This window comes from Mesoplodon densirostris, chromosome 6, assembly GCF_025265405.1.
Source record: "Mesoplodon densirostris isolate mMesDen1 chromosome 6, mMesDen1 primary haplotype, whole genome shotgun sequence".
Classification (NCBI taxonomy): Eukaryota; Metazoa; Chordata; class Mammalia; order Artiodactyla; family Ziphiidae; genus Mesoplodon; species Mesoplodon densirostris.
Genome location: NC_082666.1, coordinates 68,790,919 through 68,863,007, shown reverse-complemented (window position 1 = coordinate 68,863,007; position 72,089 = coordinate 68,790,919).

Below are 72,089 nucleotides of genomic sequence, written 5' to 3'. Positions count from 1 at the left end.
CTAGCAAAACCTAAATCAAACTTGAGGGGGAAAAAAAATCAATTGGCAGCAATGGAAAGAAGAGTATTGGTAATCTAGAACAGTTTTTAAACTCTAACACTGACTTTACACAGGGCTGAGGAGGTCACACTACAAGAGGGGAGGGGCCACTGCATGTATATTTCTAAAGGAGGGCTAAAAAGAGGCACACAGAGGAATGCCTCCCCTTGCTCTGAAAATGAGGCATCAATAATGGTGTTGTCTTTTCTTCCACGGCACAGTGGGAAGGGCATAAGCACTGAAGTCAGACAAAACTGAACTCAACTCCTAAGTCTTCCACTTGTGGACAATTTTCTCTCTATTTAATGGTTTCCTTGTCTGTAAAATGGAGGTAATATAGTGTCTACTTTATAGTGGAATTGCTATATAGTTTAGAAATAAGTTCCATTTTAGTAAGTTCCATTTTACAGTGCCAGACTAAACATAAGTGACATGTGGGCACTCAATAAGTATCAATAACTGTTACTATTTATTATTTTTAAATTTAGCACATAACCAAGAGAAAAAGATACTGCTAGGAGGAGGAATATACCAACTGCATTTGGCAATTCTTTTTAATCACATGGGAGCTGCTGATATTTGCCCCTCAGCTTCCAGCTGTTTCCTTCTGTTATACCTGATGCAGTATAAGAAAATTTCTCTGCAGGTTTCTTCAGAGGCAGCCAGCACTTAGGTTGAGAATCTTTTCTTTAGCTGAGTGAGAAATGGTTTTCTTCCTTTCATGCCTAGAAGGACACACTGCTCTCTCAAACAACAGGGAAGAAATTAGCTGACTTTCAGACCTTGATTAACTCATTTAATTAATTTTTCCTTCATAAATTAATAATAAATTTTATACAGGTATAGTTATTCCCTCAATTGTGTTTCCCTAGCCCTTTATAAATAGTTTTGTCATGGCAATTATCACAATGTGTTATGGATATTATCTTATGCTGCTACTAGTGTATGTATCCACAGCTGAATTTTCAGTTTCTCAAGGACCGGGAATATTTTTTTCCTTTGTATGTTCACAGCATATAATTGTGACTGCACATAGTTGAAATTCTATACATGTTTGTGGAGTGGAATATCAGAAATCTCATACTAGATCCAATCAGTTTATTTCTCCTTAACAGTATTAGAAGTATCTAAAATTTCCCAGTTTTTATGTCTAAAATACTATGACAAACATAGGGCTCCAATGGCTTCCCTTAATTAAATAAAGCAGATTTTGGAAAATGACTTACTGAGTTTGATTTTAAGCTTGAAAGAGTATATTTGTTTCTTTGAGGAAGTATAAGCAAAGATGTGTTAGGATGACAGAAATGATAGAATACTACACAGTTAAATAGTATGTCAGATGTGTGTATGTAGAGGGGGTACAAATCCCCAAAAGTTAGTTTGAGGAAAATGAAGAACTGGCAATAATAATTAATCTATCACTTGCAAATCACATATTATTCCCAATTAGAGCCAGGCTCTATTCAGATGCAACTTTGTCAAGCATGTATTTGATTACATAGCAACCCTGAGGATCTCACAAAAATGGGTTGTGTGTATTTTAATGAAGTGTGTCTTCTTAAGGGTTCCTTTCAATTGGAACGTCATAAAACAAAAGAAGTTTAGCTAAAGAAGGCCTGAATCTACCCACTGGGGTCCTGTAATAAATTAATAGTTAACTTTTGTGTAACTAGTCTAGTGAGGAGTCTGAATTTGTTAGGTACACAGGAATAAAATGATTTTATTCTGCTAATAAGAGCTACTAACTGTATTCATTCAAAGCCTCCTTTCCAGCTGGTGGAAGATTCCCTTACCAACATCTCATCCAATTCTTTTTCTTTTTGTGTTTCTTTCAATTAGTAGAGTACCCTCATTTTAGATCTTTAAGACTCTGTTGTGTTCATTTTAATACTTCATTAAAAGACATATGCAGTTTGGGACTCTTCTCTTTCTCTTCTGCATCTCCATCTCCTCATCAGCACAAGCCAAATGCAAGCCTCAGTGTCTTGTTGCATGGGTGAGATTCTGGGCTCCCCTTCACCTTTCTCTCCCCTGCATGGTCTGTTTGGAGTAGGAGTGCAGAATGAGGGACTTAGAAGGCAGTGCTTCCTTCAGTATGACTCCCAGTGTCAGATACTATTGGAAAACTACTCCTCCAATATAAAGGTTGAAGAAGCTAAAATCTTTCCTACATCTCTTGCAGCTGCAATGTCAATGTGATCCAATTTTGGCTAATGAGATAAAAGTGTGCTGTGAAGCTTCTGAGAACACTTTTATTTTCTTGATAAAAGTAACAGACTTAGATTCTTTCTCACCCCCAGACTTTTTCCTTCCTTAAATGCAGACTGGATGCCTGGGGTTGAGACAGCCATCTTGCAGCCATGAGGGAAAGGCTGAGAGAATTTCAGAATTGTTACAATACAGAATCGAGGCCAGCAGCAACTTCCCATCTGATGATATCTTATTATATGAGAAAAATAAATCTCTATTTGTTAAGGCCACTGAAAAGTAGGCTTTGCATTACTTGCAGCCAAGCACATTTCTAACAAATGCACTGCCCTGGGTTATGTTGCAGTTACTTCCTTGATTGGCCATAACTCTGACCTAGCTGTCCCCCACGGGCTTTGGATAGAAAGAGTGGCATTGCCAATTAGACCTGCACTTGCCTTTCTGAGTATTTTAGCAATGCCCCTGGGTATTGGTGGCCCCTTGAGATGTTTGTCCATATCTGCCAGCCAATTTCCAGCTGGCAGCATCATGCCTCATTCCTCTATTGTCTATCTTATTCTTTATGACTCTATGATGTTTCCTGCATCTTATGCACTTTCAGCAACCTCCCTGCCCTAGAACGTGCAGGCACTGGAGAATCTCATTTTCTATACCTCTGGAGCACATAGAATGGAGAGAGTCAATCCTGGCCCACGCTACACCATCTCTCCTGTGTTCTGATGGAAAACAGGCAATAAACAAGATCCAGAAGCTAAGTAGATGTTCAGGCTGCTGGATAAACATGAGTGTTCCTGCACTTACATGAGTGATTTTCCTGGGGCCTTCCTCACACTTTTCCATCCTCCACAGGGAAGTTAGGGAAAGAAATATCCTTTCTTCATGAACATTGCACTGCCCTCTCCTTACCTGCCCAGGACCTTTACATCTCTCACTCAGCCCTCTTCTTCCATCTACCAGAGTAGGAAGGAAGGAAAGATGAGATGGACAGCACTGGCAGTTTTGGTGAACTGGCATTTATCAACAAACCCTGTCAGGAGGGCGCTGGCCCCATAAAAAGGATGGTTTCTAAAGTTATAATGTGCCCAACTTAGTGGTTTCCGTTTCAGCTATGTGCCTTAGTCTCCAATTCTGAAACTCAGTACCTTATACCATCATAAGTATTCACAGTATATTATATATTTTTTGCACTTGTATCCTGGATAATTCTCTGCTTCTACTTCCAATACTTCTTCAGATTCTACTGCATTTTTCTTATATCAGAAATGGCCTGCTAGCTGTACAGTTTGCAAGATGGTGGAGTAGAAGGATCTGCTCTTACTCCCTCTCACGAGAACACCGCTATCACAGCTAACTGCTGAACAGTCATTGACAGGAAGACACTGGAACTCACCAAAAAAGATACCCCACATCAAAAGACAAAGGAGGAGCCACAATGAGATGGTAGGAGGGGTGCAATCACAATAAAATCAAATCCCATAACTGCTGGGTGGGTGACTCACAAACTGGAGAACACTTATACCACAGAAGTCCACCCACTGGAGTGAAGGTTCTGAGCCCCACGTCAGGCTTCCCAACCTGGGGGTCCAACAATGGGAGGAGGAATTCCTAGAGAATCAGACTTTGAAGTCTAGTGGGATTTGATTGCAGGACTTTGACAGGACTGGGGGAAACAGAGACTCCACTCTTGGAGGGCACACACAAACTAGTGTGTGCATAGGGGCCCAGGGGAAGGAGCAGTGACCCCATAGGAGACAGAACCAGATCTACCTGCTAGTGTTAGAAGGTCTCTTGCAGAGGTGGGGGGTGGCTGTGTCTCACCGTGAGGACAAGGACACTGGCAGCAGAAGGTCTGGGAAGTACTCCTTGGCATGAGCCCTCCCAGAGTCCACCATTAGCTCCACCAAAGAGCCCAGGTAGGCTCCAGTGTTGGGTCACCTCAGGCCAAGAAAGCAACAAGGAGGGAACCCAGCCCCACCCATCAGCAGACAAGCGGATTAAAGTTTTACTGAGCTCTGGCCACCAGAACAACACCCAGCTCTACACACCACCAGTCCCTCCCATCAGGAATCTTGCACAAGCCTCTTAGATAGCCTCATCCACCAGAGGGCAGATAGCAGAAGCAAGAAGACTACCGGCCTGCAGCCTGTAGCACAAAAACCACATTCACAGAGAGATAGACAAGATGAAAAGGCAGAGGACTCTGTACCAGATGAAGGAACAAGATAAAACCTCAGAAAAAAAACTAAATGAAGTGGAGGTAGGCAACCTTCCAGAAAAAGAATTCAGAATAATGATAGTGAAGATGATCCAGGACCTTGGAAAAAGAAAGGAGGCAAAGATCAAGAAGATGCAAGAAATGTTTAACAAAGACCTAGAAGAATTAAAGAACAAATAAACAGAGATGAACAATACAATAACTGAAATGAAACTACACTAGAAGGAATCAATAGCAGAATAACTGAGGCAGAAGAATGGATAAGTGATCTGGAAGACAGAATGGTGCAATTCACTGCTGCGGAACAGAATAAAGAAAAAAGAATGAAAAGAAATGAAGACAGCCTAAGAGACCTCTGGGAAAACGTTAAACGAAACAACATTCGCATTATAGGGGTCCCAGAAGGAGAAGAGAGAGAGAAAGGACCCGAGAAAATATTTGAAGAGACTGTACTCGAAAACTTCCCTAACATTGGAAGGGAAATAGCCACCCAAGTCTGGGAAGTGCAGAGAGTCCCATACAGGATAAAACCAAGGAGAAACACACTGAGACACATAAAATCAAGTTGGCAAAAATAAAGACAAAGAAAAATTATTGAAAGCAGCTAAGGGAAAACGACATATGACATACAAGGGAACTCCCATAAGGTTAACAGCTGATTTCTCAGCAGAAACTCTACAAGTCAGAAGGGAGTGGCATGACATATTTATAGTGATGAAAGGGAAGAACCTACCTACCAAGATTACAACCAAAATTCGATGGAGAAATCAAAAGCTTTACAGACAAGCAAAAGCTAAAAGAATTCAGCACCACCAAACCAGCTCTACAAAAAATGCTAAAGGGACTTCTCTAACTGGGAAACATAAGAGAAGAAAAGGACCTACAAAAAAAACCCCAAAACAATTAAGAAAATGGTCATAGGAACATACATATCAATAATTTTTGATGCAAATACATCAAAGGGACAAGAGTCCTGAGTGAAATTTGCTGACAACAAAGTCAATGACAAAGCAAATGTTTCTGGTGTCACACACACTATGGTTTGTGAGTCATAATGGCTTTCCAAATTTGTATTTTGGTTGATCCAGTCTAGACAGCTAGACTGTCTCACTCACTGACAGAGCTAGCCATGGTTTATGTGGCTTCTAGAGTATTTGCCTGCCTTCTTTATGTTCTCTGAAATCTTACTCTAATATGTTCATTTCTTCCTTTAAGGACTTTTAGCTTCATTTTTCTGAGTAGGAGTGATACCGTTAGTATTTCCAGTCTTTTCTTCAGGTCATCTATGATAGTAGGAAAGCATACGACATAAGTCTTTAAAGGAGACCTTGGGTGTGGGAGGTGATGCTTAATGGGAAGATTGGATGCCACTAGAGTGGATTTTGATTTCTTCATTATTTTGCCCAAATCAGATGATGATTGGAGTAAGAGACATATAAATGTTGTGTCTGATGTCTCTGATTTGTATATATAGAATACAAAGGAAAAACCTGACAAGGCAACACTATAAAACAAGTCTCTAAGAAGAAGTCACTTGGTGAACATAAAAGATCAAAGGATTTAATCTTACCTGACAACCCATAGAAGCAGAATAATTGAATCTCTCCCCTGCTTGGTTCATCCACTTTCCCTATCTGCTTTCCATAGTCTTCTCTTAGCCTTGACTTGGCCAATGGCTATTTTTTAAGGTGAGCACTAAAAAATTGAGTCTACAACACCAATTACTCAATAAGTTCACTAATACATTCTGACACATGTCTATTTAAAACTATATGTATTTACAAAAGCATGGAAAACATCCAATAGAGGTTAATGAGATGAGGTTTTTAAAGTGTGTTACATTCTCTGGAAGAAAGATGTCTGGTGAAAGCTCCACATGGTTTACTTCTTTGACTTCACCTTCTTTTCATTTTAACTTGCTCCTGCCTGATAAATATCAGCAATTCCCTACTCATGCCTTCAGTTTTACTGCTCTGTTGGGACACTAGCAAAGCAGCTGTGTAATGGACCAAAGTCAGGGAGAAACTAATGTTCACCTGATAGCTTTTTTCATGTTGAAGGTACTCCCGGGCTTCTATTTGTTTCTCTATACATTGTGCAGGGTTAAAATAATAGGAGTCTACTTTCAAATGCTTAAATTATTCTAAGGATTGATTTCTATTTCATTTGGGAGAAAATACTGGTGATTGTTGACAAGAGTTGAAATCTAACTGTGGCACAGTCCCTTTAATATTGTGTGTTTAGAAATCTTTTATTCATACTCAAGTCCAAATACAGTTATCCAGACAAAAAATAAGGCAGAAACTGCTGGTATTTGTGCTTTGAGAGAGACTGTGAAAGCTCATACCTGACTCATTATCCTTCCTCTCCCAGTTGTCAGGTTGTCTGAAGTCCCATCATAATTTGTTCCTTTGGTTCCTTTTTGGCTAACTGTTTTTCAAGAGTTTCCAGTTAAACTGCAACTGCTCTTGGGAGGATTAGATATTAAGTTTTTATTTTTTATTTATTTTTTATTTTTTTATTTTTATTTTTTTTAGTTATTACACGAAAATGCTTATAATTCCCTGTGTTATACAATATATCCTTGCTGCTTATCTATTTTATACATAGTAACTTGTATCTCTTTTTTCACACATACACACACACACACACACACACACACTGTATTTTATTTTTACAAGAGATAAATAAACTGACACCAAGCATTGTAAATGGATGACCACAACAAAAGCAACAATGATTGCAGTTACCAAACACGAAACACACTCATACTATGTCATAATATTGACATTCAGTCCAGTAATCCTCCACTGTAACAGCTCCTTTACTTTGCAGTGAAAATTAATTTGTATATTTTTTGCCTCTGAGTCCTTGTGGGACTTAATTGTTTTTTATCTTGATTTTTGTTAACACTTTTATGAATTCATCAGTTTTCCATTAGAGTTCTGAAAATGCTTATTCATTCAGTTCAGCAGTATAGTCAGTTACCGGAAACCTGTACTTGTCTTTGAGTCTTTTCCATGAATGCCTTGAAAATGAAACCCTTTTATGGGAACGTTTTTGCAAAAGCATCAGAGTACACCCAGAACTGTCTGTAAATGACAACAGACTTAAAAATGACCACAGTTAAAGATTTGATGAAAGTTCATAAAAATTCAGTCGACAAGGAAATTTAGTTATCTCTGAGATATACATTGTAAAGTAATAACTAGAATTATGACTTCACATTATAACAGAATATATAAGATTTTTAGAAATGTCATGTAGTGTCTGAAACATTTATATTAACATATTTCCATACAAATAACCCAAAGAAACTTTAGTATTAGTTTTTTGTTTGTTTTTTTATACTGCGGGTTCTTATTAGTCATCAATTTCATACACATCAATGTATACATGTCAATCCCAATCACCCAACTCAGCACACCACCATCCCCACCCAACCGTGGTTTTCTCCCCTTGGTGTCCAGATCTTTGTTCTCTACATCTGTCTCTCAACTTCTGCCCTGCAACCTGGTTCATCTGTACCATTTTTCTAGGTTCCACATACATGTGTTATTATACGGTATTTGTTTTTCTCTTTCTGACTTACTTCACTCTGTATGACAGTCTTTAGATCCATCCATGTCTCTACAAATGACTCAATTTTATTCTTTTTATGGCTGAGTAATATTCCATTGTATATACGTACCACAACTTCTTTATCCATTCATCTGTTGATGGGCATTTAAGTTGCTTCCATGACCTGGCTATTGTAAATAGTGCTGCAGTGAACATTGGGGTGCATGTGTCTTTTTGAATTATGGTTTTCTCTGGGTATATGCCCAGTAGTGGGATTGCTGGATCATATGGTAATTCTATTTTTAGTTTTTTAAGGAACCTCCATACTGTTCTCCATAGTGGCTGTATCACTTTACATTCCCACCAACAGTGCAAGAGGGTTCCCTTTTCTCCACACCCTCTCCAGCATTTGTTGTTTGTAGATTTTCTGATGATGACTATTCTTACTGGTGTGAGGTGATAACTCATTGTAGTTTTGATTTGCATTTCTCTAATAATTAGGGATGTTGAGCAGATTTTCATGTGCTTCTTGGCTATCTGTATGACTTCTTTGGAGAAATGTCTATTTGGGTCTTCCACCCGTTTCTGGATTGGGTTGTTTGTTTTTTTTAATATTGAACTGCATGAGCTGTTATATATTTTGGAGATTAATCCTTTGTCCATTTATTCGTTTGTAAATATATTCTCCCATTCAGAGGGTTGTCTTTTCGTCTTGTTTATAGTTACATTTGCTGTGCAAAAGCTTTGATGTTTCATTAGGTCCTGTTTGTTTATTTTTGTTTTTATTTCCATTACTCTAGGAGGTGGATCAAAAAATATCTTGCTGTGATTTATGTCAAAAAGTGTTCTTCCTATGTTTTCCTCTAAGACTTTTATAGTGTCTGGTCTTACATTTAGGTCTTTAATCCATTTTGAGTTTATTTTTGTGTATGGTGTTAAGAAGTGTTCTAATTTCATTCTTTTACATGTAGCTATCCAGTTTTCCCAGCACCACTTATTGAAGAGGCTGTCTTTTCTCCATTGTATATCTTTGCCTCCTTTGTCATAGATTAGTTGACCTTAGGTGTGTGGGTATATCTCTGGGCTTTCTATCTTGTTCCATTGATGTATGTTCTGTTTTTGTGCCAGTACCATATTGTCTTGATTACTGTAACTTTGTAGTATAGTCTGAAGTCAGGGACTCTGATTCCTCCAGCTCCGTTTTTTTCCTTCAAGACTGCTTTGGCTATTCGGGGTCTTTTGTGTCTCCATACAAATTTTAAGATGATTTGTTCTAGTTCTCTAAAAAATTCCATTGGTAATTTGATAGGGATTGCATTGAATCTGTAGATTACTTTGGGTAGTATAGTCATTTTCACAATATCGATTCTTCCAATCCAAGATCATGGTATATCTCTCCATCTGTTGGTATCATCTTTAATTTTTTTCATCAGTGTCTTATAGTTTTCTGCATACAGGTCTTTTGTCTCCCTAGGTAGGTTGATTCCTAGGTATTTTATTCTTCTTGTTGCAATGGTAAATAGGAGTGTTTCCATAATTTCTCTTTCAGATTTTTCATCATTAGTGTATAGGAAGGCAAGAGATTTTGTATGCTGCTCCTTTATCAAATTCATTGATTAGCTCTAGTAGTTTTCCAGTGGCATTTTTAGGATTGTCTATGTATAGTATCATGTCATCTGCAAACAGTGACCATTTTACTTCTTCTTTTCCAATTTGTATTCCTTTTATTTCTTTTTCTTCTCTCATTGTCGTGACTAGGACTTCCAAAACTATGTTGAATAATAGTGGTGAGAGTGGACATCCTTGTCCTGTTCCTGACCTTACAGGAAATGCTTTCAGTTTTTCACCATTGAGAATGATGTTGGCTGTGGATTTGTCATATACGGCCTTTATTATGTTGAGGTAGGTTCCCTCTATGCCCAGGTTCTGGAGAGTTTTTATCATAAATAGGTGTTGAATTTTGTCAAAAGCTTTTTCTGCATCTATTGAGATGATCACATGGTTTTTATTCTTCAATTTATTAATATGGTATATCACATTGTTTGATTTGCATATATTGAAAAATCCTTGCATCCCTGGGATAAATCCCACTTGATCATATTGTATGCTCCTTTTAATGTGCTGTTGGATTCTGTTTGCTAGTATTTTGTTGAGGATTTTTGCATCCATATTCATCAGTGATACTGGTCTGTAATTTTCTTTTTTTAGTAGTACCGTTGTCTGCTTTTGGTATCAGGGTTATGGTGGCCTCAAGAAAGAGTTTGGGAGTGTTCCTTCCTCTCCAATTTTTTGGAAGAGTTTGAGAAGAATGGGTGTTAGCTCTTCTCTAAATGTTTGATAGAATTCACCTATGAAGCCATCTGGTCCTGGACTTTTTTTTGTTGGAAGATTTTAATCACATTTTCATTTTCATTACTTGTTATTGGTCTGTTCATATTTTCTGATTTTTCCTTGTTCAGTCTTCTAAGAATTTGTCCATTTCTTCCAGGTTGTCCATTTTATTGGCGTAGAGTAGCTTGTAGTAGTCTCTTAGGATTTTTTGTATTTCTGCAGTGCGTGTTGTAACTTCTCCTTTTTTGTTTCTAATTTTATTGATTTGAGTCCTCTCCCTCTTTTTGTTGATCATTCTGGCTAATGGGTTATCAATTTTGTTTATCTTCTCAACGAACTGGCTTTTACTTTTTTTGATCTTTGCTATTGTTTTCTCTGTTTCTATTTCATTTATTTCTGCTCTGATCTTTATGATTTCTTTCCTTCTGCTATCTTTGGGTTTTGTTTGTTCTTCTTTCTCTAGTTCCTTTAGGTGTGACGTTAGATTGTTTACTCGAGATTTTTCTTGTTTCTTGAGGTAGGCTTGTATAGCTATAAACTTCCCTCTTAGAACTGCTTTTGCTGCATCCCGTAGATTTTGGATTGTCGTGTTTTCATTGTCATTTGTCTCTAGGTATTTTTTGATTTCCTCTGATTTCTTCAATGATCTCTTGGTTATTTAGTATCGTATTGTTTAGCCTCCATGTGTTTTGTGGGGTTTTTTTTCCCTGTAATTCATTTCTAACCTCATAGCGTTGTGGTCACAAAAGATTCTTGATATGATTTCAATTTTCTTAAATTTACTGAGGCTTGATTTGTGACCCAGGATGTGATCTATCCTGGAGAATGTTCCATGCACACTTGAGAACAAAGTGTAATCTGCTGTTTTTGGATGGAATGTCCTATAAATATCAATTAAATCTATCTGGTCTATTGTGTCATTTAAAGCTTCCGTTTCCTTATTTATTTTCATTTTGGATAATCTGTCCATTGGTGTAAGTGAGATGTTAAAATCCCCCACTATTACTGTGTTACTGTCAATTTCCTCTTTTATAGCTGTTAGCAGTTGCCTTATGTATTGAGGTGCTCCTATGTTGGGTGCATATATATTTATGATTGTTATATCTTCTTCTTGGATTGATCCCTTGATCATTATGTAGTGTCCTTCCTTGTCTCTTGTAACTTTCTGTATTTTAAAGTCTATTTTATCTGATAGGAGTATAGCTACTCCAGCTTCCTTTTGATTTCCATTTGCATGAAATATCTTTTTCCATCCTCTCACCTTCAGTCTGTATGTGTCCCTAGGTCTGAAGTGGGTCTCTTGTAGACAGCATATCTATGGGCCTTGTTTTTGTATCCATTCAGCAAGCCTGTGTCTTGTGGTTGGAGCATTTAATCCATTCACATTTAAGGTAATTATCGTTATGTATGTTCCTGTGACCATTTTCTTAATTGTTTTGGGTTTGTTTTTGTAGGTCCTTTTCGTCTTTTATGTTTCCCACTTAGAGAAGTTCCTTTAGCATTTGTTGTAGAGCTGGTTTGTTGGTGCTGAATTTTCTTAGCTTTTGCTTGTCTGTAAAGCTTTTGATTTCTCCATCGAATCTGAATGAGATCCTTGCCGGGTAGAGTAACCTTGGTTGTAGGTTCTTCCCTTTCATTACTTTAAGTATATCATGCCACTCCCTTCTGGCTTGTAGAGTTTCTGCTGAGAAATCAGCTGTTAACTTTATGGGAGTTCCCTTGTATGTTATTTGTTGTTTTTCCCTTGCTGCTTTCAATAATTTTTCTTTGTCTTTAATTTTTGCCAATTTGATTCCTGTGTGTCTCAGCGTGTTTCTCCTTGGGTTTATCCTGTATGGGACTCTCTGCACTTCCTGGACTTGGGTGGCTATTTCCTTTCCCATGTTAGGGAAGTTTTTGATTATAATCTCTTCAAATGTTTTCTTGGATCCTTTCTCTCTCTCTTCTCCTTCTGGGACCCCTATAATGGGAATGTTGTTGAGTTTAATGTTGTCCCAGAGGTCTCTTAGGCTGTCTTCATTTCTTTTCATTCTTTTTTCTTTATTCTGTTCCACAGCAGTGAATTCCATCATTCTGTCTTCCAGATCACTTATCCTTTCTTCTGCCTTAATTATTCTGCTATTGATTCCTTCTAGTGTAGTTTTCATTTCAGTTATTGTATTGTTCATCTCTGTTTGTTCTTTAATTCTCTAGGTCTTTGTTAAACATTTCTTGCATCTTCTCAGTCTTTGCCTCCATTCTTTTTCTGAGGTCCTGGATCACCTTCGCTATCATTATTCTGAATTCTTTTTCTGGAAGGTTGCCTATCTCCCCTTCATTTAGTTGTTTTTCTTGGGTTTTATCTTGTTCCTTCATCTGGTACATAGCCCTGTGCCTTTTCATCTTGTCTATCTTTCTGTGAATATGGTTTTTGTTCCACAGGCTCCAGGATTGTAGTTCTTCTTGCTTCTGCTGTCTGCCCTCTGGTGGATGAGGCTATCTAAGAGGCTTGATGGGAGGGACTGGTCGATATTACGTTTTTAATATTAGATACCATACCAAGGCCTTGAGATATTGTACCTAACCTTGTCATGTGAGACTGAGGGTGAACAGCAGAGGAGTGGTGGAAACAGAAGTTTGAAGGTGCCAGATTCATGTTTTAAATGTGCCACTTTCAAGTTTTGACACCTCACGAAATTGTTGAGAGCTCATCCTGCTTTCAGTGTCTTCACACAAACTAATACATTTACTGGTTCAAAAATAATCCATATGTGAATTCTTTGATTAATTCATTTATTTCAATTTGATTTAATTATCTAAATATTTGTTAGGTTTATTCTATGTGCCAATGAGCATGCTGAGTTCTAAGAAGATAAGGGAGACAGGTATCCTGCCCGCAAGAAAATCGCACATAAAGGAGATAGACATTTGAAAAACCTATATTAACTTATAAGGAAGACCAAAGTAAATGCCAAATAGAGATAGTTACAGCAAGCTATGGGGAGGGGGAAAAAGCTGTTTATTCTTTGACAGATCAGAAAGACACTCACAGAAGTGATGGCATTTGATTTCAGCTCTGATTGATTAGTAGTTAGAGAATGAGGGGAAGTGTATTCCAGGCTGAGGCAACAACATGGAGGTAAGAACTGTAGGTTTAAAAGTCTGCAGTCTCTTGAGAATGATCTTTTATCTGGTATGGCTTCAGTTTTGGGTATACAGAAAGATGTAGTGGAAGAGATCATTCATTCAATCAACAATTGTTGGTTGTTTTTACCCATAAAATGATACACTATATGTAACAAGTAAGTTACAAAGCAGTAGACACACACACACACACACACACACACACACAGAGGACAGTCTTCTTTCCTTACAACTTTCTGTACCACAGCAGATATTTCCCTTCATCTTTGGAGCTTCTAGAAGTAGAAAGGACAGAAAAATGAGTAGGTGGATAAGGGTGACCTAGAATGGGCTCACGACTGGGGCCCAGTGTGCTCCACAGAGAAAAGCATGGGAGGTAGCTGAATCAACGGTCTCAGAACTTCCCTACCCTCTCTGAGGGGAGTCTTAGAATAGTTCCGGGGAGATGCACATCAAAGTATAGGTGTTACTAAGCCAAAACTGTCTCCAGTCAGTTAATAAAAATATAACGCTGCTCTACTATATTGGGCTCAATGCTTGGGACAGAATGGTCAATAGAGACTAGAGTCATGATAGGGAGAAGCATATGCAAACCAGTAACAGTACTGAGTAAGAGCAATAATTAAAACACAGGGTACTCTACCAGCTCAAAGAGTGTGTCATTCTGCTTTCAGAGGCCAGGAAAATTTTCCTAGGAATGCTGATAGGCAAACTGAGTTTTGAAGGATGAATCAGGTTTTTTCACAGCCACGAAGAAGGGGAGGGCATTGCATACACTCTTATCACAACACCGCATACCTGCAAACACAGACATTGTATGGCTTATACCATACAAGGAACTGCAAGTATTTCAGAACAGCTGAAGTGATAGAAAACAGAGAGATGTGAAGACACAAATAAGGATAAGAGATAGGTAGTGGTCAAATCATGAAGGACTGTATATGAACAGCAAAGGAGTCTAAATTTTATTGTGTAGGAAATGGGCTTCATTAGGTGGTTTTAAGTAGTCAGGTATTTGAGTGAGCCGGGTTAACTTTTAGAAAGCACTCACTAGCAGTCTTGCGGAGGATGGGCTGAAGAAATCACTTTAAGGAGATAAGTATGAGTCTACCTGAACCAATGGAGTGTCAAAGGAAACTTTAAAAGGGTCAGATGCAAGAAACATTTGAGAGGTAGAATACATGGAACTGAGGGCCAATCAGATGGTGGATAAAGTTTGAAGAATAGAGAACGGTTTAGAATGGCTAATCTTTTTAAACTTAAAAACATAGAAAACCAACTTCTAGATACACCTCTGAACTTATACTTTTCTAAGAGGACTTGTGTGTGGTTCGGTTTTTTACTTCTCCACCTCATCTTGAATCTCACCTTCTAGTTTAGCATTTCTCTACTTCCTCACAAAGAGGTAGAAAAAGTAAGTCCATCCCCACTGTATGCCAATTTGGATAGTACCAGATAAGTTTATTTTAAAAGTATACAAACTCAGTATATGTCGGTTAGAGTCCCTGAGGAAAGCAGCAAGAAAATTCAGTAGGTCAGTAGAGGGATTTTAAACCAAGGAACTAATTATACAGGTCTTGCATGACCAAAGCAAACATCAACAATAGCAGGAAATCACTGCTGCCCCTGTAAGGCTGAAGGAACAAGAAGAAAGTGTCTAGTCCACTTACTTGGAGGACTGTGATGGGGAGCTTCCCTGCAAAGGGATGGATACCCCATCTGGTGCTGGCACAAGGTAGGATATTAAGCCACTGCTGACAAAGCCACCCAAAGCAAAGAGAGGGAGGAAGAAACATCCTGGATATTCCCTTTGTTTCAGCTTCTCATATCCTGCCAGAGCCTCCTTCTGAATCTGCTTGTTGAGAGGGAAGCTGAGAAATGTAGTTTCTAGGAATCAGCCTCCTGTATAAAGCTAAGAGGGAGAGGTCAAGGGATATATCTCAGAGCAAGTAGATAACTGGCACATACACAGATGTGTTCATTTACCATTCAATATAGAAATATAATTCACACACACATGAAAACAGGCTTATAGATTATATGAGCTCAGATATAGAAGATATATTCTTTTTCTCCAGATACTGTCAGATATTGCCAGGCAAGTATAAATATTTTATTCATATTTTTTTTGTATTTATCTGCTACATAAATTCAGAAGAGGAACAGAATTTCAAAATTTTATATAATTCTTGTGAATCAGTTCGTAGTTATCTCACTTTCTCCATAATATAATACAATATTTACTCACGCCTTTTAGTCTAAATTGTTGCATGGACTCATTCCCTGTATTATTAAGTGCTGATGGACTAATATTCTCTCTTTCTTTCCTTATAACCCTGAGTACCCAGCACAGGGCTCTGCACATGGGGGTATTGAATAAACACTGTTCTCTAATGAATTCATAGAAGTATAGCTTTCAAGGTGACAGATTATTTTATTTCTTGTTTCCACTTACTTTTCTTTCCACAGCAATTCTCAGTAACCTTAGAAATGTATTCAGTGTGAAGAGTTTTAACACTAGGTTAATTTGTGGCAAGATGAATGTTTTTCCTTCATCAAGCTACATTTACTTTAAAGTCCATAAAATAGTTTTATTCATGTTGCTGTTAATTGCAGAATTCTTGGTAATCTGCCAAGGATAATGACGTTTGCCACTTTTGATCAGTGCTCTGCTATAGAACAACTTGTTTAGACCCTTGCTGAGAAAAGAAAAAACTTATTAAACAGATTACACCTCATTCGCCGTATGTCGAGTACCAAACTGAGCTGAGATCAGAGAGTGTGATAATGTCATGATTCATCTTTTAACTCAGAAATAAAGAAACACTCAAATACATCATGATTGGGAAGTTCTTCTTTACCCATGTATTTTTTTCTCAGCGTTCTAGCAGCTCATCTTAAACCAACCATGAACTTAACTGAATATTTCCTATGCCTTTTACTTCCATTTGAACTTAAGGGTAATAGCTAAATCCAGAGTCACAGATTCATAAAGGACTCAGGAAGATAACTTAGAAGAGTGAAGCAGGCTGTGGCAAACAGAACAACACATGCCCTTTCTAAAGAAAGCAACTGCTTCTCAGTATCATTCCACACTTATGCAACAAATTACACCTGCTGTATACCAGGACCTGTTCTAAATACTGGGAATATATCAATGAACAGACAAAACTCCATGCCCTATTGGGGTTTTATCTTTTAGTAGTAAGAGACAGATAACAAACAAATAAGTGAATACATAATAAGCTAAATGATGACAAATGCTGAAGAATTGAGCAAGTAGGGTGAAGGTATATCAGATGCTGGGGAAGGGAAATTTGCAGGTAGGGTAGAAAGTGAATTACCTGTAGCCATCAAGGATATTTGAAAGGAAGGGATAAATCTTTCAGGCAGAGAGAATACTGAGTTCAAAGGGCCCTAAAGCAGTTATTCTCAGGTTTTTCTGGACATTGGAAACACCTGTGCATCTTAAAAAATCACTGATACCTGGTTCCTACTCCCAGACCTTCTGATTTAATTAGCTTGAGGTCCAACCTGAGCCTCAGGAGTTTCAAAATCTCCCCAGGTAACTCCAATATGCAGCAAAGTGTGGAAACCCCTACCCTAAAGCATCAGCCAATTGTTTCACATAGAATTACAAGATTACAGTGAACTTTTAAAGAATGGTCAGCAATCCAGTTTTTTTAACTTTAATTTAAATATAGGTCTTTTCATTTTTTTCTTTATAAATCTTACAAGCCAGTGAAACTACCTCTGAACCAAATTTAGCCTGTGGGCTACTAGTTTTCAACTTCTGACTTGACAGAGTGAATCCATAGATTGCCCAAAAGATAAGAATATCCCCTGTATGTCAGGGTGCAACACAAAAATATGACAGCTTTAAAAGGGACAGGAGTGTGTGTAGAGGAAGGCCCAGCCTATACCCCCCACAGCCCTGAATTAACAGTGGAGCACCGCCGCTTGACCTTGTCCCAGGGCTGTGCCTCTGCCCTCTGCTACCTCTGCCCCATCTTCTCAACTCAGTTTGACTTGGGTCTCAAGCAGGCATTTGTTTTGGCTGTTGACTTTACATGTCTTTGGTGTCACTGACAAAATTGGCCCCACTGGACTCAGTTGCATAATTGGTAGCATCTACCATTTATACCTTACCTGAAAAAAATCAGATTGCAAAAGAGCAACATGCAGTAGAACCTCATTTTAAATAATATGTTCATATAGGTATCTTAACAGATAGATACAACAGTATGAAAAGATATACCGAATGTTATATTTATCTCTGAAAGGCAGAATATGAGTGGTTGAACTTCATTGCTGTCAATACTGAGTGTGACTTTTTAAATGAGCTTATGTTACTTTTAGAATCCAGAACATTTTCACATATTTGGCGCTCCTAGATAGAAAGGAATTGTGTCTTAGTCATTCTATGTAGGTCTAGATACATCTAGAGAGAAAGAGAGAGAGAGGGAAACCTGATACTTGACTCATTGGAGATGCCACATAAATAAATGTAAAACTAATTAAAGGAATTAAGAGACATAAGTTTTAAGCATAAACTTTTTGTTTGTATTTAAGTGCATTTTAAGCACAAGCATGTGCCAGGGTTCAGTGAAAATTTTCTTGTTTTTAACTATGTTCAAAGCAAGCCACTCTCCCAGACACAAAAATAGGGGAAGGGATAAAAGAGGGTGTGTGTGGTAGAGATGGACCAGGGCGTGGACATTCTCAGTGGTTTCTCCACTTTTTTTCCCAAAATTCAAATTTGCACCACTGCCCTTTGTCCTGGTGGACTGCCCACCACCACGTACTTTAGCTTATTCTAAACTATAGCTCTGACAATGAGATATCATTGAAAAATATAAACATGGTCTATTTTTGCATAATTTAAAGATGTGTTACTTTTTAAAATGTTAATTTATTACTTATATCCTGTCTATTTGGGAAGTGGGAATTTAGGCAGCAGATTTACATTTTGTGATAAACCTTGGATATAGGATATGGCATTGCCTTTTAACCATATCAACATTACCTGGATAGAAAAGAAGTTGTAGACAAGAGGTGTGATGATTGTTCAGTACAGAGTCCCAGATTGTTAGAGCCAGGGATGTCCTTAGGATTTTCCTTGCCCAGTGATTCACAAACTTTATCTTAGCAGTGGGACAATTTATTTTTTTCCACCAGGAGAAATCTGACTGCAGTGTCACTGCATAAAACATATAAATGCAGCATAGCTTTAAAGTAGAGGCCTGAGACTTCTTGTTTCTTGAGGTAACCTGAAGGACTGTCTTAGAACCCTAGGATTCCACCGAGCCGTTTTAATAACTGCTGAGCTAGTCTAAGGTTCACATTCTACAGATACTGAAACAGCCCCAGAAAGGCTGTGACTCATATTATACTGTCAAGTTAATGTGCAGGAAAACCACCTCTTGAATGTTTAATAGTGATGATGAGTGGATTCTTAATGACCTTATCCAGTTTGTGGATTAGTCTTGCCATCTGTTTCATCTATTCTTCTCTAAGGCTGTCTGCTCTGTGGCTATTTCACACTCATTAATAGCTCCATCAGTGGTCTAGTAAAGGAAAAAGAAGATGGAAAACTCAAATCCCTTATTAGATCTTATCTAGAAGAGGAAAGATTGAAACTAATGAACATGGCAGGATTGTGTGTCAGCTCTGGCTGGGTCAGGAGTGCTGTCAACCCTGTTCCTGGTCTGTTTCAATACTTCTTTCTATAGGCATGTGTTTCCCCTCATCTCAATGTTAGCCAGACTTCCCTCCTGACCAAATATGAAACTTAGGAAAGTTTCCTGCCCAAAGCAAAGACTAAGTTCAATCTCAAACTCAGTATTACTTGGATTGAGACTGAATGATAACTGGCACCAGACTCCATCTTGGTTCTCTCTCCTCTTATTTACAAATTTTGATGGTTTCAGTATCCTGCTCTCCAGCTGCTCTTTCTGAATTTTGATACAATTGTTCTCTCTGTTTCAGTTTTTTTAGGAGCTTGGTTTTGGCCTCCTATCACAACTTGGTCTCTATCATCAGCTTCCAGGCTCAGCTTTCTGGGACTGACCTGTTTTACCCTGAGGGAATGACCTCTGGGTTCCTGGCTTGACTCCCTAACCCTAGAGCATGACTACCCATTGCCCCTGCTATGAGCCCAGTGAGAATTTAGTGGTGCCTCATCTTTGCAGAGTTCCTACTTTGCTGCTACTGAATTAGGACTAGTGGTCTTAGCTTACAGCTGCAGGCTTAGAAATGAAACCAGCAGCCCTACCCACCTAACATCAGCTTTGTGAGTTGAAAATGGCAATCTCAAGGTGAGTAGGCTACACTACCTACTAAAGACTACCACTGCTTTAAATATAAGTCTACATCAGGACACAAACTGGAAAGGGAAGAGACACTTAATAAAACTGAGTATCAGCTGTGTACAAACATTCTGCTAGACACTTTTCCATATGCATATTCCTTGAGTCAACTCATTCCTTCCTTCACTTAAATTCATGTTTACACACATATATACATTCAGATATATAATTCATATTATATATATTTAATGTATATAGTTCATATATATATATATATATATATGAATTAGTTTGAATATACCTTTAGCTGCTCTGCTCTGAGACAAATAACCTTGGCTTAAATAAGTTTTCCTCTTTCAAAAATTAGGCCTCAAAATTGTACACATTTCCTGTTATTGCCAGTTATTAACGGGGATACTTGTGTGATCCTCTCTCCTGAAAGACCCTGAGAAGTAGTATTGTTTTACTGACAATGAACTTTTCACAGTACACCATAGTCTGCTGCCATATATAGAGTCATTTAACTTGTCTTACGCCAAATAGCTCTCTCTCACTCAAGCATAGCCAATACATTTCTTCTTTTCCTTTGGTAGATTGTATGCTCTTTGAAAGTGGGGATTGTGTCTTCTATAACTTACCTCAAAAGGTCTTTGGATGTGTAGATAGTGACTATTAGCTATTTGCTGTTACCACAAAGGACAGAACAAAGGAGAAGTAGCTTCAAGGGAAAGTAAATTATCAGATAAGTTGGTCAGACATTGAAGATGTTTATTGGGGAAACTCACTGAATCTTCTTCCTTGAAAATATTTTAAATAGAGTATAAAGCTATGTGTCCAGACAGGTTTGGAAGTAGTTACAAAGACTGGGTATAGGGCTTCCCTGGTGGCGCAGTGGTTGAGAGTCCGCCTGCTGATGCAGGGGAGGCGGGTTCGTGCCCTGGTCCAGGAAGATCCCACATGCCGCGGAGCGGCTGGGCCCGTGAGCCATGGTTGCTGAGCCTGCGCGTCCAGAGCCTGTGCTCCGCAATGGGAGAGGCCACAACAGTGAGAGGCCCGCGTACCGCAAAAAAAAAAAAAAAAAAAGACTGGCTATAAGTGCCTAAATTTTGAAATAAACGATTTTCTATAATTTGAATTAGTTCAACTGTGCTATTTACCCCTCCATTAGCCAAGAACACATAATGCTGTTTATAAAATGTCATTGCACTTTTCTGAGCTTAGACCTCTTCATTCTCTATTCTCTTGGGGTGAACTGATGAGAGCCCTCCATCATGATCCACACACATTATACCATTTTTATGAACTCATTCATTTGGTTAACACATATTGAAGGCTTACTATACCCAGGCATAGGTATTAATTGCAGAACTGTGAAGAGAGGAGAATTATCCTCGATGGTGAGACTGGTGACTGGTGGACACTGGTGACATAAACAGCCCCTCTACCTGCCAAAGCTAAATGAGCCACACAGCCTCTGAAGTTCAAGCAAATGAATCCCATACATTTTTTTTACCTGAGAAAATCTCAAATTCCCTATATTCCCACACCCTAGTGGCTTTAGGAGTTGGAGGCTAAGAAGTGGTATTGAGATACTGTTATATTAAAAACCCAACTCTGAATGCCTATCCTGTATTTTTCTTATACTCATCGACATGTCTGAGTGCCCAGATTCTTTCCTTCAGTGGGAGTTTTCTGGTTAGAGTCTGATTCCCCAAAGTCATAATAAAATGCATGTTTTGTCTCCTTTCCTCCATCTTATCAACCAGGGAACAGTGGAAGTGCAGTGGGACAGATTCTCAGAAGCATGAGGGGCTTGGTCTTTATGCACATTCTCAAAGATAAGTGCAGGCCCTCATGTCCTACCTCCCTGACTTAACATACCTTCACCTGAACGGGGCGTGGAGAGCAGCATCACCACTGAGGATCCTAAGACATTTCTAAGCCTCCAGTTTTATGATCGATTCCATTTTTAACACCTATGTGCCAAGAACTAAACCAGATGCCTCTTAAACCTACCTTTAATCTTTACAGCCACCATAGAAAGCATTCTCTTTATCCTTTGGAGGAAAAACTGAGATTCAGAGGATCAAATCTTATTAGTTAGAGTGGGCTATCTGCTAATATAGAAAGACCTTCTTAGAAACTAAAGAAAGAAGTTGGCGCTTGCTCTGTTGCTCTGCCAGGAGACACAATAATTCCACAGAGAGCCAGCTTTTGGCATTCAGCAGCATCTAAAGTATCATTGGGTAAAACAACCTGCAAGTGGGGAACTCCTGACTGTGTGCTTTCTTGAAAAAAAATCTGTGGACCTGTGGTCTCCAACCATATCACTTCTATAATTCCTCAAGTGCCCAGGAAGCCCTGAGGATGTTCATGAAGGAGTACAACTCTAGCTAGGAGAAGACCCCAGCTAGGGAAATGGTTAACCCATCAGAAAAGAAGCTAAGTCAGTCATGGCAATAGACCAAAAGCAATGAGCCACACAGCATAGAAGGTAGAAAAGAAATGTGTTTAAGCTGATTATAAGGACCCACTCTGGGGATTTCCCTGGTGGTCCAGTGGTTAAGACTCTGTGCTCCCAATGCAGGGGGCCTGGGTTCAACCCCTGGTCAGGGAACTAGATTCCATATGCTGCAACTAAGACCCGGCACAGCCAAATAAATAAATATTTTTTAAAAAAGGACCTACTCTGAAACAAATTTTTCATCCAGAAACATTAAGACAGTCTTGGGAGACATAGTGGGATTTCAAGGGAATAATATTTGACTCTTGTGGGATATCATGCTCGACTTGTTTCCTTCTTTCTTTGTAAGTTTCACATTAAATTCTAGTATGTTTATTAGTGGGTATCAGTTCAATATATTGTCTGGAGGCAAAAGTTCTTCAGGTTTGGGAAAGAGCATGGACCAAAAGAAATGAGTCATATCTATAAAATGAGTCATATCTATAACCAGAGCCCCAGGTGTAATGGGCCTCATAGCTACAAGTGTTGCAAGTATATAAATACCATAGGAGCATCTAAAACAAATTTATAAGAGTTAATTGCCGGAAGTATGTAGTGTGGGAGAGTAAGACCTCTGAAACACTCTTCTTATTTTATGTTTATAAAGTCCAACTGCCTCTTCAGTCAGTACGATAAGATTTATTTACAGGGAAAACTCTCAATTGGTAATTTTATGGTATCTTTTTTTTCCTCTCTAAAGTTATTTTTGTATTTGTCTATATCTGTATGGGAAATACATCTGTGTTTCTCTGTTTTTCCTATGCCTTTATCCATTTTGTGCTGTTAAGTTTCTTTGAGGACCAGAGTGACATCTTATTTCCTAACACCTGGTAGTTGTATTGCCCTCAGCATCCAACTATGCAGATGGAGATGAGCCCGCAATAACCCCAGCTACACAGAGTATATGGCTGTCTTCCCGGCAAGGAGTGCCCAAACTTTTCCCCAAAATGGTTCAGTTTGTCTTTAATTAAAACTTAAAGCATGAGCTTCTTGGCTCGGGCAAGGGCTCTCAAATGAGAACCTGCCTCACAAAGATTTGTCTCCCTGCAATCTGCCTCACAGCAGGCCCCTTCGATGGCTGCCATTGGCTTCTGGGATGAGAGAAAGCTTGCAAGCTTGCAGAGCCACAAGGAAAGGCAGTTAATGGCCAGAAGTACCTGCAGCTCCTTTCAGTTCATTAACTAAAACTAACTTGGGAATCATTATTGGAGGGAGACTAATTTGGATCTGTCAGCATGGAGGGCAGAGATACCGCGATGACTGCAGGCCACGTGGACCCAAGGCCCCACACCCATCAGCTATTCTTTTTCTCTCCCACACCTCAAAGGTCAGACACAGCTCATGAATAAAGTTTCTCCTTGTCTTTACCCACACTTACCCTTTGTTCCAGAGTAGACCTGCATTCTGATCCAAAACTCTCATAGGATCTTTAAGAATGTTAACAAGCCAACTAGCCTGTTAAATGACAATTATTTATTATTCCCACACTGTCAAAAATTGTTAGGAGAAAAAAATTTTAAGTGATACAAGTGAACTTATATATACGAAACAGAAATAGACCCACAGACATAAAAACAAACTTATGGTTACCAAAGGGGAAAGGGTAGGGGAATAATCAGGAGTTTGGGATTAACATATACACATTACTATATATAAAATAGATAACCAAGAAAGACCTACTGTATAGCACAGGGAACTATACTCAATATTTTGTAAAACCTATAAGGGAAAAGAATCTGAAAGAATAAAATATATATATATATAACTGAATCACTTTGCTCTACAACTGAAACTAACACAACATTGTAAATCAACTATAACTCAATAAAAAATTTTTTTAAGTATTTAGGGGTATAAAAGAAGTAAAAGATATTATTTTTATCCACAAAGAGCTTTCAACCTAGTTGTTGAAGTAAGCATATAATGAATAAGTTAGCATTATATTCAAAAGTGTGATATTTATATCCATGAATTTTTTTAAATGATATGTGGAATTACATGGGGAAGTTCAATAAAATTTTGGAATATTGTGTGATGCACAGAGTAAGAACTAAGAACTAAGAACTAAACTAAGAACAAGAACAGTTCAAGAAAGGAAATACACTCAAATGGTCTTATTACTGTTTTGTCCTCTTTCAGATTATCTAAAAAGAGTTCCCTTGATTAAAATATTTGATGCATGTACAAGAAGTAGACATTTACATTACAAATGTGTCCTGAATTCTTTCACTAATTTATTTAATTCATATCAGTTGTTCCCAACTTATCAGTAGAAGAGCATAAAAGATTCTCAGATATTGTAGAATCTGTAATTCCATATACCTACATAATAATGTTTGCAGACAGAATAAGCACCTTATTATTGAAACATATTCAGTGATGCTGCTATAATGAATGAATTGTAACTCATTAAGGAGTGTTGTTGAACCCGTAATAGCTCTTTGTAATTTTTTTTCTGTCATGGAACTATTTTTACAACTGCTATATATGAAGTGTTAGATTTTACCCAAATTCTGACTTTTGGAAATTCATTGATCATTTTCTTAAAGCTTTGCCTCCTCAAGTACAGAATTCTATTCTGAACAGTTCCAACTTGTAAGTTTCAGGTAGTTAGTGCTGAGAAATATTTTCTTTTGTTTTTATTTTTTTAATTTTTTTATTGAGGTATAGTTGATTTACAATGTGAATGTGTAGAAATATTTTCTTTTTTAAGTTAATTGGCTTATTAGGTGACTATGTGGAGCCATTTTGATACCAGGAAAAAATTTACTCTTTCATGAAAATCTCTGTTCTCACTGGTGAGGCTTTCTCACGGCTCAGAAGGATACCATCATCGACTGTGGCCTCTTAGTTGTTTTTAAGGTTTTTAAGCTTTTCAGCTTGTTAGAAACTATTAAGAAGTACCAAATAATAACAGCTACCATATATATATATATATATATATATATATATATGTCATCTATCACCTACCATATTATCTAATTTAATCCTTTTTCAAACCTTTGATATTAATTACTTTTTATCTATACGTTATGGATGAGAAAACCGAGTCTTGGAATTAACTAATAATATCTGGCCAAGGCAGAATCTGAACACAGGTATAACTGACTCCAGAAACCACATAGTTTTCACTATACTAAAAGGTACCTTGAGACTGTTTGGGCCTGCAATCTAAACCCAGTATGTCTCTGCTATTCATATAGGGATGGAAAATGCATAGATTTATGCAAAAGAAGAAAAATGTATTATTGTATTCAGGACCTATATCAGGCATGATTGTTTCTCCTATCTTCCTAGCCAAGACTTTGTTTCCTCCATTTATTCTTTCATTTCTAGAGCACATCTATGTGCCAGGCATGGGAATACAATGGGGATCAGCAGGCAGTTCCTGCCCTCACCCTCGTGTGACTTGGACACGAATGGAAGTCAGTGAAAAGGCAGTTCTAATACAGGTGTGATAACGGCTAATTTGAGATAAGCTCAGGCTACAGTATAAGGTAGAAGAATCTAACCCAACCTGGGGAAGAGGTGGGAGTCAGTCATTAAGAAATGAGTAGGTCCACGTATTTTTACCTTTTAGAAAAGTCCTGGGAGTGGTTGAGGAAGTTAAAGCATCTAATTTAGTCTTTTCATTGAAATAAAAAAGGACTATTCCACATAATCTATGCTTTTTACTTTTACCACCATCAAAGCACTCTTAAATTAAAGCATATTAGTGCATCTTTTGTGGAGCTCTAATACTTTGGATATATTTGCAGAGGTCTCTAACCTGCAGCATGCACTGTGATGGCCGCAAACGTTGTGCTCCTTATTACAATCTCCAGTCCACACTCACAGCCAACATCACTGTCCAGGCCCCAGTATCTCCTTTCCAAGCCATGACAAAGCCCCTGAACTGGTTTTCTTGTCATCTGACTTTTACTTTACCAGTGCACTTTATGTCCAGTAGAGTCATTTTCCTAAAAACACATTTCTTTGCATTGCTTCTCTATTTAACAGGCTTGCTCTTATCCAAAATCAAAGTCCAAACTCCTTATTAACATGGTCCTCAAGGTCCTTCACAATCTGGTCCCAAAACACCAGTTCAAGTTTGATGACCCTGTACTTCCTACCATATGTCCTATGCTCTGACCTCTCATTGCTCTTTGATCATAGCTTCCTTCTTCTCTATCTGACCCACATACTCTCCCTTCAAGGCTTCTTCTCTGACTTCCCCAGAGCCAAGATGGTCACATTTTTCTTTATGTCACCATGGGTCCTGGTGCTCCCTTTATCATAGGACATATATCTCTTTGTTACAACCACATGACTCCATGTCTGTCTTCACTGCTAGACTGTGAGTTCCTCCAGGGTGGAAAATAAATATTGTCCACATTGTCCATAATTGTGACCTAAGTGCCTAGCACAGCACCAGTCTTATAGGTGATACCTTATAAATATTTGTCATTTATTCATGAGTCAGTATTTACTGAGCAATTTCTATGGAACCTTCTGTTATGCCTAGTCTGTTACATGTATTATTTCTGTTTTTCCTTAAAACCTGTCCCATGATTAGGCACTACAAATATTCCTAATTTTACAGATCAGGAAACTGAGGCTTAGATTTGGTAAATAATTTGCCCAAAGTTAAACTGAAGGAAAGTGGCAGATATGAACTGGTCTCTTAAAAACTACAGTAAACTGTTGGATGAATGAATTGGAAAAGGCAGCATGTTGCTGTTGATTAACTCTCTGATAAAACTAGAAATTGTGATAAGCCTGCTCTCTTAAATGTTTTGTTAGGTCTCCTCTTATAATAAACTTCTAAAATAATTTAGGTTGGGCTTTAAAGGGGAAGTAGCAATGTCTGGAATTTATTGTTAGTCCTAAGTAGGGATAAATGATTCATACCTTGGAAATTTTTTTAAAAATGTATATATCAACATAAAGTTGTAGTCTGAGCAAGCACTTGAGAGTTCATTGCAGACCAGCAATGAGTAAGGCGTTTAAGGAGAGAAATAACGTGCAGAATGTAATTTAGAGAATGGCTAGCTAGACAGAAAACATTTAATAATCATAGGTTTTTAAAGGGAGCAATGTCCTTAGAGATCCAGAAGTATGACTATAGGGTACAAACCAAGAACCAAGAGTCAGAATCCTGCAGTCTTCTTGCTGTGTGACTGGTCAATTTTTCACTTTCTCCAGGCTCCTCTTTCCTCAGAGGCAAAATCAAATTCAGTGAAATTCAACAGGTCTTTATAGACTGGGAATCAGGTCCAAGAAGTTGGCTCACCTGGTCTTGAAATCTCTCTCACTTCTCACAACTGACTCTGAACTTCTCACTTCACTTCTTAGATGAGGACCCGGAGTCCCAAGAGCGAGGTGTTTTGCCAAGGTTACATGACTAAATAATAACAGAAGACAGGTCATTATTACAAACTGTCATTTTATACCACGAATGTACTGTGGGCTAACTGCCCTCCCCCGCCACACACACACACACACACACACACACACACAGAGTGTAAATTTGTAGGAATTCATCACCCATTATCCTCAACAATGTCCAGAATCATCTCTGCATAATTTAAGAAATGTGGAATATTTGGTAAAATTTCAAAAAGAACCTTAGGAAATGAGAAAATGGTATCATAATATTACCCACTAAAACAAATGAGAGTTCCATTTTTCTTCAAGAGAAAAAAGCCAGAAATAACTCAAGTTGAATTCCAGTTCTGTTGCATACTAGCTACTTGGCCTTTTCCTCTGTGAGTATCAATTTCCTCATGTCTACAATGAGACGAGATGTTTTGACTCTCAAATAAGACAGTGTATGTGAAAGTCCTCTGTAAACATCTAAAGCAGTACAAAAATATCCACTGCTATTAACTGAAGGTACTTTGCTAAGAGAGTTTGTTATAGTTCTCCATCTTTTCCCAAGACAGAGAAATTGCATTAAATAGTAGAAGAATTTCATCTTGATTAAAGAAAAAAATCACCCTGCTGGTAATAAGAGCTATTAGATTTTGGAGGGATGGGAGGGGCGTACAATAAAGGTATGTTAAAGCAATATGTTGTCAGAGAATTTTAAGACAAAATGTATAGTATAGTTTTTTCCTTGAAGCAGGAAGAAGGAATAGATAATCTCTGATAAGGAATATCCTGTAGTAACAAAGTCCATGTGTGATATTCTATGACTGTGTTTCATCAATTTCTTTTGTTTGAAGTGAGAAAGAGAAAGAAAGTTTGGTAAATTCTAGGTTCAAATACTTTATAGCTGCCAGGAGTCATTGTATAGGATGGGGTGGTCACATGTATTTTTTCTTTTCCATTTTTGGAAGATTTTTCATGTGGTCAGGAAAATAGTTGGATCTTTCCTGCACACCTGGGTTATCTGGCTGAAGGCAAGGACCTTCCAAGCAGGTTATTCTGAAATGGGAAGAGAAACAACTGAGAAAGCCAAGATGGCTCCGCTCCTGACAGCAAGCACACTTAGAGTGTGTTTTAAAACTGTATCGCCTTTATTTTCTCCTAAGAGCAATTTGGGGAATGGCGAGTTGACATTTGCAAGAGGTTAAAAGAAAAAGAAAATTGTTACCCTGCTGTGAATTTGTTCATGTGCCTGTTTTATGTTTCCAAATAGCAGCCTGTGGATTTATTCAATATAATTGTGAACTGTATTTATAAAAGGTTAAGAGAGAGAATTTTCTTAACTTAAAAAGCATGTGAAGGACCCAAGACATGGGCAGCATTTTTAAATGCAAACTCTGCTCTTTCAGCACTTCAGATTGGTCCATTATATATAAACTGTTTCACCAAGCCATACACAATATGTACATTTTGTATATGTTAATGGCATTAAGATAAAGTGAAAGAGCAGGACAGTTCCATGCGGTCAACTTTTCTTTGCAAGAGGACTCTGAGACCACCCAGCGTTGTGGATTGTCATTTGCCAAAGAATGATTGAGATCTGTCTGCTTATTATCAGGAGAGATTATTCATCTTTGAGTGCTCAGTAGCTGAGTAGTAGTCACAGCACTGGAACCTGGAAGATGGTCAATAAACTTCTCTTGAATTGAAATGAATTGAATAAAATTATGGCTTTGGTCACCCACATGGAAAAATGTGGACATCCACCTGTGTCTCTTAAACAAAGTTTGGCTCGTATTTAATAACGAAGGAGCTTGAGCAGTCTCCCTGGTTCAAAGCACAGTCATTGCCAAGGTGGACTCTCTGCCTATTCATGTATTAACTGCTTAACTTTGGTAAGTTACCACACCCTCGGGTTCCTCACTGGTAAGATAGAAATTGTTAGAATACTTACCTGATTGAGTTGTTGTGAGGATTAAATGAGATAATCCATGCAAAGCTCTTTGAAGAGTGTCTACCCCATAGCAAGTGCACAATAAATTGTGGCGGTATTACTCCTAGATAATGTCTTAGCTAAATAATCCCAAGTGTGAATGTGAATAAACATAAATATAAACAAGTATATATTCACTTTTACTACAAATGCTTATGTGGCAAGCATGGTTCTTTCCACAACAGAAATAGAGGTGACAAGACGGTAATAAATAGAATATGCCATGAAGAAAAGCAAAGAGGGAGATGTAGTAGAGACTGGCTGGAATGGGGAGTTGGGGTGTGGGAACTGGGATTGGGGTGCACTGAAGACCCTCTGAGGGGTGACATTTGAGCAGAGAAGAGGAGAGACTCCAAGCAACAGTGGGATCCAGGGGGATAAGCCTTCCACGGAGAGAGAAGAGCAAGTGGAAAAGCCTTGGATTTTTCAAGGAATAGAAAGATTAACGTTGTAAGGCAGGATTTTTCAACCTCAGCATCATTGACGTCTTGGGCTGGATTCTTTGTTGTGAGGGCTGTGCCATCCATGGTAGGATGTTCAGCATCATCCCTGGCCTCTACCCAACACATGCCAGGGGCACCCACTCCCCTCAAATTGTGACAACAAAAGACATCTCCAGATGTTACCACATGTCCCCTGAAGGGCAAAATTGTTCTTTTCCCTTCCCTGTGGAGAACCTGTGGGCTAGTGAATGAAAAGTAGTTTTATATGGAATAAAATGTTATACGGGAGATCTTGGTAGTTCTTCGTAGCTAACACTTCTAAGGCTTTATTGACTAATCATTTGACTTCACCGTCCACCTCCTGGCCAGAATATAATGACTGAACATGCAAAAAATTGAGGCTGCAACTTCCTAGGCCTCCAACTTTAAGGGTCCGTTTCAATTCTACTAAGCCCCAAGGTTTGTGTTTCTATTTATCTACTCAGAACGTGAAGCAATATTATGTAGCTTTTGTTTCATCATGTGAGATATGTAATATTGAACTATAATCCTAATAGGATAATAAGTTTTTAGAATGAAAGTGTTTCCTTAAAGTAATAAAAGTTAACACATGATGTATCTCCTTAAGTAAGCATTGTATTCATTTTACCTGAAAATTAATTGAAAATAGCTAACTCTTTTGAGTGGTCAATAGTGAAAGGTTTGCCTGCAGCTTAGATTTGGCATATTTATCTAAAGTGCATAGATGTAAGTTAGGTGACTAAGGTGGGAGAGAGCTAGTAAGAAAGCATACCAATAGTAAACCTCCTGAAATGCTTTCCAGTCTTCATACAATATTAGCAAATAATTTATTCTTTAGAGTATATGTGAGTTACAACTCCTGACACCACATGGTTGAAAGGTGTTTTTATTTGCTACAAAATGAATAGTTCAACAAGGCATCTCTGATGCTGCCATTTTTATGAGAATAACCAAAAAGAAGACTAGGTTCAGAATGGGTATAATCTTAATCAAGATCAACTCTAAAGTGACCCCAGTGATTTTAGATTTCATCTTTAAACCATTATTTCTTATTTGGACATGGCAACAAATATGCTAGAAATGGCTTTCTTGGAGTATTTATGTTCTGGGCAGAAAATGCTCTCATATTTTCTAGATATAGAGGGAAGTAGAAAAAGACCCTGGAAGCTAGTCTTACGGAATACAGTTAGGGATTTGATGATGAGTTTTCTTGTTTCTTTCCCAAGTTGTACAATTTTGCATATCTAAAATTATTTATCTGTAAACTTTTCTTGGATTAGAGTTAGCAGCTGGTTTTAATCCCGTTGTGAGGTGGTAGAATACTCAAGAATCCAGGATATGATAGAACTAAGTCAAGATTCTGGAGACCTCTTTCTTTAAGTCATAGTTAGAAACGTGTCCAGTTTACTCAGATTCTTCCCTCTAGGACATGCTAATATCTCAGATGCTATGACTTATACTGGGTCACTCAGAAGTCATTCAACAGATAATTTCTTCTTGGCACACGTATCAGGTATTTGAAATTTTTAACCATCATCATTCAACCCATATGCTTCAGAATAATAGCTAAAAATAATCCTTTACTAACAATGTCTTTTACCTTTGGGAATCAATTTCTTCAGAAGTGGAAATTTCAAGAGGGGAAGGATAACTGAACCCAAGAATAGACTACCATGAGAATCTCTCCATTCCCAGGGAACATAAAGAAAAGAATATGAAACCATCTGCTGGATGGGCTAGACACATCCCTGTCTGGGCTGGGTGGTCTCTTGGGCTCCCCTTCAGCTCTAGGCGTCTATGATTTTTTGTAGAGGCAAAATGAATGCCACAGATTTTTTTTTTAGTACTGTGAATCTATGCCTTTCTTTTAAAAATTTTTATGGTTTTGTCAAATTACAAAGTTAACACATGCTTATTTTAAAAGAATACAAAGTAAAATGTGAAAATTTGCCCACTACTTCAATTACATTCCTTAGAATAAAGGTTAGCAGTATTAAGGGTATCCTTCCAGGCTTTTTTCTATGTATGTATGAACGCGTTTTATGAATACATATATCTTGAAGAAACTGCATCAGTGCATATGGGTAGACATATCTTTAAATCTACGTAAGTAGATCCATAGTTTCTTTTCATTATAAAAATTAGAATTCTTCAAAACTCCTTTCTAAGGTACTTCCTCTACCCTAATTTATCTGTTTCTTGTTTTTCTTCTCATTCCCCTCAACCTCCATATTCTATACCATTAAACACCAAAAGAACTGTTCTAGTAAAGGATGATCTCAGTGGAGGGTGGAGATGGGGAAGATGCAGAGAAACCAGGACAAAATCTTCAGAAGGCATATACCATACATATAGTGTGCTGTGTGTGTGTGTGTCTGTCTGTCTGTCTGTGTCTGTATATCTGTGTATGTATAAAATTTATGTATCCTAATTTATGTAGGATGGATTCCTAGAAGTAGATACACTGTGTCCAAGGATATGTCTCTATTTCTAGTGCAACTTTCTTCAAAGGAACCTAAGAACATCCTGTAAGGTGTTTCAAAATGAGTTTGCCCCTACAAACATTGTTTTGCCATTCCCCCAAGGACTTCATTTATCTGGGAAGGGCGTGAGGTGTTGTATGGCTCTCTGGTGAATGCAAAATGGATGTCCTAGTTCTGGGAAGAGTAAGCCTGATGGTAAGGAAGGGGGGAGCCTAGAGAATCTATGAATGGGGTCAGCAAAGCACAGAACCAAGAAAGGAGACAGGGCAAAACCAAGAGTAACTTCTTAGTCCTATTTATTGCTCATTTACCTCTCTGTATCATCTCTCATCTTCTTCCCTTTGGTTTAAACACCTTTTTCCTCCCCCAGGAACTCTTTCATTATTAACTCATCTCTTCCCCTCCACCCATTCCAACACCCACATGTACCATTCTTGAACTCTCACAGCATGGTGTGCTTTCAATTATTACTTTTTGTCATTGCTAGGATTAGTTTTTTTTAATCTCCATACTAAACTAAAATTCTTCAAAGCAGTCTTTTATCTCTATATCTCTAGCACCAAGCATAGTCTGGTATATAGCTGGTGCTCAATATATGTCAAAGAGGTGAATTTGATAACCTATTACAGTAACATCATCCGAGCATCAAATGAGTATCCTTATCCATAGTTTCAAAACCTTAAAAGACACTGATATAGCCCACCTATTTCAATTATTTCCTAATATCTGAAACACAAACATACCCACTAATCTTCCGTTAAACTTGCTCAAAATTATTGAGAAGAAGAAAAATTAAGAGAGACCATGTCTTAGTCTGCCAGGCTGCCTTAACAAAATACCTCCCACTGGGTATCATATAAACAACAGAAGTTTTTTTCTCACAGTTCATGGTTGGGTGAGGGCCCTCTTCTGGATCCCTGACTCCTCATTGTATCCTCACATTGTGGAAAGGGTTAGGGAGCTCTGTGGGATCTCTTTTATATGAGCCCTGATCCCATTCCTGAGGGCTCCACCCTCATGACCTAATCAACTCCCAAAGGCCCCACCTTCTAAATCCATCATACTGAGCATTAGGATTCCAACATAAATATTTGGGGTGGGGTGGGGGGAGGCACAAACATGCAGCCCATAGCAGACCATCATATGGAACAATGTAGCCATTATAAATGTGCACACTTATTAAAATGTCTATCAAGTTAGTTTTTCTTTCTCTTTCATTCGCTATAGATGTTTATGTCAGAGCAAATCTGACCTTCTTTTCTGTGAATCAAGTGGGTAGGTAACTTTCCTGCCCAGTAGATCCAGTATTTTGAAAGACAACTATGTTTGCTCATTAAGATTCAAGTGATTTGCTCCAGAGCCGGAAATGTACCACTAGCATCAGGACAAGGGACAGTGTCATTATCATGCCTGTGTGGTGATTGGATAGAGGCCAACATTGATCATCTTCTAGAACAGCCTAGGAGTTCCTTAAAAAACAACTGAACAGCAATGAGTAATGCCCTCACATTTGCATTTTTTGTTTCATGTTTCTAATGCTCAAAATACAATTTACTTAAATAATATTTCTTAGAGTCTCAATGGCATCCATAGCAACATCCATTTACTTTTCTTATTATCAGAGTTACTTTGTTCTCTTTCTCTCTGCTCATCCTCATCTTACTTATGAACTAAAAACTCCTTTCTCTTTTCTCAAGTTGGATGCCATCTAAGTTTTACCTGACAGTTGCCAGAACAAGAAGATAAAAATGCAAGAGAAAGAAACATTTATCAGGGAAACAAACCAACTAGTGATACATTAAAAAAAAAAATCTTTTTACAACTTGGCCAGCCTACTTTAGCACAAGAATTACCCTGAGGCACTCTCAGCTGTGGCATCAATTAGGCCCTGAAAATATGTCAAATGTCCTTGTAACCTCTTATCTGGGTGTGCAGTCTGGGGTACCTAGCCTTTGAAGTATACTGCAGTGATGACTAGCTCAATACCTTAGGCTTTTCAAGAGAGTCTGAACTGACACCCTGTCCTATGCCCACTCCTCCCCGTAAGCACACAGCTCTTTCTCCATATAGAGCAGAAGGAAGCCACATCATCCTGAACAGTTCTCAGAGATGGAATAGTCATTTCTTCAGTCCTAATGGTCTGTGTGTGCATTTCCCTCACTACGTGGTGCAGAACTGAAACCTCATGCTTAATACCATGGACAGAAAAAGACTGTATGCAGTTAATTTCCCTTTATATCAAACATTCATTTAAGTGCACTGAATATAAAGCAATTGCTGCTGCTCACTGCAGTCTCATTTTTAAATAGTTGGCAAATGGAAACATCAACAGGAAAGAAGACAGAATTTTTATGTGAATGCTGATAGCTTGGGTTTTTTTGGTTTTGTTTTGTTTCAACATTTGATCTCAACTGCTGATTGATTTTCAGTGGTGAGCTCATTAAAATCAAGATTGCAATTGTTATTTCAGGTTGCTGGGGAGCAGGGGCTGAGCTCAACTATATCATGTTCTTTCATACCTCACAGCCCAGGAAGTAGAGAAGCCTATGACTCCCTTCTCTTCCTTGCATGCTCCCCGCTCTATCATTTCATTCCTCAAATTGCTTGACCTTTGAGGTGTTTGGCCACCTTTCACTAAGATAAAATAAGGATGAAAATAGTTGGTTTAAAAAATAAGGAGTCCCATATATGTATTCATCAGGATCTTGTCAGGAGACAGAAGCCACACCAGTTATTTCAGTAGAGAGGATTTAATGTAAAGAATCATTAATTAGAATTGAATAGACAAAAATGGAATAATAAGGTTTCATGAGAGTGCAATTGCAGGAAGCAGCTACCACTCCCTAGAGGTGGAGATACAAAGAGGAGAGTTTGGAATAATGAAAACTTAGAAGCTTAGAGGATCAGCCCCATGTAGCTGAGACTCAAATCTAGTATAAGTGGTGCTGCTTAGTTGGTGGTAGAGAGTCTGAGCTTACAGGAGGGATCCTACAGAGTTGGGACTCAAATTTCTGAGCCAGATGTGTGGCTGGCTGCTGTTGATATCTCTGAGGAGCACAATAAGACTGGCTTGTGAGTATTAGAAACACTACTATGATCAACAGCTTCTATTGGAATTCACAGAAAGCAAACAGGAAAACACAAGTCCCCTCTTTCTTCTCCTACCTGCAAGTGTCCATCTACATTCTTTATTGATAAACTGTAACAGGGACCCAGCTGGCAAAGGAGAAACGTGACTTTCAGAGTTTCAGTCCTAGTATCACCAAAGCAGGGGAGAGAGGGTTGGATTTGAAGCTGAGGGACAATAGCTTAATTCCAGCCAAAATATGTTATCACTATATGGAATCACATTTTCTTTCTTAGTCTTTTTTGTTCTTATAAAAACCAATAAACTTTCCTTCCATCAGTGTAAACTTCACTGCTTACACTCTCTGCCTTTGCATTTTGCTGTCTTTTCAAAGCTTTGTAAAGTGATTGGTTGTAGGGTAAAGTTTGCTTTATTCCTCTGGCTACAGAAAATTAAAAAAAATTAGGTTGCTTGCATCACTTAGTGGTGTGACCAACTGACTAATTATCTCGTAAAAATCTAGCATTATGTTGATGGTAAAACATATGGGAATGTGGGAAACATTTTAGCCCCTTCGGATCCAGGCTTAAGATAGGATCCTCAGACTCAACTTTCCATCTTTTGCTGGCCCCAGGCACAGTCTTCTCCCTATGCCCCCAACCTTACCCCTCATTGTTATGTTGATATTTGCAGTTGCCTTTAGGGTAATCTCACCCCTTTTTGCACAAGCTTGAAAAGATTACAACTACCTTTATTTAACCTCACTTTTTTAGTCACTTAGAGATTATTCTTATTTAGCTCTAGCAATTCATTAAAAATCCTACTTTGTCCAAATCTAGTATAGTTTTATAATGGAAGGACCATCAGAGTATTTAATCTATACATTACTGCCTGGAGGTGATAAATTTTGATAGATGGGCTTTTCGTGTATTCTCATGCTATAAGTGACATTATTTTTGAGGAATAAATAATTGGTGTATATCTGCCATCTGGCCTTTCATAGGGAACACAGCCTCAACACTATGAAGTGAATTATCCATGGCTTAAAAAAAAAAAGGCAGTGGTTTCTATTCATCAATACGTTCTAGGCAAGACTCAGACTTCAAGGACTACTTAATCTTCACTCTTCTCTATTTCTGCTGATCAATCTCTTGCCTTTCTCTAGTAGGGCAGGAAATTTTTCAGTAATTGTAGCATTTCATGCACTTGTAAAACATTTTAGAAACTGAGTAGCTCTAAGGAGGCTTATAGCTCTTCCTTTGTTTTTGCAGTAGTCCCATCTTACATTTCTGTGATGAATGTCTAAAGCAATAATGAAAGAATACAACACTAAGTTCCTGGCTCACATTTCTCTCCCTCTCTCTAGCCTTACTTAGGTATCATCATGGATACCTTACATTATTTTCTAGAGACTGCTCACAGTGATTCATCATGAAAATGTACTGTCATGCCTAGAATCTAAGCATCTTGTCCTGGAATCTGTACCAGGAAATATATGCTAGTGACAGAGATACCAAGCTAACTATGCTTAATGTTGGTGGGTGAGAGATATTACCAACACATTTTGATAAGCTTGGGCAAGAGCAAATTTTACAAATTTCATCCCTTTAACAAAGATCCTAGGGCATTGAATGATTGTAGTCCCCAGCATAAGTGATATGTAAGAGACTTAATCACAAAACACTTTCAATGGCTACTGATTACATGATTACTTTTTGAGGTGTCTTCCCAATCCATGAGCCATTCTCTCTTTCCTGAGAACTAATTCACCACCAACACCACCACTTATCTACTAACAGGATCCTGGAAGCCATGTTTGCACTATAGGACCTTGACTGCAAAGAATTGGCCCATGGTTGATTACCTGATCAACTCGGAGCCAGTCAAAGTCTCTTTTTGGGAACTGGAATTGGGAGACAAAAGGATTAGACATTGAAAGCTTAATAAAGTTAAAAGCAGAGATGTAGAAACGAAGTCCACAAAATGCTACTACAATAGTCCAGAGTTGCCCAAGTCCCCGGCCTTCTGGAAGACCTGATTATTTTTCTTTTTCTTAGACAACACAAGATAATTAGTGTGATGGCCATAAAGATGTGCCACCTACATCCCCCTTCAGGAACAGCCTTGCTCCCCTAACTTCTGAGAATGTTGTCAGCGCCTTCAGGATTTGCCTTGGCTGCAGAGAGCTGCCTCACCCAAAGTTTGCCCTTTCCAGGATGGCCCATATCCCTTTCTGATCACAGTGAGTGGATAATTTCTCTTTCTAACGATATCTGCTTTCATTCCCCACCCCCCACCCCAGCCACACACAAACACACTTTGCTAGAATACCTAAGACATTTCCTATGTGCCAAATTCCACCTCAGTATCTCCTTCTGGAGAACCCAACCTGTAATACTCAGTAGATGACCAACAATTTCCTGTTTATTCTTAAACTAAATTGAGTTGGTTCTGTTGCTTGCAACCAAGAGTGTTAATTAAGGCGTTCAGTATTGATGCAGTGGGCAACACAGATGATCAGCAGGGATGTGTGAGAACTTTGAGAACACCTGGAGTGTTTGGATGCTGAATGTTTAAAAAATTTTCCCTTTGAACAGGATATGATTTCTAGGTTCAGTTGAAGTGGTACAATCCAGTTGGAATTACATTGGCTCTTCTTTATAACCCCTCACTCTTTGGAGAACACTTTCAAAAAGAATAATAACTATTTTGTTTAGCTTTATAAACCTTCCATTTAACACAGTTACTAGAACTTAGAAAATGCTCAGTATTTCCTGAATAAATAAATAAAATCTTGCTACCATTTCATTTAGTAAGACTGTTTTAACAGAAGAGGGTCAACCACGCTGATTTTTAGCGATAACATTTTGTACCAGCTATTTCATGATTCACATCCCGTTCTTGCCTCTTACTCCTATTCCTTTCTGCTCTGCTACTTTCTGTTGACCCACATGTTCACGGTTCCTCTCCTCTCTTATCTTTCTTCTGTCACGCCTAGAATCTTTGTTACATGGTAAACACACCCTCCATAACCTCAGTCTTCTTCCTGAATACTCCTTTGCATCTCCACTCAGGATATCACTGCCCCTCGCAGTTCTCTGCCCCTTACTCTGACTGTTCAGACAGAGGCATCTCTTATATGTAACAAAGATTTTCATGTTGATTGGTATCATGTGATCTTTATTAATCACAGAATTAATGTCATATCATGTCAGACTCACCAAGGTGACAGACTTAGAACGTTTCTGGTATTTGTAATTCTAGCTTTGCATCCAAGAGAATGCTCAGCTCTGGATGAAGTAGGTATCACTACTGGGAAATACATCCATTCCAATGATCCAAAGATGATTTCAACAATGGTATATCAGTCAGGGGACTTTGAAAAGGAAAACAGAAGCAACTCTATGTATTCCAAGTGTGAGGGTTTTAACAAAGGAGGTTAGTCTTATCAATTATTGAGAAAAACAGAGGAATAAAGGACAGGGAGTACCAGAGAGCCTCTTGGTCCTGAAGCAGACGATTCTCAACAGCTTACTTATAAGCCACTGCAGATCTTAAGAATTTCTGGGAAATTTTTTGTGTAGTCTACAAGAGTAAAATGGATGGCTTTGCAGGATTAGCTGGAAATTTGCTTTAATCCCATAAATCTGCCTGTAGCATACTGGCCTCTCTTTTTCTAATACCTTCCAGCTCTTCTACAAGTGTTCTATGGGCTGACTGGAACCTGGAACAATAAGGGGAAGGGGATTCTAGGAAATGTAGTTCCCAGCTTCTGCATTGCAATGCAGCAGTGAATTCCAAGAAGCCAGCAGTGATGCCAAATTGCCAAGGGAGTACTCAGCACATTTCCCACTGGGCCTTAGGAAAAGTGAACACATTCACAAACTAAAAGAGGCATCAATTTAGCCATAGTTTGCCCAGGCCAAAAGTTCATGTTTCATTCCTTTCTTTAGCCAGGTTACATAGAAGAAATGGGTTTGGGGTTCCAGAGTGTAAAACCCACTCCAACAAACATCATGTTGCCAGAATTAAGCAATTAATTTAGGCAATGTGAGACTTGATAAAAAGCAATTTTTTTCTCCTAAAATATCCCCATTCCCTTTTTGGAATGTTATATAGCATGTGCCACTCCTCAATCTTTCTACTATTTCTGAATTGCACTAAAACATTAATTAAATGAATGCAGCAATCAATCCTGGCAGGTTTTTCCCTTTCAATAGAGCAGAAGTTAATTTATTTCTACTTAATTACCTTGTTTCAGCCTTGCCATGTTTATTAATAATGAATATCTGTTCCTTTTATAATGGCATTGATCACCAATTTCCACTGCCACTGAAGAGATTTGACATGACAAATGTCCAGGGCTGGAGGTTCAGAGTTATTGTTTAACTTGATATACTTACAGCATAATCAATATTTTAGGCAATCCATAGTACAAATGTATCAAACAAGTTAGAGATACAGTATAAGAGCAGAATTTTCATTCCCTCTTTCAGCTTGTTTTGTTGAACCCTGAAATCCAACTTAACTTTCATGAACTTGGAAAACTAATACATTTACATTCATTGTGTGACTTTCCCTCCCCCGTTCCTTCTCTAGGTCCTGTTTCATGCAATGAATGTCACCAAGACTAACTGACCCATTTTCAGGTTAGGAGAAATCACCTCAATTGACGTTTCTAGCCATCTTTTTAACGATGTTAAATGGTTAGAAACAGGTGAGATGAAAGACATTTACTGCTTGCTGTGAGTGAGTGGTGTAAACGGTATTGATCTATTATGAAGGGTTTACAGTAGAGAAAAATTCAAGGCACTCTTTAAAGTGTGAATACCTATTTGATTTATTTTTTACCTATATCCAAACAGTTGTGATACTATTTTACTCTTTTGTTTGGCTTTTTCCTTTCTCCTCCTTTTTATGTTTTGCCACATGCCATACCCAGCCAGATCTGGCTTATTAAGTTGTTTGGGTTTCATTTTTAAAGGCTAAAATGATAAAAATAAAAGGAAAAAGAAAGGCTAGTGGACATGCATCTAAATTTATAGTTGTCATAAGAAATAAAACTTCACTCGGGCTTCCCTGGTGGCGCAGTGGTTGAGAGTCTGCCTGCCGATGCAGGGGACACGGGTTCGTGCCCTGGTCCGGGAGGATCCCACATGCTGCAGAGCAGCTGGGCCTGTGAGCCATGGCCGCTGAGCCTGTGCGTCCAGAGCCTGTGCTCCGCAACAGGAGAGGCCACAGCAGTGAGAGGCCCGCGTACCGCAAAAAAAAAAAAAAAAAAAAAAAAAAAAAAAAAAAACTTCACAGCTCATGCCAAGAAGCAAGGCCAAGGAAGACCTCCTCTTCAGGGAGCTCTCTTACCACCTCCCCTCTACCCCATTATAAAGTAAAAGTATCCTTCTCTAATCTGGTTTATCTCGAAATACTCAGAAAAACAGCACATAGGTCACACAAATGTAGGTGTTCATTCTCTCTGTTTGATAAAAGCTTTAACTGGCCAAGAGAGAAAACTAGGGTAGGGATCTCTCAGGAAATGAGAGTGTGAATAAGGACCAATAGGACAGAAAAGATAGTCAAGTTGGCGGTTCTGAGAAGGCATGAGGTAAAAGAAGACTATTTTCCTTCTATTCTGTCAAATCAACAGGAGCTGAGGCAGAATTCAAATTCACATTCCCATTTAGATAAAGATGAAGAAAAAATAAACAACTATAGTGGCCAATATTTTAAGAGAAAATTCTCATAACAGCATCTAATGAATTTCAGAAACTAAGACTACTTTTGTAGATAAATAATTTCTGAAGTAATATAAGGGATATTGTATCTTGTTGTAAAACATAAAAAATGCAGAGATAAATATCACTTTCTAACTCCCACTCCTCTTACTAGAGGTAACCTCTTAATCATTCCATGTGTAACCCTTTAGTTCTGTTTTAAATGGTATCATTTTATGTATCCTTGTGATTTGCACTTTTTACTTAGAATGTCTTGAAGCTTTTTCCATGATAGTACATATATCATTCCTCTAAAGAATTACACAGCCATAGTTATGTGCATATCAATTTCAAGCTTCCTTTGTGATTAATGTCTAGTCTATTTTCCACATACTTTTGCCATTAAAAATAATTATTCAATTAACATTTTGGGATATAATTTTCCCTGCTTATATGAGAATGTTTCTATGTGAGAGATTCTTAGAAATGGAACACCTGAGTAAATGTTTTATATATTTTCAATTTTGGAAGATGGTGCCAAATTCCTTCAAGTGGGATTTTAAATTCTGTGTTAGCAGAAAAATATATCCCAGTGCTGTTCCCACCATTCTCACAAACACAGGATAGAGTCAAATTAAAAAAAATTTTTGCCCATGTGAATGACAAAAAAATTGATTGGTATTGTAATTTGTATTTCCCGGTGAGGGAAATATAATTTTAATATATCTTGGAGATTTTAAAATATGCTTTTAAAATATGCTTAATGAGATTTAATTTTAAAATATGTTTATTAGTCACATATCTCTTTCAAGAATTTCTTAGTTATAGACTTAGCACATTTTTCTATTTTGTTGGATATGAATTTCCTAAGTTAAAAGAACATATTTTCCAAATAATTTTATGAATATTCCATTATTTCTCTGCTGATATGAACTGCTACTTTTATCATGTACTGTTTCTGACTACTCATTTGTTCATCAATCTGTTGTCTATTTTCTAGTTAACTACTGTAAGTATTTAAGAATTCTGTTGAATTTTTAAATGTTAATTTTGTATGCAGACACCACTTAAATGAATTCTCATTATTTTTCAGATGATTCTCTTGGATTTTCTAAGTAGAAAATGACAGGCTAGTTTCTTTTTTTGCAATATGTATACCTCTATTATTTTATCTTATTGCATTGATGAAGGCTTCCAACTACATTCAATAGTAGAGATAATGATGTCTTTGCCTTTTTCCTGCTTTCTATGGAAATGGTTCTATTATTAGCTCATTGAGTAAGGTGTTTATGAGTTTCTAGCACTTAATCTGGTCAAGGACTTTGTGTGTGTGTGTGTGATTCCTAGAAGGATATTGTTTGATAACTATCTGAAATGCGTGTTGACTATTACTTGATGCTTTTCAACATGTACTGAGATGATTACATAAATATTTTTAAAAGGTTCATTTTGTGATTTACATGAAAAAACCTCCCTAATCCTGACACATTCTAGCAATTTTTTGATGATTCATAACTTGGTAATTATTATTCTTTTATTATAATGTTATATTCAATTTGCTAATACTTATTTAGAAATTTTGAATGTATGTTTGTAATTCAGAGTGACTTATAGTTTGTGTGTATGCCTGTGTGTGTGCAAATGTTTATATATTTTTGGTATGAGGGCTATGCTGACATCTTAAAGTTATTCATGAAAATTTCCTTCTTTTCACACCTTGAAATGGTGTTTCACGAATCAGATTATCATATCATCTCTTTGTGCACTTGTTAACAATACAAATTCCCTGGCATTTTCCCTGAAGCTTGCAATTTAGTAAATCTTAGATAAAACCCCGGAGTAAGTGTTTTAAAAAAATCTCTAAAGATTCTTATTAGGAATTCTCCAGCGGTCCAGTGGTTAGAACTCTGTGCTTCCACTGCAGAGGGCCCGGGTTCAATCCCTGGTTGGGGAACTAAGATCTCACAAGCCATACAGCGTGGCCAATAATAATAATAATGATTTTTATTAGTTGACAAATTTTGGAAACATTTAAAGTTTGGCAATTTTCATCTATAATTTCAGCCAGATAGATTGAAAATTTATATTTAGATCTTCTCTCACCCCAAACTCCAGTAATATGGCCTTGCTGAAAAAGAGTTAGAGCAGCAACCCATAAGGACAAAGAGAAGGGAAAAGAAGACATAGCAACACAATTTTGTAGCTATAAAACAAGATAGTGTGTGAGTGATAATTTATCAGTCCTAGGAAGCTAAATCCTAAGGCAACAAAGGGGAAGACAGAGAAGCAAATTATATCACGGAAATCCTCAAAGGCCCAGGAATAGGCAATAAATTAGTTGTGGAAGAGGTAGTCAGAGATGGGGTTATCATAACTAAATCTCCTCCTAATGTTCTGTCTCATTCCTGTCTCTAACAAAAGAGACAGGAGGGCAAAATCCTTAGGATGATGGTGCAGGGAAATCTCAAGAAGACAGCTGTGCTTGTGATTTAGCAGTTCTAAATCATAAACAGTCCATATTGGAGTAGGTCAGAAAGCTCCCAATGAGGCATCATTAGGAATATCAAAGTAATAGAAAATATGTTTCAGTGTATTGAGAGGAGGTTTACACAAATAGTAGAGAGTTTGGAGTTCCTTGAATGATAAGTACATAGAAAGCAAACAAAAAACCAAATACTAACTGCAGGAAATACTAACTGTTGATCAGAAAAAAAATTAATGATAAATGACCATATGACTCAGCTCTTAAAAGAGAATAACATGATCATAATAATATAAATATGAAATATTGAAGTAATCGAATTGCAAAATTTCCTTTGCAAGGAGAAAGGCAAATGCGAGAAATTAAGAGATGATACCTAAACTTGAGAATCAAGAAGCTGCAGTGTCAGCATGACATTTAGGAATATGAAAGCAAATACCATATTATTGACTGATAATATGATTGAATTACCAATTGAATAATTGAATTTTTTTTTAATCTGCAGAAGCAGGAAGAGATGACAATAGGTCAGGGCACTGCTTTTAAAAAAACTATTTGTGTTATAAAGAAAAAGATGTAGAATTGTTTGTATTTAAATTATGTAAGTGTAAAAAATCAATAGAAATAAAAGCTAAAGTTGAAAAATTAAACTTTTTTAAAAGTTCTGGTCTAATAGACACTCTAGGAATGTACGTTTTACAGCAAGAGAGAAAGAAGAAGTTGAGAAATATAGTAAGAGTTAACCTAGGTCTGTACAAGATTGCCAAAGCAATCTTGAGAAAGGAGAACAGAGGTGGAGGAATCACACTTCCTGCTTTCAAACTATATTAGAAAGTTATGGTAATGAAAACAGTATAGTATTGGCATAAAAACAGATATATAGAATAATGGAACAGGATCAAGAGGTCAGAAATAAACCCATGCATATGTAGTCAGTAAATTTTAAACAAAGGAGACAAGAATATACAAAGAGGAAAGGATAGTCTCTTCAATAAATGGTGCTGGGTCACATGCAAAAGAATGGAACTAGAGTCCTACCTTACATCATACACAAAAATCAGTTCAGCTTGAATCTTGAACATCAGACTTGAAACCATAAATTACTAGAAGAAAACCTAGGTGGGGAAATCTCCTTGACATTGGTCTTAATGATTATGCTTTGGGTTTTGATACTCAAATACCCAAAGCAAAGGCAACAGAAGCAAAATAAATAAGAGAGGCTACATCAAATTAAAATGCTTCTGCTCAGCAAACAATCAAAAGTATAAAATAGTAACCTAATTTGCAAATTAGCCATATGATAAGAGGTTAATATCCAAAATGTATAAGGAACTCATACAACTCAATAGCAAATAAATAAATAAATAAATCGATAGGTAGGTAGATAACCCAATTAAAAAATGGGCAAAGGACCTGAATAAACATTTTACCAAAGAAGACACACAAAAGCCCAACATTGAAAAGGTACTCAACATCACTAGTTATCAGGAGATTGCAAATCAAAGCCACAATGATTTATTTCACTTAGTATAACATAGAAGACCCTACCCCCCAAAAAAACACAATAAGATGTCACCTCACACCTGTTAGGATGACTATTCTCAAAAAAGACAAGAGATAACAAACGCTGAGGAGGACGTGGAGAAAATGGAACCCTTTGACACTGTTGGTGGGAATGTAGACTGATACCCATTATGAAAAACAGTATGGAGGTTCCAGAGGAAGTTAAAAATAGATTTACTCCTTTAAAGACTGTAAATAAATAAATTTTTAAAATATAGAGTTACTATATGACCCAGAAATTCCATTTTTTGGTATATATTCAAAGGAAACAAAACCATTATCTAAAAGAGATATGTGTACTCCCTTGTTCATTGCAGCATCATTCACAATAGCCAAGTTATAGAACCAATCTAAGTGTCGTTGATGGATGAATGGATCAATAAATTGTTATATATACATATAAAATTCAGCCTTAAAAAAGAAAGAAATCCTGCCATTTGTAACTACATGGATGAATCTGGAGGGCACTAAGCTAAGTGAAATAAGCCTCACAGAAAAAGACAAATACTGCATACTACATTGTATCACTTATATGTGCAATCTGAAAAAAAAAAAAGAGTAAGAAAGTTGAACTCAATGAAACAGAGAGTAGAAAAGTGGTTGCCAGGGGATAGGGGGTGGGGGAAATAGGGAGAGATTGGTAAAAGAGTACAAACTTTCACATATTTTTGCTTTAATGTTTATTTTTCCTTGCTTCTGCTAACTTTGGCCTTAACTTACTTTTCTTGTTCCTTAAGGTATAAAGTTAGGTTGTTTGAGATCTTTCTGTTTTCTTAATGTATGCCTTCATTGTTATGAACTTTCCTCTTAGAAGTATTTTTTCTGTGTCCTATACGTTGTAGTATGTTGTTTTTCCACTTTTGTTCATTCTAAGATACTTTTTAATTTCCTTATCCTTTCTTCTTTGATGCATTGGTTGTTCAGGAGTGTATTGTTTAATTTCCATGTATTTGTAAATTTTCTAGTTTTCTTTTTTTATTGATTTCTAGTTTCATACCATTGTGGTCCAAAAACATACTCAGTATGATTTAAGTCTTCTTAAATATGCTAAGACTTATTCTGTGGCCTGATATATAATCTATCTAGAAAATATTTAATGTGCACTTGAGATGAATGTGTATTCTGCTGTTATTGGATGGGATGTTCTCTATATCTCTGTTAGGCTTATTTGCTCTATAATGTTGTTCAGATCCACTGTTTCCGTCCTTATTTTCTGTCTGGATGATCTGTCCATTATTGAGAGTGAAACAATTGTAGCTTGGTACCAACTTTAATAGTTGATATTACAGATCCTAACTATTATTATATAGCTGTATACTTCTTTTAGTTCAGTTAGTATTTGCTCAATATATTTAGGTGCTTTGATGTTTGGTGTATAAATGTTTGATATAACTATCTTCTTGATGGATTGACCTCTTTATCATTATATAATGACTTTCTTTTTCATTTTTTGTACCATTTTTAAAGTCTTTTTCTGATATGAGTTCTAGCTATCCCAGCCTTTTGTTTTTACTGTTGCTTAAAGTATCTTTTTCTATCCTTTCATTCTGTCTATGTGTGTTTTTCAAGCTAAAGTGACTCTCTGATAGACAGCATATTATTTAATCTTTTTAAAAATACATTCAGCTATTCTATATCTTTTGACTAGAGAACTTTATCCATTTACATTTAAAGTAAATGTAAAAGAAGCCAATCTGAAAAAGTTAAGCACTGTATGTTTTTTACTGTATGACATCTGAAAAAGGCAAAAGACCAGTGTTTGGCAGGGGTTGGGTGAAAGGAGGGATGAATAGGTAGAACACAGAGGATTTTTAGGTTAGTAAAAATACTCTGTATGAGACGATAATGATGAATACATGTCATTGTACATTTTTCCAAAGCCCTAGAATGTACAGCACAAAGAGTGAACTGTAATGTAAACTGTGGACTTTGGATGATTATGATGTGTCAGTATAGGTTCATTAATTGTAAAAAAATGTATATCACTCTGGTTGGGAATGTTGATAATAAAGGAGGCTACGCATGTGTGAAGGCAGGGTATATACAAGAAATCTCTGTGCCTACCCATTAGTTTTGCTCTGAACCTTAAACCACACTATAAAGTCAAAATTAAAAAAAAAAATCGTAGGTGCTCTTTGTAGAATGGTTAGAAGACACAAATTATATAGAAAGTATAAAAACAAACTGTATAAAGAAATGACCATTACCATTATTTTAATGTGTTATCTTCCCCACTTTTTTTTTAATGCTCCTTGTGGACTTTGAAGTAAGATATGCATGATTTGAATACTAACTCAAATACTACTATCTGTGGGTCTTGGGTGACTTGTTGAACTTCCCTGAGCCTCTTTTTCCTCCTCTGTAAAATGAAAATACTACTCAGCAATCTAAATTTTATCACACATGTTTATCATCAATTAAATCACCAATTATATTAGGCCAACTCCTATTTGTGTTTAAAGACTCCACTTAAATGTAACTTACCCCAGGAAGCTGTATTTGAAAAGACTCAGTGACACATGTATGATCAATATATGAACAGACAGTGAAGCAACCAGAGCCCCTTACATGGTGCTTGACTCATGCCTGTATTTGATACATGCAAATTACTACTCTTATTATTATTTCAAGATTATATTGCATATACAATTTTACATCTTGCCTTATTTTTATTTAAATGCTCCAAAGTGAGTATTTCCCCGCCTTATTATGAAGTGAAACAAATTAAAGAACTTTAAAAAGGAAAATGAAGTATAAATGGAGATTTTTTTCTCCATTTTTGAAACCTGGTTTCAGAATTTTAATATGGAGTCACTCTCTCAGTGTTTGAGAACATCATTCTTAGACTTGGAGAACCTAGAAATAAAGAATCTCTAATTGGAAGGCATCATAGGTCTTCATTAGTCTAACTCACTCCCATTGAGAAATCCTTTGGATAGTGTTATTAACAAATGATCACTTGGGCCAGATGTGCCTGCTTCCAGTGACAGGGACCTCACTACTAGTTATTTTTGCTAGAGGAACTATGTTCTCTTCTGTACCTTTTGAAAGGACTAGAGCTGTGTGTGATTCCAATGTAAACTGACAATAAAAGAGACGAATTACCATAACTGGCTGTTTCAGTTATGAAGATTAAATAGCCTTTTACTGCAGATGTTTGCCAAGGAAAATGCTCCCCAGTGGAAGACTCTAAGCAGTTAAGATAGATTTGATGAGGGTTTTAATTGCTGTTATGTAAGTGGTAATGGAAAGGTTTTATTAAATGTCACACAAGAGTCAATCGATAGTTTAAAAGAGAAAAGCTTCTCTCTAATATAGACCTCAGGCTTTTCCAACAGTAGTTTATCAGCAGGGGCAGTTCTATCAGCAACCACAAATATTTATCAAGTACCCAGTGTGCATATGGCAATATCATAAATGTGTCGGGGACTGTTGGGGATTAGAAAAAAATAAGTCCATGCTGCAGAGGATCTAATGATTTGAAGCAAGCAAATAGCTACCATGGAAACCAAAATAAATATAGATATATGCATTTGTATAGACATGTATATGCATTCTACTAAAAAGCAATTCAATATACAACATCAAGAGTCAGAATAGGCTCTTTTCTGCTCATAGGAGGAAAGAAGATCAAGGCTCTCAACTTGAGGATCTTTTTCTCACATAACTATGATACAATAGTTGCTATTAAAATGAGGCAGAGTAAAGATGCCAAAGGGAGACTTCCGGGTAAGATGGCGGAAGAGTAAGACGCGGAGATCACCTTCCTCCCCACAGATACACCAGAAATACAGCTACACGTGCAACAACTCCTACAGAACAACTACTGAACGCTGGCAGAAGACCCCAGACCTCCCAAAAGGCAAGAAACTCCCCACATACCTGGGTAGGGCAAAGCAGAGAGATTCCCGCAGAGAGGAGCGGTGCCGAGCGGCACTCACCAGCCCGAGAGGCTTGTCTGCTCCCCCGCCAGGGCGGGCGGCGCTGGAGCTGAGGCTCGGGCTTCGGTCAGAGCGCAGGGAGAGGACTGGGACTGGCGGCGAGAACTCAGCCTGAAGGGGGCTAATGTGCCACAGCTAGCCGGGAGGGAGTCCGGGAAAACTCTGGAGCTGCCGAAGAGGCAGGAGACTTTTTCTTCCCTCTTGGTTTCCTGGTGCGCGAGGAGAGGGGATTAAGAGCGCCGCGTAAAGGAGCTCCAGAGACGGGCGCGAGTCGCGGCTGAAAGCACGGAGCCCAGAGACGGGCGTGGGACGCTGGGGCTGCTGCTGCCGCCGCCAAGAAGCCTGTGTGCGAGCGCAGGACACTGTCCACACCGCCCTTCCGGGAGCCTGTGCAGCCTGCCACTGCCGGGGTCCCGGGATCCAGGGGCGGCTTCCCTGGGAGAACGCACGGCGCGTCCCGGGCTGGTGCAACATCACGCCGACCTCTGCCGCTGCAGGCACGCCCCGCACTCCGTGCCCCTCCCTCCCGCCCGGCCTGAGTGAGCCAGAGTCCCCGAAGAGGCTGCTCCTTTAACCCTGTCCTGTCTGAGCGAAGAACAGACGCCCTCCGGCGACCTACACGCAGAGGCGGGGCCAAATCCAAAGCTGAGACCCAGGAGCTGTGAGAACAAAGAAGAGAAAGGGAAACCTCTCCCAGCAGCCTCAGAAGCAGCGGATTAAAGCTCCACAATCAACTTCATGTACCCTGCATCTGTGGAATACATGAATAGACAACAAATCATCCCAAATTGAGGAGCCAGGAGTCAGTGCTGTGCCTCTGAGGTGGGAGAGCCAACTTCAGGACACTGGTCCACAAGAGACCTCCCAGCTCCACATAATATCAAACGGCGAAAATCTTCCAGAGATCTCCATCTCAACACCAGCACCCAGCTTCACTCAACGACCAGCAAGCTACAGTGCTGGACACCCTATGCCAAACAACTAGCAAGACAGGAACACAACGCCACCCATTAGCAGAGAGGCTGCCTCAATTCATAAAAAGTCCGCAGACACCCCAAAACACACCACCAGACGTGGACCTGCCCACCAGAAAGACAAGATCCAGCCTCATCCACCAGAACACAGGCAGTAGTCCTCTCCACCAAGAAGCCTACACAACCCACTAAATCAACCTTAGCCACTGGGGACACACACCAAAAACAACGGGAACTACAAACCTGCAGCCTGCAAAAAGGAGACCCCAAACACAGTAACATAAGCAAAATGAGAAGACAGAAAAACACACAGCAGGAGAAGGAGCAAGATAAAAACCCACCAGACCTAACAAATGAAGAGGTAATAGGCAGTCTATCTGAAAAAGAATTCAGAATAATGATGGTAAAGATGATCCAAAATCTTGGAAATAGAATAGACAAAATGCAAGAAACAGTTAACAAGGACCTAGAAGAACTAAAGACGAATCAAGCATCGATTAAAAACACAATAAATGAAATAAAAAATACTCTAGATGGGATCAATAGCAGAATAACTGAGGCAGAAGAACGGATAAGTGAGGTGGAAGATAAAATAGTGGAAATAACTGCTGCACAGCAAAATAAAGAAAAAAGAATGAAAAGAACAGAGGACAGTCTCAGAGACCTCTGGGACAACATTAAACGCACCAACATTCGAATTATAGGGGTTCCAGAAGAAGAAGAGAAAAAGAAAGGGACTGAGAAAATATTTGAAGAGATTATAGTTGAAAACTTCCCTGATATGGGAAAGGAAATAGTTAATCAAGTCCAGGAGGCACAGAGAGTCCCATACAGAATAAATCCAAGGAGAAATACACCAAGACACATACTAATCAAACTGTCAAAAATTAAACACAAAGAAATCATATTAAAAGCAGCAAGGCAAAAACAACAAATAACACACAAGGGAATCCCCATCAGGATAACAGCTGATCTCTCAGCAGAAACTCTACAAGCCAGAAGGGAGTGGCAGGACATACTTAAAGTGATGAAGGAGAAAAACCTGCAACCAAGATTACTCTACCCAGCAAGGATCTCATTCAGATTTGATGGAGAAATTAAAACCTTTACAGACAAGCAAAAGCTGAGAGAGTTCAGCACCACCAAACCAGCTTTACAACAAATGCTAAAGGAACTTCTCTAGGCAAGAAACACAACAGAAGGAAAAGAACTACAATAACGAACCCAAAACAATTAAGAAAATGGGAATAGGAACATACATATCAATAATTACCTTAAATGTAAATGGACTAAATGCTCCCACCAAAAGACACAGACTGGCTGAATGGATACAAAAACAAGACCCATATATATGCTGTCTACAAGAGACCCACTTCAGACCTAGAGATACATACAGACTGAAAGTAAGGGGATGGAAAAAGATATTCCATGCAAATGGAAACCAAAAGAAAGCTGGAGTAGCAATTCTCATATCAGACAAAATAGACTTTAAAATAAAGACTACTAGAAGAGACAAAGAAGGACACTACATAATGATCAAGGGATCAATCCAAGAAGAAGATATAACAATTGTAAATATTTATGCACCAAACATAGGAGCACCTCAATACATAAGGGAAATATTAACAGCCATAAAAGGAGAAATCGACAGTAACACAATCATAGTAGGGGACTTTAACACCCCACTTTCACCAATGGACAGGTCATCCAAAATGAAAATAAATAAGGAAACACAAGCTTTAAATGATACATTAAACAAGATGGACTTAATTGATATTTATAGGACATTCCATCCAAAAACAACAGAATACACATTTTTCTCAAGTGCTCATGGAACATTCTCCAGGATAGATCATATCTTGGGTCACAAATCAAGCCTTGGTAAATTTAAGAAAATTGAAATTGTATCAAGTATCTTTTCCGACCACAATGCTATGAGACTAGATATCAATTACAGGAAAAACGCTGTAAAACATACAAACACATGGAGGCTAAACAATACACTACTTAATAACGAAGTGATCACTGAAGAAATCAAAGAGGAAATTAAAAAATACCTAGAAACAAATGACAATGGAGACACGACGACCCAAAACCTATGGGATGCAGCAAAAGCAGTTCTAAGAGGGAAGTTTATGGCAATACAATCACACCTTAAGAAACAGGAAATATCTCGAATAAACAACCTAACCTTGCACCTAAAGCAATTAGAGAAAGAAGAACAAAAACATCCCAAAGTTAGCAGAAGGAAAGAAATCATAAAAATCAGATCAGAAATAAATGAAAAAGAAATGAAGGAAACGATAGCAAAGATCAATAAAACTAAAAGCTGGTTCTTTGAGAAGATAAACAAAATTGATAAACCATTAGCCAGACTCATCAAGAAAAAAAGGGAGAAGACTCAAATCAATAGAATTAGAAATGAAAAAGGAGAAGTAACAACTGACACTGCAGAAATACAAAAGATCATGAGAGATTACTATAAGCAACTCTATGCCAATAAAATGGACAACCTGGAAGAAATGGACAAATTCTTAGAAATGCACAGCCTGCCAAGACTGACTCAGGAAGAAATAGAAAATATGAATAGACCAATCACAAGCACTGAAATTGAAACTGTGATTAAAAATCTTCCAACAAACAAAAGCCCAGGACCAGATGGCTTCACAGGCGAATTCTATCAAGCATTTAGAGAAGAGCTAACACCTATCCTTCTCAAACTCTTCCAAAATATAGCAGAGGGAGGAACACTCCCAAACTCATTCTACGAGGCCACCATCACCTTGATACCAAAACCAGACAAGGATGTCACAAAGAAAGAAAACTACAGGCCAATATCACTGATGAACATAGATGCAAAAATCCTCAACAAAATACTAGCAAACAGAATCCAACAGCACATTAAAAGGATCATACACCATGATCAAGTGGGGTTTATTCCAGGAATGCAAGGATTCTTCAGTATACGCAAATCAATCAATGTGATACACCATATTAACAAGCTGAAGGAGAAAAACCATATGATCATCTCAATAGATGCAGAGAAAGCTTTTGACAAAATTCAACACCCATTTATGATAAAAACCCTGCAGAAAGTAGGCATAGAGGGAACTTTCCTCAACATAATAAAGGCCATATATGACAAACCCACAGCCAGCATCGTCCTCAATGGTGAAAAACTGAAACCATTTCCACTAAGATCAGGAACAAGACAAGGTTGCCCACTCTCACCACTCTTATTCAACATAGTTTTGGAAGTTTTAGCCACAGCAATCAGAGAAGAAAAGGAAATAAAAGGAATCCAAATGGGAAAAGAAGAAGTAAAGCTCTCACTGTTTGCAGATGACATGATACTATACATAGAGAATCCTAAAGATGCTACCAGAAAACTACTAGAGCTAATCAATGAATTTGGTAAAGTTGCAGGATACAAAATTAATGCACAGAAATCTCTGGCATTCCTATATACTAATGATGAAAAATCTGAAAGTGAAATCAAGGAAACACTCCCATTTACCATTGCAACAAAAAGAATAAAATATCTAGGAATAAACCTACCTAAGGAGACAAAAGACCTGTATGCAGAAAATTATAAGACACTGATGAAAGAAATTAAAGATGATACAAATAGATGGAGAGATGTACCATGTTCTTGGATTGGAAGAATCAACATTGTGAAAATGACTCTACTACCCAAAGCAATCTACAGATTCAATGCAATCCCTATCAAACTACCAATGGCATTTTTCACAGAACTAGAACAAAAAATTTCACAATTTGTATGGAAACACAAAAGACCCCGAATAGCCAAAGCAATCTTGAGAACGAAAAATGGAGCTGGAGGAATCAGGCTCCCTGACTTCAGACTATACTACAAAGCTACAGTAATCAAGACAGTATGGTACTGGCACAAAAACAGAAAGATAGATCAATGGAACAGGATAGAAAGCCCAGAGATAAACCCACGGACATATGGTCACCTTATCTTTGATAAAGGAGGCAGGAATGTACAGTGGAGAAAGGACAGTCTCTTCAATAAGTGGTGCTGGGAAAATTGGACAGGGACATGTAAAAGTATGAGATTAGATCACTCCCTAACACCATACACAAAAATTAGCTCAAAATGGATTAAAGACCTAAATGTAAGGCCAGACACTATCAAACTCCTAGAGGAAAACATAGGCAGAACACTCTATGACATAAATCACAGCAAGATCCTTTTTGACCCATCTCCTAGAGAAATGGAAATAAAGACAAAAATAAACACATGGGACCTAATGAAACTTAAAAGCTTTTGCACAGCAAAGGAAACCATAAACAAGACCAAAAGACAACCCTCAGAATGGGAGAAAATATTTGCAAATGAAGCAACTGACAAAGGATTAATCTCCAAAATTTATAAGCAGCTCATGCAGCTCAATAGCAAAAAAACAAACAACCCAATCCAAAAATGGGCAGAAGACCTAAATAGACATTTCTCCACAGAAGATATACAGACCGCCAACAAACACATGAAAGGATGCTCAACATCTTTACTCATTAGAGAAATGCAAATCAAAACTACAATGAGATATCATCTCACACCAGTCAGAATGGCCATCATCAAAAAATCTAGAAACAATAAATGCTGGAGAGGGTGTGGAAAAAAGGGAACACTCTTGCACTGCTGGTGGGAATGTGAATTGGTACAGCCACTATGGAGAACAGTATGGAGGTTCCTTAAAAAACTACAAATAGAACTACCATATGACCCAGCAATCCCACTACTGGGCATATACCCTGAGAAAACCATAATTCAAAAAGAGACATGTACCAAAATGTTCATAGCAGCCCTATTTACAATAGCCCGGAGATGGAAACAACCTAAGTGTCCATCATCGGATGAATGGATAAAGAAGATGTGGCACATATATACAATGGAATATTACTCAGCCATAAAAAGAAATGAAATTGAGCTATTTGTAATGAGGTGGATGGACCTAGAGTCTGTCATACAGAGTGAAGTAAGTCAGAAAGAGAAAGACAAATACTGTATGCTGACACATATATATGGAATTTAAAAAAAAATGTCATCAAGAACATAGGGGTAAGACAGGAATAAAGACACAGACCTACTAGAGCATGGACTTGAGGATATGGGGAGGGGGAAGGGTAAGCTGTGACAAAGTGAAAGAGCGGCATGGACATATATACACTACCAAACGTAAGGTAGATAGCTAGTGGGAAGCAGCCGCATAGCACAGGGAGATCAGCTCGGTTCTTTGTGACCGCCTGGAGGGGTGGGATAGGGAGGGTGGGAGGGAGACGCAAAAGGGAGGGGATATGGGAACATATGTATATGTATAACTGATTAAATTTGTAAAATAAAAAAAAAAAAAAAAAAAAAAAAAAAAAAAAAGAGTCAGAATAAGAGATACATTAAAATTGAATATTTATAAAAATAGCATTTTCTTTTCAAAATAGTTTACCACAAAGATTTTTGTTCCTTTGTTTGTTTTCCTAGTATTACAATGGAAAAAGCATTTGGCTGGAAGACAGAACACTTGGGTTCTAGTCTATCCCTACCTACCTATAACTGGGGCACTTCTTTAATTTCTCTGGGTCTGAGTGTTCATCTGTAAAATGAGGCTTTGGATAAAGTTCTGAGGACTTTTTGCTAGCTCTAAGATTCATTGATTCTATGAAGGACTAAGCAACCTCGGTATAGGTGTATAATAATTTGTGTTATAAAATTATTTTACACCATTTTTAGTACTCCATTCATTGCATAAAGTACATGCATGCTAAGATGAGAATTCTGTTTCTCACAAAATGCATATATTTTAAAACTAAAATAGAAACTTGATTAGTAGATTATAGTTGGTATTTCCCAGATCCCAAAACTTCTGCAAGATTATCTAAAACAATTTTTATCAAATTCAGCATACTGTCAAGCTTGTCTCTTTCTATTGGTGTCACACTCTCCTAACTACTCAGTGAGCTATGTTGATAAGTAAAAAGCACATTTGCTTTTGAAAAAGAGCTGATCCTTCTTAAAATGGGTGATGGTAGAACATGAATCATTCTGTGCCATTTTGTAGTTTAGTGTGATCTATCACAACTGAATCAGAAACTTGACCTCTGCAAAGAAGTGGCTGACTTTGAGAGGTTATTGGATTTAGAGTGGAAATGCCTGCGTTCAAGTCCCAACTCTACCATTCTTTAGATCTGTGACCTTAAGAACATTGTTTCCCTCTCTGAGTCTCTTTACCCAATTTAAAGGGCATGAGTCTTTGTATTGGGCTGGCCAAAAAGTTCGTTCGGGTTTTTCCATAACATCTTTCGGAAAACCAGAACGAACTTTTGGGCCAACCCAATATAGAAAGTGAGATAATCTACAGATGTCTATACTACAAGTAATCATACCTTTGGAGGTTATTACTTTTGTGATTTTAGACAGACATTTCAGATTTTCTTCTAGGCTCAAAAGGATTTGTTGAGCTCTTATTCCATGCTAGGCATTATGCTAGTCAATTTCACTAAGAACCTCTCATTTAATCCGGAAGAGCTGCAACCAGATTAAAGATTGAACTGATATAAAATAATTTATGAGGATTTGGTGAAAGTGAAAGTGATGGTTAGTAGGTTACTGCTTTTGAGGAGGAACCTGCTATAGCTTCCCACTTTCAGTATTTGCTGTGGATAGCAGCTTTGGAAACGAAACAATACTGTGCATGGATTAACTCAGTTTAGTTGCTAGGAATACAGTAAAGTGTCACTGCATTTTCAACCCATTCTCTCTAGCCCCCAAGATCTAGCATGTACCTAAAAGCTGCCTACCAGCAGCTATGTTTATACAGGTTAGAGGGCTGTGTTAGAGTCATTTTCAATGGAAAGGATGTCAGAACCAGCAGGAAATGCACAAAGTAAGTAAAGAATAGCCTGGGCTTCCCTGGTGGTGCAGTGGTTGGGGGTCCGCCTGCCGATTCAGGGGACGCGGGTTCGTGCCCCGGTCTGGGAGGATCCCACGTGCCGCGGAGCGGCTGGGCCCGTGAGCCATGGCCGCTGAGCCTGCGCGTCCGGAGCCTGTGCTCCGCAGCGGGAGGGCCCGCGGCCGTGAGAGACCCGCGTGCCGCAAAAAAAAAAAAAAAAAAAAAAGAATAGCCTGAAATGTGCTTCTGGATCAATTATTTAACAAACGCAGTTTACTTCCTCTTCAGAGTATAATAAACATGGTAATTCTTTTCTGAAAGATGACTATAAATGAAGGGAAAATTATGAATATGCCTACTATGTGCCAGGCACTTTATTAGAAACAAAGCAATTTATATACAGTATTTAATTCTGTCCCCTCAGCAATCCTAAGAAGTAGTTATTCCTAATGTCTCATTCACAGGTGAAGGAACTAAGGCTTAGGAAAATAAGTCACACAGCTGAAATAGTGGGATTTAAACCTACGTCTCCATTGTAATCCCAAACCCAAGACTATTTCTGGACATGCTTTCAGGTTCCCAGTAGATGGATGACTTCTCATCTATCCATCGGCTCACTATCATTTTGGTTCTACTCTATGAGTAGGAAAGGAGTTCCTGTAAAGGGACTCTGGAATGTTCTCATCTTGGTGCTCGCTTCGGCAGCACATATACTAAAATTGGAATGTTCTCATCTCGAGTGTATTGCTTTTTGTAAACACACATTTAGAATTTCATTGGAATTTGGCTTAAAGCTGGTTTCCTCTGTTAAAAATTTCCCCAAGAAGGACCAACAATCTGTTATCAGCCTCAGGATGTGTGGTACGTTAGATCATTGTTCCCCTTTTCTTCATGCCCTCCCTGTAGAATTGTATATCCAAACCCTTTGCCATGTGACCTTGAAGTTCTTCCCTTTAAAAGTAGAGTTTCTTTCCATTAGCTTGATGTCAAGTTTGGCCATGAAACTTTCTTTGACCAAGGAATGAATGTGGGAGAAGTGATGGTGTGCCAGCTCTAGGCCAAGACCATCAAAGGCATGGAATATTACCATATGTCCTGTTGTACTCCTACCTGTCACCACAAGGAGAACATGCCTGGGTTTCTGCTGGTCCAAAGAGGATGAGAAAAATGTGGAGCAGACCTGAGCCCAAACTGCAGCCTAAAGCAGAGCTGCCTGTAGACCCAGAATAAATGGTTTTTAATGGAAGCCACTGAGATTTGGGATGTAATATAGCATTATCATCACAATAGTTAAATAGTAATGTGAATGAATGAATTGGGTTCTGTTTAAAGGAAAGTTTTGGTAGGAAAGAGAGTAAAGAGAGCAGGATGCTGGCTGTCTTCTGGTAAAGGAAGTGGAGAAAAAGTCAGAGAAGATGATTAGCGTAGGAAAAAGCAGGACAAGAAGGCCCCCAAAATGACAAAATGCATATCAGGTCTTTGGAGACTGGTGGGTCAGAGAGCAGGGACCTATTGTGTGACTTGGTGCCTCCTTGAGACCTTTATGACAAAAGATGAACGTCCTCTGGTATAAAGACAATTGGGAGTGACAGAGGCATTGAAATATGTAGGCAAACTCTGGAACTGGTAACTCACACTTCATGTTCAGAGGCAAAAAGAATTTAATAGATTAGAGAACCTCCACGTTTAATCTCCTGCTCTCTAGCTAAAATTATGGTGCTGTTGGGTAAAGCAGGATGTCTGAAAATTATCTGTGGCAAGTTTTGTGTTTAAAGCAAAGGTTCCAGAAGAGGGGGAAATAGTGTGTTTTTTTTTCTTCTGAAATGACTTTATTTCTGTAGTGCTCTAATAAGCATGCTTTCCTTGATGGGCTAATGGCTGGCTGCATTATGTGTATTTGTTTCTCTACTGCTCTTCAGAGCTACAATAGCACTTCAAATAATGGCTGTGATGTAATTGCCATTACACAGATGTTATTTGGTCAGATGCCACTCATCTCTCTGGCTCCTAAACATCTGATCTCCATAGCATCACACATTGTCATTCAGGTGGGAAGAAGCAGAATTTCTGAAGCTCATTTCTTTTTCCAAAACCTGCTTCTTAAAAAAATGACAATAAGTGCTGCCTTCCTTGGGAAGAAAAAAACAAACTCTATGGAGAGAAACATAATATTCCATTTGCAGAGGACTGACTAAATTAATCTTCTGTTATCTACATGAAGAACTACCAGGCCACCATAAAATACGATAATGTTTATCTATATTTACTGATTTGAAAATATATACATTTCCAATTGATTAGTTTAAGAAGCTCATTGATAAACAGCATATGTAGTATGATTTTTATTATACAATAATGTGTGTGTATATATGGGTAGAAAAGAATATAAATTAATAATATTCAAAGCTAACAGCCATAAAGGGGCCAAGATTTTATTAGTGATTATACCTGAGTGATAGGATTTTATAAGATTTAAACTTGTATCTTATACTTTTTCCAATCTTCTTTTTGCAATGAGTACTGCTTTCTGTAATCAAAGAAATAAATATTTTACTTTCAAAAAATAAATGAGGGCTTCCCTGGTGGCGCAGTGGTTGAGAGTCTGCCTGCTGATGCAGGGGACACGGGTTCGTGCCCCAGTCCGGGAAGATCCCACATGCCGCGGAGCGGCTGGGCCTGTAAGCCATGGCCGCTGAGCCTGCGTGTCCGGAGCCTGTGCTCCACAACGGGAGAGGCCACAACAGTGAGAGGCCCGCATACCAATCAATCAATCAATAAATAAATCAATGAATGAATGAATGAATGAAAGGGCATGTCTGTAACTTTTTATGAAATTTCATAGGTATTTTACCTTACTCAAAATAATGTAAAGCTGCTCTTTTCCTTCATATATGACTAGAGTAGAGGTAAGTTTTTATAAATGGACTAGGATGATTTGTAGAGCTTTGGAAAGGCCACTAGACACCTGCTACTGAAGCATGATAGAAACTGTAAAATATTCTTTGTTGGGTTAAATTTAAATACCTTTTCTTGGAAAGGTGAAAATACAGTTAATCATTCATTCAACAAATATATATTCAATATCTAGAGCAAGGTACTGTTCTTTGTACCGGAGGAATAATAACACTCTATATTTGCTTTCTAATATTCATCCTATGCATTATCATTTATTATCCTCATGGTACGAGGTGAACCAGGCCAAAGTACGATCACTTTTCAGATGAATGAACCAAGGCTCAGATAGTGAAATGACTTGTGTACATCGGCAGAGCACCACCTCTCTCCAGATTTAGCTGCCTTATCGCTGGTCTCTCAGTCCAATGTTCTTGGCACTCCAAACGTCATCAAAGCAATGGGAGTCTCTTTTATTTTTATATTATTTTCCTATCTAACTGTAGTTGCCTTTTGAACTCAGCTTTCCACTTAAGGGATGTTGCTGTCTAAACAACTGGGAACAGTCACCTGGAATTGGATTAGCTTTTCAGATGGATTACACTGGCAAAATCTGACTGGTCATTAATATTTTATGAATGAGTTTATAAGAGTGTCTTGACAACAAGCTGAGAGGAGGTAGAGGAAGAGGGCAGAAAGCAGGACACCAGGATGGCAGATAGGAGCAGTAATCTCCTGGAAGCCAGTAGCAGCATGGGTGACTTGGATTCTGAGGTAACCATGTTTGTTGATTCTCCATCATCCAGTCCATCCCAGAGATTAGTGTAAACTGGTCGATGCAATCCCTTTCCCTTACCTAGTAATTTGTTTAGGAAGTAACAAGCAACCCAATTCTGGCAAGTAAGACATGAGAGAAAAATCTACTTGGAGCCTCATCTATCAAATAGACACAAAGAAGTTTCCCTAATTCTTCCTCTCAATGTTTCTGTGAAGGAAGGTAAAACATGGAAATGCTGCAGCCATTTTATGGCCAAGAGAAACTAACTTGAGGTCATAGTTCATGGAAGGAATTTGGTGATGGCCTGGATGAACCACTGAATCAGTAAGCCTTGAACTCTGAGTTGTTGACATCCTGTTATATAACTCATTTCCTCATAGCTGAAGCCCGTCACACTTATGGTGTTCTGATATTTGCTGCTGAAACTTTCAAACTGATGTAGGTTCCTAGGAGAGGAAAGTGGAGTTATAAGAGGACAAAGTAGGGGGGCTTCCCTGGTGGCGCAGTGGTTGAGAGTCCGCCTGCCAATGCAGGGGACACGGGTTCGTGCCCCGGTCCAGGAAGATCCCACATGCCACAGAGCGGCTGGGCCTGTGAGCTATGGCCACTGAGCCTGCGCGTCCGGAGACTATGCTCCGCAACGGGAGAGGCCACAACAGTGAGACGCCCGCGTACCACAAAAAAAAAAAAAAAAAAAAGAGGACAAAGTAGGAAGGCCCTGATAATAAAAACTCTTATTTCAATTTTTCCCAGAAATGGTCCTTCGTGGCAATACATTGCAACATAGAACAGTGTAGATTAGAACTTCTCAAACAATGTAGATTCTCTAGGGAAGTTTGTTAAAATTCAGATTCAGATTCAGTAACTAGCTTCCAAGTGCCACTGGTGTTGCTGGTCTAGAGCAAGATTGTAGAGAGCAAGGAATTGGATGTTGAAACCATACATTTTGATTTAAGCTCTAAAAGCCTTCTCATCATATGAAGGTAGTAATTCATAAATCTTAAATCACTATATAAGACCTAATAGTGATGAGGATGAGGATGATGATGATGATGAAAATGGTCACTGCATCTGCATAAAGATAATGGGTATAGTGAGGTGAATAAGAACATGGAATCTGGAATTAGCTAAATAGGACCAAATCCTGGCTGTACCTCTTATTAACCGCATGACCTCAGATAAATTACTTAACATCTTTCAGTTTCCTTATTAGCAATATGGATGTGTTAATGATACCAACCTTATAGAGCTATTCTGGAGATTGAATGAGGTAATAAATACACACGGTGCTTAGAGGTACCTGGTAAATAGTCAGTGTTCTACTAGTAGCAGCAGCAGCAGCAGTAGTAGTAGTTAGTAATATCTTGTGCATAAAGTTTCCCTTTGATTATCTTACTTCTGTTGTGACCAAACTCCTCTCTGCATTGAAACTTTTCTTTGCGTGTTCTCTACTGTTTCTCCTAAAATGAAACTTGGTTTCACCCTAGTAATCCCACTTCTGTTCACTGATCCTTGATAGCCAGCATGGAAAACGGCTTAACCCAAGAGTCTTACTATAAGCTGGTTAAGGCCACATATAAAATCTAGAAGAGTATAAAAAACAGTCCTTATTTGGGGATTACATTGGCTCATTCCAGCCCACTCTGGAACCACAGAAGGGAGGAGATTCTGACCCACCCAGCACTTTGCATGACAATTCTGTAGACAGCAGAAAAACTGTACCCGTTGGACTTTCCTATCATCTCTTCCCCTTTATCTGTTCCCATTGTTTTCCTCATCTTCTGTCCTCTACAAATGAAATACCAGAACTTAGCACTTCCAAACCTGACTTCCTTATCTATCACTTTGCTCACCTCACACCTCTTGAAGTTTTTCCTAATCCCCTCCACACATCAGGTTCCTTCTGGCTTTTTTGGATCCTCAAATGCCCTCTAACTGAGCTATTTCAATACTACTCTCTCGGTTGCTTTAGGACTTCCTACTGCCTTGTTCTTCAGTAATGCTCCTCTGTCAATCCCCAACCTGGGCCACAGCCATAATTCTGTTTCTCTACTCTTGAGTTCTGAGCTTCACTGGAGAAACTTAAATAACCAAACCAAGACACTGATTAGAATCAGTATCAAATGGACCCTTGTCAATTCCCTGTCACATTCCCCACACTAGCTGTTTCAAACGTTTTCCCACATTTTTCAGGCCTCCTACATGATTCCTTTTTCTTAGAGCAGTGCTTCTTTAATATTAATGTACAAATGCATCTCCTGGGAACCTTGTTAAAATGAAATGTCAACAATTGATGCTGAAATTGTTGGTTTAGAAACCAGTCTTTTGAGTAGGAATGTCTTAGTTTTCATCCCCTTATGCTTTCTCTGGAACTTTGTTCAAAAAACTATTTTCCTTTTGTCTTACATCTTCAATTTCTTCTTCACAACCTCCCTCCCCTAGACCCACAAGCATAGTCAAGTCTAGCAAATATAAACTTTTATTAACTCCACTATTCCTTAAAGTAGCATTTCTCAAAATGTGTTCTATGGAACAATAATTTTTCATTAGTATTTCGTAGTATTCCATGCAAAAAAGTGGATTCTATGTCAAATACATTTGGAAATGCTAGATAAAACATAGTGCAAAAATTTCTTTAGACAGTGTTTTCTACATGTAATTCCTTAAGCACCAACTCTGGAATTAGTTTAGTAAATATGATTCTAGAACTCTGTCTGACTTACTTCATTCAGTATGACAATCTCTAGGTCCATCCATTTTGCTGCAAATGGCATTATTTCTTTCTTTTTTATGGCTGAGTAGTATTCCATTGTGTATATGTACCACATCTTCTTTACCCACTCCTCTGTCGATGGACATTTAGGTTGCTTCCATGTCTTGGCTATTGAACATTGGGGTGCAGGTATCTTTTCGAATTACAGTTTTCTCCACATATATGCTTAGGAGTGGGATTGCTGGATCATATGGTAGCCCTATATTTCATTTTTTAAGGAAGCTCCATACTGTTCTCCATAATGGTTATACCAATTTACATTCCCACCAACAGTGTAGGAGGGTTCCCTTTTCTCTCCACCCTCCGCAGCATTTATTGTTTGTAGGTTTTTGATGATGGCTATTCTGACTGGTGCGAGGTGATACCTCATTATAGTTTTGATTTGCATTTCTCTAATAATTAGTAATGTTGAACATCTTTTCATGTGCTTTTTGGCCATCTGTATGTCTTCTTTGGAGAAATGTCTATTTAGATCTTCCACCCATCTTTTGATTGGGCTGTTTCTTTTTCTGATATTGAGCTGCATGAGCTGTTTGTATATTTTGGGGATTAATCCCTTGTCAGTCATATGGTATTACTTATATGTGGGATCTAAAAAAAAATGGTACAAGTGAACTTATTTACAAAACAGAAATAGAGTCACAGATGGAGAAAACAAACTTGTGATTACCAGGGGGAAAGTGGGGGGCGAGGGTTAAATTGGGAGACTGGGATTGACATATACACACTACTATATATAAAATGGATAACGAGGGCTTCCCTGGTGGCGCAGTGGTTGAGAGTCCGCCTGCCGATGCAGGGGACGCGGGTTCGTGCCCCGGTCCGGGAAGATCCCACATGCCGCGGAGCAGCTGGGCCCGTGAGCCATGGCCGCCGAGCCTGCGCGTCCGGAGCCTGTGCTCCACAGTGGGAGAGGCCACAACAGTGAGAGGCCCGCGTAACGCAAAAAAAAAAAAAAAAAAAAAAATGGATAACTAATAAGGACCTACTGGATAGCACAGGGGACTCTCCTCAATGCTGTGTAATGACCTATATGGGAATAGAATCTAAAAAAGAGTGGATATATGTATTTGTATATCTGATTCACTTTGCTGTACAGCAGAAACTAACACAACATTGTAAATCAACTATACTCCAATAAAACTTAAAAAAAAAAAAGAAGAGTGCAAAAAATACTACTCTAGAACTACCATCTCAATTGACCTTTCTTTTCAAGGCACAACTTCTCCAAACCATAGTGTACATAGATTGCCTCAAGTCCATCAGCACCTATTGAATCAGGAAGCCCTTGCTTGTCAGCTTTTGCTCACTCTTCAAATGAAACTGTTCCTTCAAATAAAATCATCACATTCCCTTTTACTAACTAATTTTTTAAAATTACATATTCCTGTATGTAACACAGACATATAGGGGAAAGTTAGAAAGTAAAAATTATCCATAATCTCATTACCCATATATAACCATGGTTAACATTGTTTTACATATCTTTCCAACCTTCTGTCCACATATGTATGTTAATGAATATACACACATACCTTATGCTTATATATGTACATAATATATGTATATATAAGTTCATACACTATGTACAAATAATATGTATATATATATCTGTATGTGTGGGTATATATATAATATATATAAGTACATGCATATATATATACACACATATACACACACAAATGTATTGTGTGTCTGAATAGTATATATTGAGTAACAAGTTAAACAGTTTTTCTCTTAACAGTGGCTATCACAATTCCTTTAAGGCATAGAATAGTTCCTACTTTTGACAACTACTTTAGTAAGTGCTTGGAGTAGAAGGTGAGCTCCTGAGGCGGGGAGGAAGCTGCTTTCCCTAACAGGGGGGAAAGTATTTGTCCTTTTCTTAAGACTTTGGGAAGGGTCATAGTGATGAGAGGGGAAAGGGAAGAGGAGTTGTGGGTAGCACAAAACTCTGTGCTGTGTGGTATTATTCTCTCTTGAGCCTTCAAACATTTAAGAATGCCTGAGCAGCTTCGTTTTGTAGCAGCTGGTGGAGGAACTGAGTTTCTTGTTTAGCTTCACACGGTACAGCACCCGGTACAGATAGTACATGAGGGTACAAGAGCCCAGACACAGAGAAGGATATGAAGACAAAATCACCCAAGTTACTACATGTGTATCTTGGGAAAGATTTAAAAATCCATAGGTGTTAGAGTTGGAGGTTTATATGTTTGAAAACGAATGAGCAGCCACCCCTAACACTGGGAAGATAAAGTATATATTTAAGTATTATACGACTTATTGTATATTCTTTTGCAAAAAATGATATCAAACACTATAATGTGTTTCATATCCTGAAAACCAGGTTTTCAATTTTATTGGATGGACCAGCCATTGATTTTTCAGCAACCTAGTCTTAATACGCAAATGCGATTTTATATAAGTGGTTTTGATAAAACCGTTAAAAATCTGACCATATCATATCAGCTTTAATAAGTTTGACTCTTGGGTTCAATAACTCTGATAATATGTTAATCTTAGGCCTTGTGGTGATGCCTCAGCATTAGAGTCCAGCTCTCTCTACCCTATTCCAATCTTTTCATCCTCATCTTTTCCTGTCCATCCTTTCCTCTCCTACCTCCCCTAAAGAGATTGCAAAACCACATACACCATAAGCTCTAGGCACATTCAAGTACTTAGCAACTACAAAATGGCAAAGCCTTTCATTACCCCTTGTGTTCTTGTTGTTGGGAATACCCGTCTCCTCAGTATCCACCTGTCTATTTGAAAAAGTCTTTCTTCAATCTCTGCACGCAAAATGGATGGTTCAATTTTCTCAGCTTTCCAAGCATTTTATTTATATCTTTATTATAGCAGTTATCATGTTATCTTTTTATTATTTGTTTACATGCATTCTTCTGGCCTGGAGGTGGGAGGGGAGATAATTCAATATTATAAAATACAAACACATTCTGAATCTATTTATGATTACTAATAACCATAATGCCAAAGCTAATGTGGTGATTATAATATGCTAGTACATGTAGCAATAGAACTCTGCCCCAACTATTACGCCTGCACAAATGTGCTTAGGCTTTCTCTCTCTCTTGCTTTCTTCTTAATTAGCAATTGGATAATGCTCTAGGGTCTATTATGCCATAAATTTTCCTCTCAAACACAGTGGATCTCAAACATGAACTTGCATATTAAGTATCTGGGTATTTAGTTAAAGTACAGATTCTGATGCAGTAGATCTGGAGTGAATCCTGAGAGTATGTATGCATTTCTAATATGCTCCCCAAAGAGACCAACAAGTGACCTTTAAGTCCTAGAAAACATGTGTCCATTGTTGTGAATTAAATGAGTGCTAAGGCCTGGCAGAAAATTTTTGCATGAAGAATTTATATCTCAGATGAGGTTTGGGTTCTAAAATCAGCCAACACTACATATAGTTAAAATTATCTTTGAAAATATCATAGGAAGTTGCCGTGGTGGAGAAGGGCACAATAAGGGCACAGTTTTCTCAATAAGTTCAGTATATCTTTAGGTTGATCCTTCAGTGTTTGACAACTGACAAAGGATCAGTGAAATGCACATAATTAACTGGTTCTATCCAGACTGTGCACCCAAGCCTTACAGTCCAACATTCTCTATGTCTGGCTAATATTTAAAACCGGAAAAACAATTTTGATCAACATGGTGTGGAGAGTTTATTCACTGTCTTGTCTGCAGAAATTTGATAATTCTTTGGTTGAGTACCACATGAAGGAGTCAATTTACAGGTAGAGATCATGTGGCATAAAAATAAATAAATGGTAAATAAATAGTTAAACAGATAAATATCTTAAAACACTAGAATTATAATGCTTACTCTCTGAGAAGCATGTGGGAACTAAGCCTGCTGTGTGAAAAATATCTTCTAACCTCCCATCTCATGTTCATTCTTGGGTATAGGTTCACTGAGCAGAATGGCAATCAGAACTCACGCTACGTTAATTGTTGTATTCCTCTCTTCCTTTTTCTATTTTTGACCGAAAAGGTATAGTTAAATATGTATAAATTATATGCTTGTAGTCCCAGTGTTCTCGTGATATTGATGCCAAACACATGTAAGCTTTTTATGTATTCCTGCCATCTATAGATTGAGATTAAAAGTTTAGGATTTCTCAGACAGCCTGTAAGCCAAGGCCTGCAAAGCAGTGGAGTGGAATATGGAAAGCCTGTCATAGACTATTGAAAATGAAATAAATGTATTTCTGCTGAAATCCATAAACCTGTCATTTTCAGTTCCCAAAGATAAGCCAATATAGGAAAGTACATGATTTTTTCATAATTCCTTATCCTTTTTATGGACTATTTTCTGTTAAAAGAACTGGATAGCTATTCAACCTTTATTGTCATTTGGTTCCTGTTCTCTCTTTAGGGTGTAGTTGATCATGAGTATTAGGCACTTCTAGAATGTTCATTTTACCTTTACAAATAACAGTGAAATTGAAAACGTTTATGTCACTCTAATGGAGCCCAATGAACTTTTCAGGCATGTGATTAAAGACTAGGCAATACTCAATTTTCCTATAATCTATTTCCATACTTATCCCTTGCTTTCTCTACCAGATATATTGCTCTACCAAATCAATAGAATTTTTGTAGAAGAACATACTTCTAAAATAAAATGGATTAGTCCCCCTTACTTCCTAATCTCAGAGTCAGACTGGACTAACAACCTGTTCTTAATGTCTTGGAGCAAGCTAATCCTGCCTCCTACCTAAGGGTGCTGGGGAGATGATTGAAAATATTGAGATATAAAAACACACTGGAGGGCCTCCCTGGTGGCGCAGTGGTTAGGAGTCCGCCTGCCGATGCAGGGGATGCGGGTTCGTGCCCCGGTCTGGGAGGATCCCATGTGCCGCGGAGCGGCTGGGCCCGTGAGCCATGGCCGCTGAGCCCGCGCGTCCGGAGCCTGTGCTCCACAATGGGAGAGGCCACAACAGTGAGAGGCCCGCATACCGCAAAAAAACAAAACAAAACAAAAAAAAAACACACTGGAGCTATAACAAACAACTCAGCAATATGCCTTCTAAGGTGGACAGATTCTTGGTAGGCAGTCCTAATTATTGCAGTCTCTTTTAGGTGTTCTAATGCACTCGGCTGAATTATGCACCACACTGCTTCTGAATGACACAGCCATTTCTGACTCCATTAATATGGAAGATTTCAGCCAAATGCTCTTAAACGATAGCTTCTCTTTATTTGTAATTTCAGACTCTATTGATTTCCTTCTGTTCCCTTCATTATGATTTCAATTGATTACCTTGGCAACTGCAATAACAATGATTGCACTTGACACTGTCTGAGACTCTTGAGATGGTATTTGAATAGGAATGGTATAATTTGGGGGAAAGTGCCTGGAAGAACCTGTCATTAACAGTACACTTACACTTTACTTTTATTGACTTTCCTCTCTTTTGAGTAGGCCCTTGTCACAGAGTTGGCTGTTAACAGGGCTACAGTAGTAGCTGAGATTTCTGCAGCTCTTCAGAGGGTAAAAGATTCTTATTATCAAAGAGAGTGGTATGGGCTTGCATATATATACACACACATATACACATGAAAATATAGTGTGTTTGTGTGTGTGTGTGTGTGTGTGTGTGTGTGTGTGTGTGTGTAGCTGTTGTCATTTTGCCAATGCTGCTGGCTCTGTGACTTGCCATTCAAGTCAGCATACCAGCTGTGGTGGGCATTTTGTGGTGATTGAACTTTTAGGGCATCAGACCTTAGATTAAAGGCTCCAGCCAAGATTTAATAATATATTCTGAACAATGTCTTTATTAGGCTTTTAAGAAAAAAGAAACAAACAAACTTGCTTTATGTCATTGTCATACCACAGAATTTAAAATTCAGAGGCTCCACTGTGGATTGCAAACTGTGAATTTTATGCAAGCTCTTAGGTCTCCACTTTTGCTCAGCTGGCACCTCCTGAAAGAGTGTTTTCTCTATGAGATTCTTGGAGAATAACAGCTATGCAATGGGAAGGCATCTATGTCACACTCTTCTATGTTTCTTTCTTCCAGTGTTGTTTTGAGTAAGTAGCCACCCATTTATCCTTTTGATAATAGCACAAGTCTTCTGAAAGATTTTTGCCAAGTTGCAGGGCTATACAAGAATTTAGGAATACTAAATTTCAGCAATTTCTGCTGAGAGGCCCATGTTCTTTTCGTTCTTTGGAAAAGACATAACACTCTGATTTCCACCAAAATGTTTGGCTTATTTCTCTGAGATTTGCCAGGCCTTAGTGTACCAGGAAGAATCATGAATTAGAACTCCATAGACATGGTTTCCAGGCTCATCTCTGCCGTGGACTATGTGACTTTCTGCAAGTCAATTTACATCTCTAGACCTCAGTTTACTCAGTTGTAAAATGAGGATTGGAATTGATGATGCCTAAGACTCTTTATAACTATATTTTTGTAGAACATTTGCCCGTGTAACTTGGTGAGCCAGCTTATTATATATAAATGTCAATGATTTGAAGTAGAGGAGGAAGTGCCTGGCATAAAATATGCTTAGTGTTTGTAGAATCTGCACATTTGAAAACAAACAAGCAAACAAACAAATAAATACCAAGGAGTTTTCTTGAGTTCAAGCTATTTTCTGTTTCTCTTCAAAATCATTTGTCCTTGACCATCTGTGTAGCTCCCTTGTTTTTTGGGTTTTTTTTTTGCGGTACGCGGGCCTCTCATTGCTGTGGCCTCTCCCGCTGTGGAGCACAGGCTCCGGACGCGCAGGCTCAGCGGCCATGGCTCACAGGCCCAGCTGCTCCGCGACATGTGGGATCTTCTTGGACCGGGGCACGAACCTGTGTCCCCTGCATCGGCAGGCGGACTCTCAACCACTGCGCCACCAGGGGAAGCCCCAACTCCATTGTTTTTTATGAGCTGAAAGCTCATTAGATTTGATCAACTATTTCCTGTTTGGGAGACACAAGATTCTACTTCCATCCTGTGTATATAACCAGTTTTTAGTTTTCTTTTTCTTAATTTTTCCCCCAATGGGGTGTGAGTATATGTGCATGAGGATTGAGCAGGGAAAGCCTATGGCATTGCAGCTCCACATCAGAGAATGGTAAAATAAGCTTTTCAGGGTTATGCAGCTAGATCGGCGAATGCGCTGAGATTTAAGTGACACACTTCTGAGAACACACTGTGAAGGTAAACCAGTTAGGATGTTATGCGTTGATTATATATTGTATATTTTATTATGGAAGGTGAGGCAAGAGAGGTGAAGAACTAGTAAAGATCATTCTCTAAAGAAAAAGGCAAAGGAAGAGAAAAAGCAAAGAAGGCAGACTTGGGAAAAGATTGATTAAGTCAGATCCAGCAGCAAGTTCTCCTTTCTGAGAAGTCTGTTTTTTCACAGAACTGTAGATTCTCATTTGGTTTTGACATGACCCATCCCTCATCATTGCCAGAAGGAGAATCAGTGTCTTACACATGAAAAGTCTTCATGTTTACCATGTTTAAGGATGCCAATCATTCACCAGCCTCAGTATTCAGACTTGCTTGTCTGTCAGTAATCATACTGCCAGCAGTCCAAAAAAGGAATCTGGAGTATACAGTGGATGGATGACAGCTAAATTCCTTGACAACACTGAAGAGTCAAGGGAAGGTATAATTTTAATCAAAGAAGCCGGAAGTGGAAGGCGCTTACCCTTTCTCTTTAACAAGCCCTACTCATATCTCACTGTCACCTAACACAACCCCTATACAGGGGGATCTTGGCTGTTCAAGAGAGGGTTGGTGACAACCACTTTATGATGAAACACTGCTAGAAGATTAGGAGAAAAGATAGGATACTTAGAGCCTATACTCTTGACTTCCACAGTTCTTGGTAATAGCTTCCTTTCTAAACCAAAAGGCCAATTTAAAATGGAGACGACCCATAGAACAGAAGTAACTAGGCTGTACCAACGTAGACTTGGATAATGTTATTAGCTTTATAAGGAGGTTTCATATATTCAATACAATATACCATTTGATTCTCACAAGAACACCAAGGGGCAGATATTATTTTTCCTTTGTGTCATTGGGAAAACAGGCTCATGGAATTTGGTGGAGTTTATGCAGATAGTAAGAGGCAAAAGTTGGGAATTGAAAGCTAATATTACATCAGATTAGAAAATTCTTTTCATTATAACACAGCTTTCTCTAGGAAAACAAAGCTCTGTATTTAGCAAAATCATATCAGGATAGAATGGGATGCCCTTGTGAGGAGTTGAGATGACATTGGCCTTGGTCAAGCACTGATTTTTGGATATCGGAGACTGTGATTGCTAAAAGCAAGGGCTTTCCTTGGCATCAGTTCCAACACCTAACATTAAGCCTGGGGTCTTTCTTCTGCTGTCAGTGCTTCCATGCTGGCTTAGCATAGCACTCAGTGGC